The following is a 70479-nucleotide window of genomic DNA, read 5'->3' on the forward strand; positions in this document are numbered from 1 at the left end:
AGGGCTATAGATCAAGCTCCTGTGTCTGGAGGAAGCTTAGTAGGTCCTCCTCTCTCCTGGGCGTTGCCACAGATGACAATGAGAATTACACGGAATAAGGAACCAGGGAGGTGGGTGGAGTGGGAGTGGGTGCTTGTCTTGGGGCATTTCATTTTTCATTAGGTAAGCACTTCTAACCTCTCTGAGTTTCTCCAAATGGAGGCTGGAATCGTCAAATAGATGTCTTGCTATGGGGAGGCCTAAAGTCAGCAGACATGTTTCTTAATGCAGTCCTCCAGCTTAAAGAGAGAGAAGTCCTTAGGTATCCAGAGTGTTCAGTATGAATCAGGCGGTCTGGGGTTCTAGAACAGGAGACTTCCCTTGGGGAGAAGAGAATGCAAAACCCTCAGGTGTTCTTAGGAGAGGCAAGGAGTTCTAGTCAATGGGACGGTCCCAAGAGCAAGAGTTCATTCGGTGGAAAATGTCACGCATTTCAAGTCGGTAGGAAGAGAATGGATTATTTAACAAATGGTTTGTGGACATCTGATTATTTGGGGAAAAAAGTTAGCACCTCAATGCCATCTGCCAATGTAAATTCCATAGTTAAATCATAGTAGCCTGATGAGTCAGGTTCTTGGTTGCAAACCACAGAATCTAATTCAAACTAACTGAAGCAGGAAAGGAGTTTGTTGGGAGGCTATTGGGGGTCTCACTGTGACTGTGACTATGTTTAAGAACCAGCCTCAGGAAAAGGGTAGGAAGCAGGGGAGGCGGGCACAGTCAGGATCATGCCACAGGAGGGGCTTGCTCAGGATGCTGTGACTGCACGGTCCCCTCCAGAGACTCAACTGCTGCTCTTCTGGGTGTCTGGCTGCTGAGATCTCCAGGAATAATTGCTTTTCTCTCCTGCAGTGCTGTACCACTCAAGTTCCAAAGTCCAGAGGGAGAGAGGGCATCTGACTGGCAGACCCTGGGCCACATCCCTGCTACCAAGCTGCTGGTGGATAGAGAAAGGGAATATCTGCCTTTGTGTGTCTTGGGATTTGCTTCAAATCATCAGAGTGCTTGAATACTGAGCAACTCAAAATAAAAAAATGTCCAAATACGGTTGCTGATGTTTCATGAGCACTATCAATTTGCTATACATATTCCCCTTGCCATCTTCGTCTCTCCCCCCTCCCTACCCTGCCCCCTAAGCCTGGGATGGGGGTTCCTTGAGGACTCTCTGGATGCCAGTCCCGTTTCCACCCTTCCAGCCAGAGATGGCACCCTCATTGCTCTACAACTTCTTTACATGTATTGTTTCATTTAATCCTAAAAACCACCCTGTAAGTTGGAAACTATTATTATCCCCACTTTATAGTGGAGGAAGATGAATATGCCCTTGGTTACAGGGCTAGTAAGTAAGGGGTGGAGCTGATTTTGGTCCCAGCTCCATCTGACTCCAGAGCTAATGCTTGCACTTATACACTCTGCTCCAGAGTGGAAAAGAACAGTGAGCAATAAGACCATAAGCAACCTAGAAGAAAACAGGGGAATATTCCTCTGGTCCTGAGAATAGGGAAAGTCTTTCTAGACATAAAGGTGAACGAAGAAACAATAAAGGACGTGAAAATATAGATTTGGCTATGTAAAACTTCTGTATTTAAAAAATAATAACACCACAAGCAAAATTAGACGGCAAGGAGTATTTACAATATATGACAAAGTTGAAGTATCTTTGATATATAAAGAAGTCTTACAAATCCACATGAAAAAGACAAACATCTCATTAGAAAACTAGGCAAAGGACATGAATTGGCAGTTTGCAAAACAAGAAATACTAATGGCCAATAAAATAGGAAAAATATTCAATATTGCTAAAGAAGTGCGAAGTCAAATACTGAAGATACTGACATAGAATTTTTTTACCCATCAAGTGCACAAACATATATGCATACATTTTAATTTATTTGAATAATAGTTATTTAAACAATACTCTGTTGTTAAGAGTTTAGGGAAGCATGTTTAAAAAATCAGCTTGATTGAGGGATACTTTAGCTACAATTAATGTCCATTTAAATTGTGCAATTTAATGAGTTTTGGTATATATGTCTACCCATAAAACCACGGCCACAATCAAGATACAGAACATATCCATCATCCCCAAAACTTTGCTTTTAATAGTCCATATCTTCCCCCACGTCTCTCCCCAAGGTAACCATGGACCTGCTTTCTGTCACTATAGTTTTGTTTGTATTTTCTAGAATTTCATATAATGAGATTATACAGTATATAGTATTTTGGTCTAGTTTCTCTCACTCAGCATAAATGTTGTTGAGGTTCATCCACATTGTTACCTGTATCGGAGTTTATTCCTTTGCATTTCTGAGTGGTATTTCATTGTAATAAATATACCATTAAAAAATTATTTATCTGGTGATAGTTATTCGGGTTGTTTCCAGGTTGCACTGACTGGGTTATTGTGAATAAAGCTGGTATGAACATTCTGGTAGGAGTGTAAACTAGTAAAATATTTTAATAGGTTAATTTGGTTCTGTGTGTCAAAATATTAAAAATACACCTATCAAAATTACATGATATACACCTATCAAAATTACATGATGTACAAGGTTTGCTTCAAAATAATCCATTGGCAGGAAGAAATAGGTGAAGGTGTAGGTGAAAAAAGATCGGCCATCAGTTGATAATTATTGAAACTAGGAGATGGGTACATGGGGGTCTGTTAAACTATTTTACCTTTGCATATGTTCCAATCATAACATTTTAATACTCATACCTCTTGATCCAGTTTTTCGTAAAATCACATATGCACAAAAGATGTTCATAAGAAATTATATTTATAATAATGGGAAAAGCTAAACAATCTAAATACCCAACAAAAGAGTGGATAAATAAATTATGGCACATTCATTGAACGGAATACTATGAAGTCTTTAAAAATCATGTTTTCAAAAAATAATGACATTGAAAATTATAATATACATTTTATATAAAAAATGTAGGTTACAGACCAATTATATACAGCATGATTCCACTTTATTTAAAATATATAGCAAAATACAAAGACTGGAATATAATTGATGGTAAGCTATGTGGTAGGATTACAAATGTTTTTTATGATCTTCACAGTTTCCTGTGTTTTTAAAATGTCTACAACGGGCATGTGATACTTTTATAATGTTTTTAATGAAAGAAAATAGTATTTCATTTTCCTCTGGTCTTTTGCATTCTTTTGAACTCTTTTCCCTTACACTGTCTTATTTTTAACTCTACAAGATCAGTAGAACAGCTTTTTTTTACATTCCCACAGACCCAAAGTAATACATTCTCAGAACTAGATGGAACCTTAGAGACTAAGACTGATCCCATCTTTCACATGAAGAAACTGAAGATCAAAGAAGGGAAGTGACTTGTTTAAGGCCAGCCACACAGAAAATGGGTGTCAGAGTCAAGACTAGAAGTCAAGCCCCCTGAGGCCAACTCTAGGGACTTTTCCTTGCCTTCTGGAAGGGATTCCAGTTAAACCCAGCTCCTGGCAGGGAGCATGACGAGACATTCTTGAATAGGAGGCCCCAAAGATAAGACACCTGCCCTGACTTCTGATCCTGGCCCTAACCCTAGCTGCAGACCGAACCCAACCCCATTAATCCAGGCCTCAATGGACCCCTCAACTCCACACACAGACCAATCTCCCCAGCCCTGGCCAGAGGCTGAATTCAGATCTGTGTTGCACAGGGAGCCTTTTCTGCACCCTCACCCTCCATCATACAAATCCGTATGATGGAAAGGCTGACAGGGGCAGAATATGGGTGAATCGATACAACCTCCTCCCTTCAAGGGTCAAGGGCAGCACTTTCCTATAGGCAGGCAGTCAGGCAGGCAGGCACCTTTTAACTAGAAAGACAAAGGCAAGTCCAGGGCTCCAGCGGAAGATATTCAGAGCCAGCGTTCTAACTTGGGGAGAGTCTGGCTCCTCTTGAGAACATCTCTCCTATCCGTCCATGTGGCTCTTTGGGGCCCTCAGCCTGCTGGATCAGGAGGGTCAGGCCCGGAGGCCTTTCCCAGGGTCCCCGAGTTAGCTGAGGGAAGGGAGCAGCCCAGGGTAGGGCGGTTCTTGAAAGGCCTTTGGGAAACAGGGGCGGGGCGCAGGGGCGGGGAGTGTTGAGAGCTGCTGGAGGGGTGCCAGAAAAGATCGAGGGAAAAGATGCGACCCGTGACGCCTGGTTAAAGGAATTGGAGCTACAGGAAGGAATGGACCATCCTCTCTTCACCTTCATTCCCGGAAGCTCTGTCAGAACTCCGTTGTGCTGGGAACCCCAGCGGAGGGAACTGAGACTCGCTTAGGGATAAGGAGTTCGCCAAAGTTGAAAAGGAATTTCTCTTCCTGCGAGATAATTGGACCAGTGCCTCAGTTCCCCCTATCTGTACAATGGGGCAGCAATAGCCTTCCTGGCCCCGCCTCCTTGGGGAGATAAGTGAAAATGCATAAGAATCAGGTACAACTTTGTTGAAGCATCTCTGGTTTTAGGCTCAGCTGGGAGGGAGGTACACGTCACACTAAGAGAGTTATAATCCATTTTGGTGGCTTTACTGACAGGCACCTCTCCATCCTCCCTGGCCCAGCAGGGGAAACCTATTCCAACAGCACTGCTCAAAGATTAAGGCGACTCCTCAATGTTCAGCATCTTGCCAAGTGTTAAGAATTCCTTTGGTGGCATAAGGTGGCCCCATCTCTGAGAGTCTGTGGAACACTTGTCGTCCAAAACTTCGCTCTTTGGAGTTCCTGAAATCTGGAAAATGAGCTGTCTCTTTCTAGCTGTAATTGTGTGTGTGTGTGTGTGTGTGTGTGTGTGTGTGTGTGTGTGTGTATGTGTGTGTTGGGGCGGTTTGTGGGGGAGAGGGGGGAGAGGGAGGTGAAGTAGGCAAAGGGGAGGGAAATGGGAGGTAGTATTGCAGGTATTAACCTGCCCAATAGATTTTGTTTCTCCTCCCACAAATGCTTAGGGAAAAAAAAAAAAAAAAAAAAAGACCCGCAAAGCCAGAGAGTAGCTTCAGGGTGAATCTTCTGTGGTTTAAGGCTTTTCAGACCCCTGTTAGCCCTCTGCCCACCTGAGCAAATGAAAGACAAGAATGAAAAAGTAAAAAGAAGAGATCAAGGTAAACATGTGAATCTCCTTTTTACCTACCTCATGATCTTCATAGAAAAGATGCCAGTGGCAGCAAAGCTACAAACCCAGGTGACAACATGGAGGAAGCAAGGACCAGGGGAAGAAAAAGGAAGCTGACCACGTGTCTTTCTTGAAAAACTTTCCTTTCTTTCTCTATAGCCAAAACTGTGAGCTCAAGGGGCTTACAGTGTGGGCAAGGAAACAGATTATAAGAAACTAGAGAACAAGGCAAGAGAGCAGAGCATCAAGACTCAGGTTAAAAAAAATCAGACAGGATGAAGAAGTTGAGAGGTGGTCAGAATCAGGGAAGGCTTCTGGGAGGAGGTGAGTCTTGAACCTTGACTTGGAAAATTCAGGTATGGAAAGAGGTAGGGAGGGTATCAGACTAGAGGGACACCACGAATCTGAATCCACGTGCGGTGGGGGGTGGTGCAAAAGAACAAAGGCTGCAAAGAGCAAGGCTTGTTCAGGGAGGCAGCATAGCTGAAGAGGAGGGCGCCTGTTGCAAGGTCATTGTGCAGATCTGCAGAGAATGTACTGTATGGGGGGATCAAGGAAAGAGACTTGTTTCCCTTTTGAGAACACTGAGATCAGGGAAAGAGACTTTGTTTCCCTTTTGAGAACACTGGCCCCAGGCGATGTGGGAGAGGCTTCTACAATTTCCTCAACCCGTGGGGCGCACACACACACACACACACACACACACACACACACACACACACTGCTCAGCCCTCTGAACCCTTGTACCCCCTCTTCCTTCCATGCTTACAGGGCTAAGGGGTGATTTATAAGATAATACTGACCCCACAGACAAAGATCAGTGTAATTATTTTACAATCCTACTGTGAACATGCAGGCTGCTGCGTGGGTGTGTATGCATGTGTGCGTGCACGTGTGTATGCACGCAACAGTGCAAGGACACACACAAAGCGTCTCTTGCATTTTGTCACACTGAAGCAGAGCAGGTGGCAGCCTGCTTGGCACTCTTTGAGGCAGGCTGCGCAGCATAGCAGAAGGGCACAGGACTTGGATTTGAATCTCAGCTCTGCCAGTGTCCATCTGGGGGACCTAGGTAAGTCCCTTCACCTCTCTGAGTCTCGTTTTCTCATCTACAAAATCAGGATAACAGTACCTACCCCCGATAAGGTGAAGGTGAAATGAGGTCAGCTGGAAAGCACCTGGCTCATAATAGATACTCAAGCATGGACAACTTTTTATGTCAATTACCCACTCCCCCAGGCCCACATCACCCCCAGGAACCTGCTCTGCAAGCCTGAATTCCCACCAGTTTCCCACCAAGCCTCAGCTCCTTTGTTGAAAGAGCTGTTCAAGGCAGTGCTAGGCACTGTTTGTGTGGGATGCCAGAAACAAACATGAAGCAGAAACAAATGTGGCAAAATGTTGATAATTGTGGAATCCAGGTGACAGGGGGTGCATTGTACTATCTAGGCCTTTGTGTGGGTTTGAAACCCAAAGTATAAAGTGAAGCGGAAGCCCTCCTCAGCTACAGAAAGGTTACATCTTTCCCATAGGAGAGCAGCAAGCCAGCAACTAATTTTTATGCCAGGCAGAATGTGCAAGGAGGCCCTCAAAGAGGGACTACTGAGTGCTGTAAACCCAGGCGGGTGGGCGGGAAGATGACTTCACCTGGGGCACTGTGGGCAGCTTCCCAGAGGCAGGGGCAGTTCAGCTGGTCCTTTGAACAAGAGACTTTGATTTGCAGAGAACAGGGTTGGGGGCCTGGTTACGGTGGTCCAGGCTCAGAGAACAGTTGCCAACTGCATAGACTCTGGCACAGACCTGACTGGTGTGCTTTGAGAACTGCAGTCCAGTTGGGTGTGGCGGGAGGGAGAACACATTAACCCCTGAGTGCTCAATACACGGTTGTGGAGAAGGCTGAATAGATCAGGTTCATCTGTTCTTTGCTAGCGAAGGGCAGAGCCAGGACGGGGCCTATTTCAGGGCTCAGCTGGGAGATGTGGATGAAGGAGCATGGAGCTTGAGGACTGAACTGGTTCCTGGGGTGTGGGGTTACTCCTGGTGTAGAACTGGAGGGGAGAGGGTGAGTGCCTGGGCGGGGGGTGCTGGCTGGGTCTGCTCAGGGCCCAGAGTACAAGGCAGAATTTTCAAGGAGGCAAAACAGAGCAGCGTCACGGACAACGAAGGGTAAAAGTTCTCTCCTGCCCATGCCACCTCAGCCTGTTGAAGGCCCAGAAATCCCCTGCCATCTGTTTGCATTCTTTTCTAGGCACCTTGAGGATTTTTCTCCCAAGTTAAAGAGGCTCCTATGCAACCACAAGACTTGGGGAGGGGGTGGCATGTTAAGCCGGTACTAGCTTAACTCCTTACCTGTGCAGAGAGAATTTTCTAAACCAGTACTTACCAACCTTCCAGACTGAGAGCAAGACTCTCTTGAAACAGGAAGGGACAAAGGGAGAGGGGGTATCAGTGGAGCTGGCAAGTGAAGAGGGACACTCCATTTGGCTGAGGACAGACCTCCTTGGCAGGTGACAGGGAAGAGAGAGCAGGCTTCAAAAGGAGAGGATGGGTCAAGAAGCAAAGGCCAACAACTTTGTCTAGGTCACAGTTATTTCTCCTGAGCGTCCTGTGGGCCCCTCCCTGCCCCTTTCCTCCTCACTTTGGCCCCTCTCAATACTGTGGTCCCCACCTGTCTTCACACACAACAGGAAGAAGGCAACTGAGAACAGCCCAGAATACTCTCTATAGGATGGGTCTGGTTAGCTGGCGAAGGATGCCCAGGCCACTACCAGGCTGGTCTCCACCTGGGAGAGCCAGCTTGACTCAAGCTTCTTAGGCAGGTGCCGGGACAGAAGGCCCTAGAATCCAGCAACCCTGGAACAGGACAGTGACCCTTATGGGCTAGAGCTAATGCCGGGTTAGAGGGATGGCCTTCAGAAGCTGGAATTAACCAACCAACAGCATCCCTTTGCTAGCTATATTTGGGAGGTTCTGGGGACACCAGGGGTCCATGTTCACCTTTTATGGCTAATATCTAGCAACCAAAAAGTCATTTATTTTTCATCTTCATTGCTGCCATTTTTGGAGTGTATACCATGCGCTTGGTACTTTATCATTATCAGTAATAGCTAAAAGGCGTCGAACACTTACAGCATGGCAGGCTCAGAACTTGACTCGTATTATCTCAGTTCATCCCCACAACAGCCCCGAGGTGCTCCCCATTTTACAGAATGGAAAACAGAAGTTCAGAGAGATGAAACAACTTGACTCATTGAAGGCCACATAGCGAACAGCTAGTAGAGGTAAGGATTCAAACTCAGGTCTCATCGTCTCCAAAACCCACATACTGTGTGCTTCAGCAGCCCGCTCCACAATCTCCAGCATGCTTAGCTGCCTTGCTCGTAACTAGCGATGCCTTCTCCCAATTAGTAGATTAGTCATGTGTTGACACTTCTAGTCTCAGTCTAATGGCTTGTTTATTTAACTGATGGATGCTGCTCCCCATTTGAGGCCATTAGCATTTAAACAAAACAAAACAAAACTGTTGAGCCTGGCATAGTGACACTGTTTACTGTTTTTCTCCCCGTGTTAATTGTATTTTCCAAATATGTATTTTGATGTGCTAACGGTCCCTAAAGAGAACATCGGAGCAGTTTAGTAATCTCCTCATGTAGCTCCAGCCCCACTCCCCTTAATCTCCTTAGTGAGGGGGACAAATGGCTCGGGGGACCAGCCTTGGCTAGGATGGGAAAGAGGGATGGTGACTGTCCCATTCTGAATAATTAGGGGGCAGAGAGACTGGGGCTGGGCTAGCAACTCTGTCCTTGGAGGCTAAGCCCTGGAGCATCCCCCCTCCACACTTGGGGAGGGAATTTCGTATTTCTTTCCAGGACAATAAGAACATCTGTGCCAAGGCAGAGGAGGAGGCCGGGCGCTCCGAGGCATCTCTGCCCGAGTCTCTTGACACTGTCCGATTGTTACTGCTTCAGTTTCTGCTTGGATCACTGACCGTGTCCATTTAGAGCAGACTGGCTTGGGTAAAGACAGTGGAGGGCTGAGGAAGGACAGAGAGGACCTGTCTGACTGGGGGTGGGGGTGTGAGTTGGGCAGGGAGCTGGACTGACTCAAAAGTGACCAGGTTACAAATAAACCGCTGCAAAGTACAGGATCAATCTTGCATCCATAAATGGGAGGAAGGAGCACTTCCACTGTCCCTCTTTCCCTGGGGTTGATTGCTGTTGATCGTGTCCAGTTTGTTTGTAGCCTCCTTACTCTGACACAGTGGGGTTCAGCTTGACCTTGGGGTAAATGGATGAGGAGCTTCAGGTTTGATCCTTATATGGGACAGTTTGCTTTACAGGGAGAAAAAAAAAACTGGCTACTTCCTTCCTCCCAGCTCCAGTTGCAAACTGATGGGAGTTAAAAGTGGGGAGTTTATGGCTCCCTGCAAATCCATTCCCAGTACTGGAAAGTCACATCACCCAGTGTGTTCTGATGAGTGCAGCCAGATCTGGCCCTATGAAGTCGGCCTGGGACTGGGAATGAACTAAGGCAGCTCCTTATTTTCTTCCTTACTCAGGACATCCAGCTCTGGAACTGGGAGTTCTGAGGACCAGGAGGAGGTAGGCATCTGCCTCCTGCATAATTAGCTACATCAGACTCAAAAAACATTGACGGCCCATCCCTTTGGGCATCATGCTGTGCCTGGCACGAGCTAGTAATCCCGACCGGGTCCTGGCCCTCCCGAGTTTACAACCTTAAGTCACAGGATAATGACACAGATCCCAAAGGCGGGCAGTTAACAAATAAATCCACTTGTCCGCCAATCACAAGGGATCCACTGAGGGAGCCACAGAGACAAACAGGGCCCCCTTCAAAGAGCTTCCAGTCTGGTGGGTAAATAGGTAAGACTGAGTGAGGGCTTGGGGGAAGAGGTTCAGGCGAGGAAACGCGGTCAATTTGGGCATCACCGAACAGACTTTGTTTTTTTAAAAAGTGCCCATTGACCTGTGGCTGGGTTTTCTGTTCACTTGAGCCGCGCCTGCCACCCCAGATTGAGGTTTAATTCCAGTCCTCCACGAGCGTGGGGTGGATACAAAGGGCTAGAGGCAACGTAGCTCTGCGCCCGGGAGGTGGGCAGCCCGGGACTGGGAGGCGGGGGCCGAGGCGATCCGCGTGGGATTGCCCTTTCTCCTTGGGTGGCCGGGGCGTGTCACTGGCCCTCACCTCTCTGGGCCTCACGGTCCGCAGCTAAGGTCCCTCAGGGTATTTTCGGGACAGACCCCCTCCCACCCCATCCCGCTAGCCGCTAGTCCCTGCTGTGCACTGCGCGCTGGTGGCACAGGTTTGGGGCGGGAGCCGGGAGGAAGCTCTGGGTACAGTCATTCCATGCGGTAGGGTCGCAGAGTGTCCCTAAGGCGCGCCGGCCAGGCCCGGGTTTCGGGAGGCGCCGTGGCCTGCCCGTCCCCCAAACACTTCCGACGGGAGCCTGCGTCCCGGGCGGCTGCCGAGGGCCAGGCTGGGGGAGGGGGCGACCCGGCCCGGGTTCGCGCTCCCGGGCCGTGCGCCCGCCCACGAGGTGCCGGTGGCCGGGGAACGCCGAGGCTCCCCCGAGGGCAGGCTGCGCGCCTCGCGGGGCCGGGCCGCCGCAGGGCCTGAGCGGGCGAGCGGGCGAGGCGGGTGGGAGTGCGTGTGTGTCTGTGCGGGGGGACTGCGCGGGAGAGCGAGCCGCCGACCTGGGAAGGGTGGGTCGGGGAGCGGCGGCAGCGGCGGCGGGAGGAGCGAGCCGGGAACCAGGGAGGTCGGCCGGGCTGGCGGGCCCGGAGCCGCGGGGGGGGGGGGGGGAGGGCGGAGCGCCGAGGGCGGAGATGGGGCCGCGGGAGGGAGGGGGCCGGCGGGGCGCGGCCAGGGGGCGGGGCGCCGGGACCTGGGGAAGATAAGAGCGTGCTCGCGGGGAGCGAGGGCGGGAGTGAGGGAGGGGCGGGGGACTTAGAGACCAAAGAGGAGACAAAAGGACGGGGTGGGTGGGAGGGGCGTAGACAAGCGGGGGTAGGGGAGGGGCGCCGGGGGACGCCTCGGAGGGAGGGGTATGTGTGTACGGTGTGGGGGGGCTGGTGTGGGAGGGACTTAGAGAGGGACGTGAAGGGACAACATAAGAAGGGAGCGCGGGGGTACGGAGAAAGGGGGGTGGGCCGGGAGTGCTCCACCACGCTGGCCACGGAGGGGAGGGGAAGCCGTGAAGGGGAGGCCGCTGGGAGGAAGGGCCACACACAGGGAGGGGGATCCTGGGGATGGACAGTCCGCGAGGAAGGCGGGCCGGGGCTTCGGCGGGCTCGGGAGGGGAAGGGTGAGCAGACGCGGGGAGAGGGAGTGCTGCAAGAACCCGAGGGTGGAGGCGGATGGGCGTGTGTGGAGCGCTGAGGGCAGGGATTTAACGCTGCCGATCGGGACGACCGAAAGACCACGGAGGGGGCCGCACAGACGGGACGGGGCTACCAAGGCAGGACGAAAACTGCCCAGGGGAAAGTGGGACCTACAAGGGCTGCAGAAGGGTGGCGGGGGCGGCCTCGGGCTCGGCAGGAAGGCGCCACCACCGCCCTCTGCCCGTCCCCAGCGTGCCCCGCCCCGTCCGGGGGCCCTAAGGGCAGGGGCCTGGGCCGAGGGGGAGCCGAGCCAGGGCGGTACCATTCGGAACAGAGAGGGGGGCTGGGGGGGAAGGGAGGAGCCAGGGGTCAGAACCCTGTTGGGGGCGGGGGGGCCACACCCTGGGAAAAAGGCTTGGGCACATCCAGAATGGACCAATCAGCGAGCAAGGCCAGGGTGGCGTCAAGGGGCAGCTCCGGCCAATGGGAAGGGAGAACACTTCGGAGGTTCGGAGGAAGAAAAGAAAAAAAAAAAAAGCCCCACGAAACAACAATCGAATCCATTTGGGGGCTTGGAAGGCTGGGAGTGGGCGTCGTTTATAGCACGTTCCAGCGCCTGGCTTGCCCTCCCCTTTGAAGGATGGGGTCGTTTGCATCACTTCTGGGCCGCGGGGAGCACACGGAGCTGAAGAGGGTCCCGAGAAAGTAGACGGGGATTGGCCGTTTACAGGGGGCACTTGATTGGGTGCTTCGATTTGGGGGGGGGGGCTGGGACGGAGGTGGCAGCTTTGTGCTCAAAAGAGTGAAAGAGAAGGTTATGGTCTCTTCAAGGGAGGCAGGAGTGGACAGAGGTCCACCATTCCCCCTCACTGGCTACTGACTTAAAGTGACAACCAGCAAGTGGATCACGGATAATCTCAAACCAATGGATAACTTAAAAATACCCCTTGAGCTCTGAACCCTCTCAACATATACAGTTCCCTTCCCAGCACAGGGCAGGTTCTTCAGAGGATGAGCAATGGTAGTCTGGACCCACAGCTGCCACTGGGAATTTTATAGACATTTATGGTGTGGCGTGGCTTTTGGCTTCGGAGTTCGTCTAGGGTCCCACCGCTTAGTCACTAACTGAAATCTTAAGCCTCTAAAATAAAGGCATTGGGAGTAGTTACCTTTGAGGTGGAAACACTTGGGAACGGATCTGGAGAGTGATGGGCTCAGAAAAGAGAGCCATATTGGTGGGGGGCATTGCAAAAGAGTATTCGTCGAGTGACAGAACTTCTGGCCCAGGGATTACAAATGTCTGCAAAGCTCCTGAAACTATGTAAAATGGTGTAGGTGTTTGTGCATTTTTCTGGGGAGGGCTCATAACTTCAAATTCTCAGAGGGTTCTGTGACACACAAAAATTAACCCCCATCTTGGTCTAAAAAGAGTGGGGGGACCCGTCTCCAAGGCAGGAGGTGAAGTGTAGTAGTGGCTATGTCCTTTCGGAATCAGTGGAGGGGTTTCTCCAATTCCTTGTGAGGAATCTTGGCTGCAGGGGCCCTTTCGATACATATTGTCATCCAGAGAAAGGCAGGTTCCTCAGAGCACAGAAGCGGATGTAAACTGCCATGTAGCAAAGTAATGCTTGAATAAACTATAAACAATGGTGAGGAGTTGGCCCTGCATTAGGAAGTAAAGAGAATAGAGCTTTACTTCTGAAAGCTCATCTACCTCATCTGTAAAGTAAGGGTAAAAGTGCTGACTACTCTAGACAGCAACCTGTGTAAGCCAGGAGGCTCCCATGAAAAGAAAACCATAGTGGTTAGACTTAAAGGTGAACCCAGCCTCAGCACCATCCTAGGACCAGCCCCGAGCAGAATCCAATCGAATGATTTGTGCATACTGCTGCTAGGTTCAGAGGTTAAGAATATACAGTGTTTCATTACTATCCCTGACTCTTTGAACTGGTTGTTTACCGTTATATCCAATATGATGGATTTAAGGTTGTAGGCTAGGGTAACTTCCCTCCAGTCCAATTTAGGACAGCATGGTCCTTGGTAAGAAAATGAGGCCCCCTGACAAGTGCGACTGGAGAAATGCAATGGGGAGCATGCAAAGCTGTCTTGTCGAACTTGAAGGAAACAGGAAACGACACAGAACACACTCGAGTTAAATAGATTTTTAAAACGCCTTTATTTCTAAAATGTGGCTTAACTACACCCGCAGTGTGCTAAGCCAGTTTTGGAACTGATCCTGCAGCTCGGAGTAAAACCGAGCCAATACGGAGGAGCAGTCAGGGCTCCCAGTTCCGGGCACCAAGGTGTCACTACTCCAGCAACTCAATGTACAGAGTTTTTCTTCAGCTGTTTTTTGTGACGTACGGAGAGTCGTTTTGGATTTCTCTGTACGACAGAGAGGTCTGACCTTGAGGAAGACCGGTAGCCCACATCCTCTGCTTTTATAGGCTTAATGACATGGCCTGGCTTGGTGACAATCTTGGGCATAGTCAGCGTTTGGAAGGCCCTCTGGGTGTTCCATGTAGATCCTATAGGGGTCTGAATGGTCCTTTCAAATTGCTGATGGTGTGTGAATGGATATGGAAGCATCCGCACCTAGAGAGGAAGGCAGGGTGACGTGGGTATTGTCACGTGGGTATTGTTACAGGCCTGGCATGAGCCAGGCCTGTAAACTCTAATGGCACCTGGTCAGGTAGTTTTAGCACATAGGCCACAGTTCTACACAATGGCTGCAGTGAGTGAAGCTTTTGAGAGGCTAAGGTACCCCCATGCCCCCATCCAACCTTAGGAGTGCCAATCTGCTTGATGGCATATGGGAGTAGAGGGGCCTAATTTGGATTAGAACCTCCCTTCCCCCAGGCTTACGCAACAATCTAGGGATTGAAAAACCATCCCAACAAGGCCCCTGCAGCTATAGGAACACTACAGGAGCTGCGGGTTACTGGCCCCCAGTGGGTCTCCCTATACAACATTGTGACTTCAAGACACATCTGAGTATTGGTGTATCTCTGTGACTCTCCTACCCTCTTCATGCTCTGAATCCCTTCCTTTCCTCCCCTTCATTCACAGGATTGATGTTTTACGGAACCCAAAAATTTACTCCTGAATCCTGAACTCTACCAGGCTATTATTACACTTAGCTTCATGCTCTTCCCAAGTCTCATTTCCTTGTCCAGGATTCTTCTCCACTCCACCAAAGCGCTACCTTCAGACATATAAATAATCTTTAAACACCTCCCCAATGGCCAAAGAGTAGCAAAAAGATGTAAGCAGAAAAACGGTAAGTTACAATCAGTAGTCTCCAGAGATACTCAATGGAACACTCAAGAGAAGCTGAGTACTGCCGGGCAATCCTGGTGGTGGTAGAGGACACAGATTCTTTAGGTTAAGGGTGGGTCTTAGTGGGGTTGATAGCTAGATCTGTGCATGTCACCCAGAGCAAAAGAAAAGAAAAAAACACCTGCACAAAATATCCAGTCTTGGGGGGTTTCCCCCCTTTGGCTCAAAGTGCTTTATTCTATTGCATGCTGGGACCTGAAGTGTATATAGCTTATTAAAAAGATGAGGAAAATCAAGGGAAATTCTTGGAAAGTTATTTGTCAATTTACTGTGACTGTATTAAAAAACAAATAGTTAAGATTCCTGGAAGGGAAGGGTGATCTTGATTGAGGTCTGTACTCTGCCCTTCACCTAGAATCCGGGCCCGGTGAAGCACCCCTTTTCTCTCCGTCTTATCCCATAACTGCTTGTTCATTGCCTATTTTCTGCTTATGTATCCTCAACTGGGATTACAATTCAATTTATGCAGCAAAATAAGATCAAAAGAGTATTACTGAAATGATATTTTCTCCTCTCTTCTGTACCTATTAAATAGCCCTCCCCCACTTCAGAAGGAAAAATACAACTCATTTCAATATTAAACTGGCTGGGGACAGATCACAGGGCCACAGACCTTCAGAACTGAAGGGAACATAAAGGTCACCAAGTCCAATCTCATTCCCAAATCCCTGTAACACATGCTCACAACCCCAGAGCAACCCCTTCTCTCTTCTGACCGGCAGAAAGTTTTTCCTTGAACTCTGCCTTTCCTCTAACTTCTACTTTATGTGGCTTCCACACGACAGCCTTCAATATACTTGAAGACCACGATCATGCTCCAATCTGCTCCTCTCTTGGGTAAACATCCCTAACACATTATCACATGACACAATTTAAAATCTTTTCATTGTCCTGAACAAGTACCAGTTGGTCTTCATTTTTCTTAAGATGCAGCTTAAACCTATAGCCTCTGAACATTACTTGGACTATAAACACAAGCCTGCAGAATAGCAATTCTTAGTTTGGTGAGACCCATTTGCATCAGCATTATCTGGGGGTACTAGCTGAAAATGCAGATTTGGGGGCCTCACCATTGCTGCAAAGATTATCCTTTAAGTTTTAACTTTCCCAGCCAGTAATTGAAACAGCAGAGTCAATTTGGAATTATTCATCTCAGAGCCAGTGAAAACAAAAATAGATCCAACTCTGTGGCCAAGATCACACATCCCTCTTGACCACAGAGCACCAGAACGCTCCTCCCAAGCAGGAGAGCCAGGCAGCAAAGGGGAGGCTGCTAAAGAGCTCTCTATCCCTCACCTGATGAGCCACTGCATGGATGTTCCGCTTCTCATTGAGAATCACATTTGGCAAATTCTTGTCTTTCCTTGGAGGACCCTCAGGGGCTTTAATGAGAAACCTGGAAAGCAGAACAGCAGGACGTCTGACTAAGAGCATTAAGGACTTAGTCAAAAGGGCAGAGAGGATGCACGAGGGTGAAGTGGGAGAACTTGGTGCCCTTCTGACAGGTTTTCTTCCCTGTTCTTACCGGCGTCTCTTCTTGGCACTGGGCTTCAGGCCCACACCACCCCACTCGCCCCAGCCAGGCAGAGTCAGGTCCACGTCCTTCGGCTTACTCGCCTCCACAGCTTCCCTCTTCTCTTTCAAGAAGTCTCTGATGACATCATCCCCAGCAAAAGCTTCCTTTATCATCTGCCTTTGATCTCTCTCTTCATCTTCCTGGGAAGAAATGAACAACAGCTACAGCTTGCCTCCTGAGCCGAGGTTCGTGGCAAGACCGCTCAAATGCTGGGTCGTGACATTTTAGCGCCCCCTAGGGGGAAGTGCGGAACAGTGATGGTCTTGCACTACAAGCCCATCGGCAGCCAATCAAGCTCCAATCTTCTCTCTAGGGTAAATATCCCTAGCTCATTATCATATGACACAATTTTAAACTTTCAATAAGGAAATTGCAGGGTAGAGGAAGGAACAGCCTGTGTTAGGAGGGGGAGCTCCAAGCGGGCCTGGCCAGAATGTGGAAGTCCTCCAGCTTATATCTCTGAAAAGACAGGCACCAGGGCTCCTCATTTGAGCAGTTTCAGTGCCTTAATCGGGGAGCCCCCCCAGATCATTCGAGATCCCACTGAGTAGAGCAAAATATTGTCAACAGCTCACTGACTCACCTTTGAGTTGTCCTGCCTGGCATCTGGTCAGAGCTTTGAGTGACTCCCTCTTTCCTCTGAGGGCTTTAGAGTCACCCCAGGGAGGATTCGGTGGCTCAGAATTTAAGGTGAGGGAGTCTCAGTGGCACTCACAAATTTGCATCTACTAAACTGTCACTGGGACCAGCCGGGGCCATACTATTCCAGACCTCTTAACTGCCACCACGTGCCCTCAGCACAAAACTTCACTGATTCTATTCCTCGCGCAGGAAGGACACCTTCCACACCAGGTCTGACACCCCCCAATGGCCATGACCCTGGCTCTGCTCACCAACTCCTCTACTGTCGTGGGAACTGCCAAGGACTTCATGGAAGGAGATTTTGTGGTCAGGAGGTTCTGGAGATCAATCATTTGCTCCTTCCTTTTCTTCTCCTTGGGGACACCAAGATGATTACTTGGGTTCCTCTCCAACTGCTGCCCTTCTACCGCAGCTCTGGGAAGCTCCTTGTTTTGAAAACATCCTTCTTTGCCCAGCTCCTCCAGTTCGTCCAGAGTCCGTGCCCTCTCCGGCCTCTGCAGCAACAGAGGCTCCTCTTCCTCCCCGGCAGGTTCCTCTCTCTGGACCGCCAGAACTGTCCTCGTTGAACTCAGTTCTTGCTTCCTGGACTGATGGTTCTCCCTGTTGAGTTTCTGAGACAGTGCCCTCAATTCAGACAGCACCTCCTGGCTGCTAAGATCTGGGGGAAGAAATGAAAGCTGTCGGAAAAGTAGGGTGGGAGCTGCCTTGTCAACAAGCGTCTACCGACCTCTCGCTGGGCGCTGGGCACCATGGGAGACATGCTAACGAGGACAAATGGGTAAGAGAAGATGCCATTCGCTGGATCTCCCGGCGAGTTCACTAATCATTACCTGTCAAGTCGCGGACAATGGAGTTTAGGAGTTAAAAGCAGCATGTTGGGAAGCAGATGTCCGGGTCCTATTCCCAGCTTTGCCAATGACTGACTCACTGTATAACTGGAGCTGTGGCTTAATTTCCCCGTAGAGTAAACTCTGCTTGGAAAGATCACCCCAAATTCCAAATTTGTATTAAAAGAGCTGTTTCAGCCAGTGGCCTCTAAATTCAACTTCATTGTCATTTATTATTTGTAATTGCTAAAAAATTGTGATTTCCAATTTGTAATTTACACTGTAATTTCCTACTTGTAAAAACTGTATCCAGCATTGTTTTATCTTAAAGCAGCATTTCACAATCTGCTGTGGCAGAGTGAAGTAGCTCGCATTTTCCAGCCATGAGCATCATCTGAGCAAATACTGCTAGTCTCTGAGAGCCCTGAGGGAAACACAGCCATGACATGCTTCTAAACTGTCCTTTGCATTGACTCAAGTTGCCTCCATTCCCAAGTTCATCCTGCTCTCTAGCTCTGGCTTGAAGCCATTGGAAGAAGCTACTGAGATCTGGCCTGAGGACATGCATGTTTATTTTCAAGGACCAACTTTCCTTGCTCATTTTGTTTGGAGTCCATGCCTCCCCACCGTTTTAGGATACTATTTTCCCAAAGGTTTGGGATCATTCTATTTATCATCCAAGGAAATCCAAATCCACCTTTCACGCCACAACCAACTGTTCTACACATTTCACTAGACGGGCAGCTTTTGAAGGGACTTGGGAGGAACCATCTCGGCCTGCGGTGCTGCTTTCTACAATCCTCTTGGAAGCGACTGCTTGCAATTATTATTATTATTATTATTATTATTATTATTATTATTATTATTATTTTTGCGGTACGCGGCCCTCTCACTGTTGTGGCCTCTCCCATTGCGGAGCACAGGCTCCGGACGCGCAGGCTCAGTGGCCGTGGCTCACGGGCCCAACCGCTCCATGGCATGCGGGATCTTCCGATCGGGGCACAAACTTGTATCCACTGCATCGGCAGGTGGACTCTCAACCACTGCACTACCAGGGAAGTACTGCTTGCAATTATTAATCCCAGAAGTCTTTAGCTGAAAACCCTAAGTAAAGGTCCTCCAATACATTCTAAATGACAGCTCTAAAACCCCCCCCCCTTTTTTTTTTGCCACTGAAAAAGATTCTTGCTGTCGTGTAAATGCATTCATTATTCCTCTAGGAAATATAATCGGACCCAAGAATCTGTCCAGATCCAGGTGATTTCTGAAGGCAGTTAGTTTCCTAAGCAGGCTTTATAACGCCCTGCTTTGTCCCCAGAATGGGAACTCTGACCTGCCTTAAGGGTGCTAAGGCTGCTAATTAATATATAACATGCAAATCGAGTCTGAGCATGGCATAACAATTCTGATTTACCCTGTAACTTGTGGAGTCATTCATTCCTATCAAGAAAATCACACCCCATATCAACATATCAACCAGCATTACGGACAGAAAACTGCAGCAATGATTTGAAGACATTTCATAATGCCTCAAAATACGCCTCTGTGTCTGTGGGTGTGAACGACTTTCAGATTTGCCAGTCCACCACATGCACTTCTCGCTGGCTTGTGGGTACCAGTGATGTTAACTCCTGCCCTTCCTTCAAGGATGGTGTACTTCTGTCTTTCTGAAGACTGAACACACACTCTAGAGCCATGCAGATGCCTTTGAAGGAAAATGGTCATTACAAATCTGTTTTCTCTTCAGGGACCCAGGGCACTCTCTTGAAAGTGCCTAGAGCCTAGTCACTGTGACACAGGTGGGCGGACCCAGCTTTGCTCTCAGTCTGCCAAGAGCACCAGCACTGGGCACTGACCCCCTCTGGCCCACCACTGCTCACCTTTTGTTTCTTGGCTGCCCACCAAATTGGCGATCTGGTTGAACCCAGACTTTTGTCTAAGTGATCGCCTTTCCTCAAATTCTTTCAGCAGAATTTCTTCCGCCACCACCGGTCCTTCTTCCTCACTTTCAGGAGCCTCCTGGGCTGCAGGCTCTGCAAGTTCTTCAGGGTCCCCCTGGACCTCAGCCTCTTTTGTGTCACTGGAGTGATTCCTGAACATCCAGGGGTTCGGTCCATCTGCCTTCACCTGTACCTCATTCACCACGTCAGGGACAAAGGGTTCACCCTCTTCCTCTGCACCTCCCTCCTCTTCCGCACTCTCAGAGGCCACCTGGATCTTCTGCATCAGCTCTTTGTTCCTGGCCAATTGTTCCTGCATAGCCTGGCGAGCCTGGAGGAAAGGGTCACAACACAAGCACCTTGTCATTAGTGACCACAGTAACACCTTCCCCGGTCCATTTCTTAGAGCTGCCTCCTCTCAATTTGACTTAAGTATTTCTTACTGGTACCTACTGTTCAAACTACACATACACCACTGTGTTAACAGCTATGGAATAAAACGGAAGACAAATTTTTTGTCCTCAAGGAATCAACATGTGAAACAAGGTTTTAAAAAAAAACCCACACAACTCCTCTCCCCTTTAACTGGACTTGCCTTCAATGCTGTTTCCCTTTCATCTCTCCCTTTCCATCTTGTTCCTTGGTCATTTTCCTCTCTGCCTTAGAGATTTTCTGATGCCTTTTTAGAGTCCTGGTTTTCTAAGCATCCTCATGGCTCTTTCCCAAATCTGCTTCTGCTAGCATCCTTATGGATTTTCCTTTCTTTCCTCCAATTCCATCTTTGATTCTTAAGAGAATGGTATTGTTTTACATATATTGGTAATCTGAACACACAGTGATCCCCCCGGTAATACTAGAGAGTAGCCTCGGAGTCCCCTTGCTGAAGTTGTCTTAAACCAGAATAAAACTTAAGGCTTTATCTACACAGCTGAACAGCGAGCCTGGATGGTCTCTCACCCTAATGGTCTCTTACCTCCAGGTCATACTTGGCCATAATTGCCTTTGACTTTGCCCATTTCCCACTGTTCTGGTGCTTAAGGCTCATTCGCTCCTGGAAAGAAAGGGCAGAGTGAGATCCTTATTGCTTTCCGGGGAAAGCTGGTTCAAGGGTTGGGGGCCAGAGGCAGCCTCACCATCATTCTGGCCTTTTCGAGTTTTTCCAGTTCTTCCAATGCTGCAGCAGGACTGACCTTCCGCAGCTTCTCGAACTCTTTTAGGGCTTGCTTGGCCTTTCCTTTCTTCAGAAGTTTGTGATACCTATAGGATGAGAGAGGTACGGGGGAAGAGATTTAGCTGAACCACTGGCGCCACACACGAGTGCCCTGCCACATAAGGCGTTCCCCTATGTGGGCGAATGGAACAGACATCACAGAGCTAGCTGACTGTACGGAGCTGGCTCGAGACCTGTGAGGCCCTGCGGGACTCTCAGTCCCTGCAGGCCCCAGGGCAGACCTCTGCAGAGTAAAGAGTCCCCTCTGCTTCTAAAACGCAAGGGAAGAGCAGAATAGGATCCAAAGAGGCAAAAAGGCAGGAAGGAAGCCCTACTGGCGTCCACAGCTGTAGAACTCAAGAGCTCATTCGGCAGACCCACTCTGTGATGCCCTGGAAGGGAGAGAAAGTAATTGAACAGTCCTCTTTTTAGCAAAACCAAGACAGAAAGCCAAAGCCACAGGAGCAGGTACTACCGAAGGAGGCAAAACTCTCTGAGGTTGGTTTGAAAAAGAAAGAGGCTAGACACTACTCTTTGGGACCTCTCCTACATGACCCCAGCCGCCACGGGCAAGGTTCTCTCCTAAGGACTTGAGATTCTTCCTCGTCACTTTCTTCCATGGAACCCAAGGCCGGTGGTACACAGGGGCCTCCTTACTTTTTTTTTTTTTTTTTTTTGTGGTACGCGGGCCTCTCACTGTTGTGGCCTCTCCCGTTGCGGAGCACACGCTCCGGACGCGCAGGCTCAGCGGCCATGGCTCACGGGCCCAGCCGCTCCGCGGCATGTGGGATCTTCCCGGACCGGGGCACGAACCCGTGTCCCCTGCATCGGCAGGCGGATTCTCAACCACTGTGCCACCAGGGAAGCCCCCTCCTTACTTTTTGCTTTTGATTTTCTTCTCTCTTCGAGCCCTGGCCTCATAGTAGGACTGCAGGGCCCGGGCCCTCTGAAGCTCTGCTCGGCGCATCTTCACCTATAACGAATGACATTTACAGTGACCCCTGGGCTTAATGGCAAACGCTGGGAGAAAGAGAGCATGCCTGGGTGGATCAAAGGGCCTAGCACACTTACCTCTTCCAGGCTCATGGCTTTGAGAGAGGCCTTTTCCATGGGAGTCAGTAAAGGGTCTGTCACCGGCTGCTTGTTCTTATGGAGGAGATTAAAAATCTCCTGCTCCAGGGGAGTTCTTGCCTTAAGGAGGTAACAGAACACTCTAAGTCTTAAATCATGCTCCTAGAGTCTCCCTCTTTACAATTCTATGGCCATCTACTCTATGACATTATAATTGGAATCACGAACTGGATAGGATTGACTGTTACAGCAAGAGAAGGGGGTTCCAGGCTCGCTGTTCGGCTGTGTAGATAAAGCCTTAACTTTTATTCTGATTTAAGACAGCTTCAGCAAGGGGACTCCGAGGCTACTCTCTAATATTACGGGGGGGTGGGTGGGTGGGGTGGGGATCACTCTGTGTTCAGATTACCAATATATGTAAAACAATACCATTCTCTTAAGAATCAAAGCAGGATGCCCTTAAGGCTAATGCTGGCAGGAGAGAGGAACAGCAGTACCAAATTGTCAGTCTTCAGAGTTGCAAAACAGAACGGTCCCTGTATTGTTATGTATATTTGAAGCACAACACTCTTAACATAAAGTTAGAGACCTCAGATCCATATCAGCCTCCTTTCAAGAATATTTCTAGAGAAAAGGGGAGGTTAGGTCTTAAGATGAGCACAAAAAGACACTGCCTTTAACAATAAGACCTTCAGGTAATTAGCCTGCTTCCTGACAGTTCAAATTTAACTCTCATCAGTTTCTAACTTTGGCTCCAACTCCTCAGTTGCCAGTTAACTTCGCATACTAGGTGGTGTCTATACGGATGAAATGAATGGACTGTGAACCAGTGACTTTACATGTCAACAAAAGACCCCATTTGCTGCTTGACTGATATTGTCAGGATGGCTAAAATAATCAGGCTGATCGTGTCATGGTCTACTTTGGCAAGGCACAAAGACAGCCTGGGGCAAGAGCCAGTTTCAAATCTCATGCACGTATTTTATGTGGTTTTCTTCAACGGCCATATACATCATGGTCAGTGTTAAAACTTACAAGTATGTGGACAAATGCATAAACACACATCATCACACGTTACACGGCACTATTTATCTAACCATAAACCTATTCTACTGAATAGTAAAGGTGCATGTTCTTCCATTTTTAGTATTTGAAGTGTAATCAATCACAGGCTACAAAGTGATTTATATTACAATGTTGTAATCTCCCTCCAACTCAATTCAATTTACAAACACTTATTGATTGCAGCTACAAGTACCTACGTTCCAGGTACTTGTGCAGGGTGCTAGGAATACACAATTAAGATAGTTCCTGTCCTCATAGAGCTCATAACCTTTCAGAGGAAAGAGACATATGCACCATTAACAACATAATGGGTTAAATATTAGTCCACAGGAGTAATCACAGAGGAAGGAACAATTAATTCTGATTAGGAGGTGGGGCAGGCTCGGGGAAGGAAGACTTTTTGAATTAGGCTTTGAGGTATAAGCACAATTCTACAAGGAGGGGGAAAAAGCCAAATGGAGAGATGAGTATAAGCAAAAACAGACCTAGAGAAAGCAAAGGTATGTCAGGGAACAATGAACTGTCCAGTGTAGCTAAGATGCCAGGCACTTCTGGCTTATTCTGTAAGTGGAGAGCCTTTTGAAGGATTTTAAGCAGGAAAGAGATCATCGGTTTTGTGTTTTGGAGAGAAAATCCTGGTGATTGTGTAAGGGGTTCTATGAAAGGTGTCAAATGAAAATGAGGAGAGGAACCAGGGATGTGAGAGTTATTACAGAGACAGAATTACAGGACTAGACCCCCTGCATGAGCTGGGGATGCTGGTAGTTGAGGGGAAAAGGAGTTATGCCATTGACTGAGTTATAGCATGAAGGTCGTGGTACAGAGTTTCAGGGTCTGGGGAAGGAAAATTCCAGGCTTTCTTTGTTGTTGAGAAGTTTAGGTGCACAGGGGAGAGCCAGGTGAGGCCTGCTAGTCATATGGAACATGGGCCTGGAACTCAGAAGGAGTTGAGAGTGATCTGTACCATGTTTACAGAGCAAGAATAAAAAGGACTAAGAAGAGTCAGATAAAAAGCAAAACAAACAGACAAGAAAACAACAGCAGGACTACATCACAGAAGCCAAGGGAAAAGTTTTAACCACATGATGTGTTAATAGTGTCAAATAGGCTGAAGATGCAGAGGACTTGGGATCTGCCTATTGGGAGGCCCCTTGCTAACACCTTCTGAGAAGTTTCAGGAAGGCACTAGGGGAAGAAGGCGAGAGAATGGAGACCAGCTCTTCCCAAAGCATGTTCCTCAGCAGCTGACAAGATTTACTTCATTTTTTAAAAGTTTAAAATTCAATGCGTTCGATTTTTTTTTTTTTTTGTAGTACGTGAGCCTCTCACTGCTGTGGCCTCTCCCGCTGCGGAGCACAGGCTCCGGACGCACAGGCTCAGCGGCCATGGCTCACGGGCCCAGCCGCTCCGCAGCATGTGGGATCCTCCCGGATCGGGGCATGAACCCGTGTTTCCTGCATAGAAAGGCAGACTCTCAACCACTGCACCACCAGGGAAGCCCTCCACTGCGTTCGATTTTTAATAAAATCAGTCTGTCCTACCTGGGTTAGAGTTAGTCATAGGGGTTTCTTTACTATCTTTTCATAGCCTTTAAAAGGCTAGCGTAGGGGCTTCCCTGGTGGCGCAGTGGTTATGAATCTGCCTGCCAGTGCAGGGGACATGGGTTCGAGCCCTGGCCCGGGAAGATCCCACATGCCACGGAGCAACTAAGCCCATGTGCCACAACTACTGAGCATGTGCTCTAGAGTCCACGAGCCACAACTAGTGAGCCCGCGTGCCACAACTAGTGAAGCCTGCGCGCCTAGAGCCGGTGCTCCACAATGAGAAGCCACCACAATGAGAAGCCCAAGCACTGCAACGAAGAGTAGCCCCCGCTTGCCACAACTAGAGAAAGCTCGTGCGCATCTTGCAAAGACACACAACAGCCAAAAATATAATAAATAAATAAATAATTTTTTTAAAAAAAGTCTAGCATGCACTGTGGACCGCCAATCTCCAGTAGGGGCACGTGGCACTTTCTAGCAACGGAACCCTACCAAACCCCCCACCCAGTCCCACTCCCAGGGCATACTGAGAAAGCAAGGTTTTGAGGAGAACACTTTGGGAAATGCTAGTGTCGGCTGCCAGTGGAGGGAAGAAGGGAGTGGTGGGAAGTTACCTTACATCATTTCTAGCACTTTACAGTTTACAAATGCTTTCTCACACATTATCCCCTTTAATTCTTCTCAGCTAGAGTCAAACGGAATTTTAGGAAGCTGGACCAAAGCTACAAGTGCAGACATTTTGGATTCTTAATCTCCAGAAATACTAGTATATTGCTAGTCCTTGGGCTTTGCCCTCTAAGGCACTGCCAGCCACAAAGGACCCCCTGACTTCTCTGTGCCATGTTGGTATAATTTCTCAAAGATGAACCTTAGAATGAATGGTACAGCAGGTTTGTGTACAGCATTTGGGCCCCACTCTGTCTCACACAGGGAGTTCCTGGAGATCAGAGGCTGTGCCTTTCTCAGTGCACCCCCCCCATCTCATCTTTAATGACCAACTCGGCATTGACCTGCCATCTCTAAGATCATACCAGCATTTGGAAAAAGCAAGGTGCAGAACAGTGTGTAGTAGTACTACTACTTTTTTGATTAAAAAAATGAGGTAAGCATAAATATATCCATAAAACTCTTAAGTTAACAAAAAACGTATACAAAAAGTGGTGACCTCTGGGTGAGTATGGAGGTAAAAATGAGCAGATGGGGGACAAGGGTGGGGTCAGACTTTTCTCTATGTATTTTCTATACTTATTTTTGAATCCTGCAAATTGTATTAGCTCTTAAGTCTTTTCCCCTAAAGTCTCCCTTCCATCCTGCAGCCACACTTTAAACCTGATCTCTTTTTCATGTGGAAAAGGAAGCATCCTAGAAAGAGAATGGTGGTGATTTCAACAACAGTATCCGAAACAGAGCTTATCCCCGTAATAAGCAATGACTTGCTCACTTTCTAGCTATGGCGGCAAGCCATGTTTACTTTGATGATCTTTAATTATCTCAACTTCCTGACACTTAGGACACCATTTTTGGATTTATAGAAAGCAGAGAAGCCATCTATCCATGGTTTGGGCGCTGATGTTTTGAACTATTTTTCTACTAAAGACAGAACACGTTATAGACTGCATAACCAATGGTGTATCAGAAAAGAAAGGCTAGCTGTTCTGAAGTTGTTCAGACTAAAAATGAAACTTTAGGGACCGACACAGGATTACTAACTTTTAATTTTACTAATGGCATAACTACCGTTCCACCTCCAACCCCATCACTTACTACCACCATCATTTTATAAAGGAAAAGCTATTTCAACACCATTGAAGTGGAAAGAATAACCTCATAATAAAAAAGAGCTAGCAACCTTACACCACCATACTCACAATTGTCCTTTTACTTCAGACAGATGAAACACCTGCCAGAGATCATTGTTTGGGAAACCCAGCTCTAAAAAATATATATATATTTTTTCAGTACGTGGGCCTCTCACTGTTGTGGTCTCTCCCGTTGCGGAGCACAGGCTCCGGGCACGCAGGCTCAGCGGCCATGGCTCACGGGCCCAGCCGCTCCGCGGCATGTGGGATCTTCCCGGACCGGGGCACGAACCCATGTCCCCTGCATTGGCAGGCAGACTCGCAACCACCGTGCCACCAGGGAAGCCCTAAAATATCTTTTTTTATTTTCTGCAGCTCAGCTATAATGAGCTACTTGCTAAACATCTCATCATTACCAGCAATCTGCTATGTTTTAATGTGGCATCCTTTTCAAGCAAACTTCGGTTCTGCTGCTCGTATATCCCTCCTAAGGCATCATTATTGCTGCCAGGTTCCTGATCGTCCCAAGGTCAGAATGTTGGCTTTAAAAGCTTTTAAAAAAAATCCAGTGTGTGAAAAAGAAAACATCATTATGTTCCTGCTCTATTGGCAATCAGATGTGGTCACACAAAAACATGCAAATAACCGTGCAGTGGACAATCCAACCTGAGGAAGGGTGACGACAGAGCTACGGCAGCTGGCTACAAATCTTGCTCCCCTGCCCCCTCGCTTTCTGACCACTCAACTAAACTGACTGCGGCTGCCGTTTCGGCTTAACGTGTCCAACAAGACCAACTGCAGGCTCTGCAACGTCCACATGGAGCAACCTCACCTCCCAAGGTGTGCTATCCTCGCGTTGCACTTACCTTCCAGCCACTGACCACATGTTCGATGGGAGCAAAGACGGACTGCTGCTTGCTCAGGGGAAAAACCAGCTGCTCTGCGTGCCGGTTCTTCTGAACAACGGGGTCCCATTTGGAGAGGACTTGTGAGGTTTTGTTGAATGCCACTTCTCTGTGGATCTGAAACAGGCAAAGCACACAGAAAGAGCGAGCCACGAAATTAAGCACCAAACTCAAAGGACCAACAGGAAACTAAGAGGCCATGTTTCTTAGCTTAAGAAAGAATCAGGATGCTAGAGATGAGCTCTTGCTTACTTCTCAGGACTACGCTTCCCCTGAGATTAGTTTGAATCTTTTCCAGGGTGAGGCAACCACAACTTTCCTTCCTCCCATTTTTCAGGCCATCCCCCCTTCCCTTCTAACGCTATTTTTCCCTGTCAGTTCAATTTCTCCCCCTTAATGGACCACCTTTTCTTTGACTCACCCGCTCAATCTCTTCTCTGTGAAGGGGTAACTCCACAGTCTTCTTCGATTTGACTCTATTCAACTGCTTTTTCACGGCAGCCAATGAGGATGAAGTTTTAACAGGCTCAAGCAGATCCGAAAGGAACAGCTTTTCTCCTGATCCTGTAGAAAGGACAAACTTTCTGGTCAGACGGAGAAGTGAGGCAAAACCTCAACATCACATAGGGAGAGAGCTCAGTAGAAAATGCTGGCAGACAGGCAGGTGTGCAGGGAAGCAGGAATAGTCCTCTTACTTCAGTCACTAGCCAGAGGACGCCACTGCCTTCCTACATTCCCAAACGTGTTGGAAGGTGGAAGACAGAAAACTATTTAAAACAGTCATTTGCTTTTCTCCTGGTCTTTCTGCTTCCAGTCTTGCCCCACTTCAATTCATTCTTCACACAGCGGCCAGAGTGTTTTGAAAATGTAAATCATAGCATGCCACGATCCTGCTGAAAATCCTCCAATGGCTCTCCATTATACTTTGGTCCCTGTCTGTCTCTCCAACCTCATGTCATCCACAGATGGAGGCTGCTCCAGCCGCACTGGCCTTCTTCCTCTTCTTCAAACATGCTGAACATGTTTCTTCCTTGGCGCCTTTGCACTAGCTGCCCCCTCGCCTGGAATACTGCTCCCTGTCTTTGCATGGGTGACTTTTCTTGTTATTCAGATCTCAGCTTAAATTTTGCCTCTTCAGAGGCTTTTCATGCCCAGCCAACCGAAAACAGCCACTTAAAGTCACTTGACTGCATCTTCCTGTTGTAATTCGCTTATTGTCTCCCTGCACTAGAATGTAAGCTCCATGAAGTTGTGACCTACTCCTAATCGTAGTCCCAGAAACTGATATATGGTAGAGGCACAGTAAGTATTTGCTGAATGGATAAGCTTGGAAGAATCTATTGTTACCAGTTCTGGGAGGTTATGTTAATGGTTACTAGAAGCACATTAACTCATTCAAGCTGCGTAAGTTGTGAATATGGTGGAAAAGATTTGGCATCTAGACTTGTTATCAAGTTAAAATCAAGTTAAAACACTGCCATTTACTAGATCATATATTCTCAATCGGGGTGATATCATTCCCCCACCCAGGGGTAAAATCTGGTTCTTTGGTGGGCAGAGGTAAAAAGAAAAAAACAAAAAAAAACCCCACTTAGATACAGCCATCCCTTGGCATCCATGTGCAGGGGACTGGTTCCAGGACCCACCCAGAATACAGAAATCCAAGGATGCTCAAGTCCTTTGTATAAAATGGCACAGCATTGATATTTGCACAGAACCCATACACATCTTCCCATATATTTTAAATCATCTCTAGATTACTTGTAATACCTAATACAAAGTAAGTTCGATATAAATAGTAGCTGGTATGTGGGATAAACTCAAGTTTTGCGTTTTGGAATATTTTGAAATTTAAAATTTCAATCCACATTGGTTGAACCCACAGATGTAGAACCCACAGTTACAGAGGGCTGACTGTACTAGTTTTGTGTCCCTCCAAAGTACAGCCTTATCTAAGAAATCTTATTCCTGGTGGCAGAGTAGGCGAGGAGGGAGGAAGTGAGGAAAAGAAATGTCGAAAAAGGCTCCTCAGGGGAGCAATAAAGAAAAAAGTTTGAGAAACACTGTACTAGGTGAAGGTCCTTGAGAGGTAACTTGACTTCTCTGAGCTGCAGAAGTAGAGGAGAGATTATCTGCCTGTCCGAACTCAATGCACTGTGAGAACTGAAATAAAAATAAAATCAGGGACATGACTAAGCTCGTGAGAGGCAGCTGTCTTCATTCACATCCCTCTATCCTAGAAGTAGCTCATCAAGCTCAGTGGGAGACCTTGACTGTGGCCTTTTTGCCTTCTCCTAGAAATGGAAGAAATTCAAGAGCATCTGACTACCTTTCTTCACCCCCTCACACGGTAGTATTTATGGTATGATTCATTAACCACATCAAAAACAGCTGGAAAGTGACCATTATGCTTTTGGATCTCCACAAGTTCCATGCAGATAGTTTCCTTTGGTTAACTTACCTTCAGAACTGACATTGAACTCTGACACCTTCAGACTAGCCTCAGATCTCTCAGCCAATTTCCACCTGAAGTTAAGCAAAACAGAATACAGAAAGAATGGATACGTTTTGCTGGGGAACAAACACTTCTCTCTTCAAACAATGCTTTGGTTTCATTTCTATTCTAGAATCAGGTTTTGTCACAAAGCAACCAGGAAATCTGTTCCTAACCTGGACATGGTAGTCTAACCATCTCTTAATGTAGGCTCAGCCCCTCAAAAACAAAAGGCAATGCAAGGTAGGCATAGTGAAAGAGGTATTGGACTTGAATTCAAACATAGCTGGATTTGAATACTAGATCTGTCACTTATGAGCTGAGTGACTTTGGGACATGTCAATCTTATTTTCTAGTTGAAGAAACTGACATGCAGAGAGGATAAAAAACTTGCCTACAGTCTCCAAAGTACATGCTCAGTCTCCAAAGTACATGCTCTGACAACTGTATCTTCATTGTCTTAGGCACTCAATAAATGTTACCTGCAGATAAGTCTCATGGAATCAGCTAGTTATAACCTGTCCAAATTGAAGGGAATGTTACCTATTCTTTCCATCAAGTGAACTGATTGCTTCCAGAAGCTTTTGATGCTTTCTTTCTCCATCACTGTCCCCCTGGAAACAGAAAAGGAAATACCATCAGAATGATGAGGGGAGAGAAAAGACAGTATGGCAATTAAGGCCCATGTAAAATCTCTCATTCTTTTGGTCAGTGGAGAACTGGTGAATCAGATGAGGTCTGGCATGCAGGCATTCCAGCACAAATGGAAAGAAATGCTTCAATAAGCCAAACTTCCTCATGGTAAGGAACATAGAGCCTTAGTAACCAGAAGCTAATGCCATGCCTCTGTCTTAACTTGTTTTGAGAAGAAAAGTGCCATGAGAATGTTTCTGTATAGAATATATAGTGTGATCTGACACAGAAACTGACATAAAAAAAACCAATTTAAGTAGTTTTGTCAAGAGAATAAAGAGCTGGAATTCCTACAGCAGCTGTTGGAGACCCAGCTTAATTATGCATATGTATATTTCAGTCGGATAATCAAATAACCCTCTATGGAAATCCAAACTTGGGAAATCATATAATACCACGTGTTTTGGTCTTATATATTCAACTTAAGCAACCTGAGGACAGTGTATCTTATATACGATCTTGGAATTCCCATAGCACTTAATACAATATCATATACATGAAACACTAAATACAGGTATCCTCTGCTTTTTGAAAGTATGCTTTGCTTTACGCCACTTCGCTTTCACAAAAGACCTACATTAGTATCTGTTTTTGCTAACTGAACAAAATCCGAAGTGAAAATAGCGTCTAGCATTTGTTTTGCAGTGAGTTGCTATAGAGGCAGCACATACTCAGAGTGGCACCACCAAGCCCCTTCCCTGGAAACTACACTTAGCATCTCAGCATCAAGCTGCCATAGCTTTGAACTGTCTATGAGCATCTATGCTTTATCTTGATTTATTTTGTGTTTCCATTAGCAAGACGTGTCCTAAGGTAATAGCTTCTTTGCTTTATGCCATTTTAGCTTATGAAAGGTTTCGTAGGAACACTCTAATTTGGGTAGTGGTGGAAACCTGTAACTAATTTATTTGTGAGACCTGAGCAAGTATAAACAATGTTGTCACCCCTTTTCTTTCCAGGAAATGTGGCATCTACCCTAATTTTGAGGCAGAAGGGAAAATGGAGAAGGTGGCTTAGTGGGTGTCACCCACCTCATCTTCACTGGTGCTCAAGGGGTACTCTCTTGGCAAATCCTCTAGTTCTTCCTGTTGGTTTAAAGCCAGAAGGCTGCTAAAGAAGATAAAAGAGAAGTATTATCACTTGAAACAATTTTTCTTATATTGAAATGATCTCTAAAACATAACCTCAGTTCTTAGTACAGAATAGTCCTATCCCCTGGAAGAGGTGCAAACCAAGCAGTGTGAGCATCTTTGGAAATTTGTCAAGACATAAAATTTAGACTGCATAAGGCAGGCATCACCTGCAAGAGGTGAGCACTGGTTAGTAATACCCATACAGAACTGCATGAAAATGAAAAAGATCTAACACTCTTCAGTGACTGATTGGCACTCCATTTCCCACTGACCTCTGGTAGGCTGTAAAAATGTCAGACCCTAGGTAAGGTAGCAGAAGACGCTGTTGCTAGCCCTTGAGGCAAGGCAATATCACAATCAACATTTCTAAATCCTCCACATGGAAGATACCTGTAAAGTTGCAAGCTTACTTAAAAGTGACATTTTGATCATTTGTTCTCAGGAATAGGGAAACGGGGAATTGGAAGAAAGCAGCTGCAGCTTGCTCGGCAAAGTAGGTGCTTAACTTAGGAGACTGGTACCCAGAAACAAATTATAGAGTCTACCATTATCTAACGGTATATGTCAAACTCTACTAGGTACCCATTACTAAACAGATTATATTTAGTTCCCCCGGTGGGAGGCATGAAACGTCACAGAAAATGTCGTGGATGACTCCAACGAGCAAAGGTTTCCAAGATAAGAGGAGTTTATAACGCAGTCACTGTCTGCACGGAGGGTTGAAATGCTCCCCAGCAGCGGCAGAAAAAGGAGTCACGTGATGAGGAAAGTGCAACACGTTAACTTAGCTGGAGAGGGACAGGCCGCATCAGGACCAACAGGGATGAGACTAAAAAGCCAGGGAGTGGAGGGAGCGAATTAAATTAAATTAAAAGGGCTTTAAAGGACGGATCATGGAAATAGTAACTAATGGCGAAGTCTTGGGAGGGGAACAAGCGACGCCAGCTAAAAGGCGGCCTCCATTTTTCAAAAGCCCGGGAACCCGACCCGCAACGAAACCCAGACCCCTCTTCCCGTCCGCTACCCCTCACCTCTCCGCAGTCCGACTCGAGCTCATCTCACCAGCATGTATCTCACATGGGCCAGGAGCGGAAGCCGAAAGGAAAGCAATTTCCGTGCCGGCCGCAAAGCAATTTCTGCTTCCGCCAATCACGCGCGACAAGGTGCGTCACTTCCGGCCCGCCCCGAGGCGTGAGAGAAACTGGAGCCACTGCGGGAGGGTTCCGCTGGGAACCGGGAGACTGGAGATAGGAGCTTGTTAGCGGACGGCGCTTTGCTTACCCCACCCACCCCTCAGCTCTCTGGCGCGCCAGCGTATGTCCTCCTGGCCCCCCGGGTTCCCTCGCGGCCCAGGTGGGTGAGCTTAGCGGGAGGGTGCTGCGCTGTTGGGAACCAGGCAGAGCTTCCTGCGTCTGTCCGTGATCAACAGCGTCCTGCGAGCCTGCTGCCAGCCAGCTCGAGGCTTTATTGACCTCCCGGGAAGTGGCCAGCATCGTGCTAGGCCCTTGCGATCCGCCCATGGACAAAATCCCCTTTCACCCCGCGCCCCTTTGTAATTGCAGCTCTGGGTTCCTACTTCCCTACGTAACAAAGTTTCATCCAAGAATGGGCTGTGTCGGTGGCTGCAACTTCCTCATCTCCCATCAACATTTAAGAATTTTTTTACACAAATGCCCTTTAACTGTTGAGCTAAGAAAATGATTTGCCAGCCTCCATTTAAACATTTGGTAGTAATAGCAAAGCTATTTTATAGCTATATTTGAAAAATTACTAGTTGCAAAGGAAATTACTGGACAATCTAAAAGTCATAGCATTGATTTTTCAAATTCTGCAACAATAAACCATGTTTTATTTTCCTGCTTAAAAATTTTTTTTTCCTTTAATTAAAAAAAAATGTAGAAAAGTAATACACAAAAACATTCTTGGCATTTATTCTTCGAAGCCACTCCCATTTTGCTTTCGCCCCACCATTCCACTGAAACTACTCTGGACAAGATCATCAGTGACACCCAAGGTTGCTAAATAAAACGGACACTTCTCAGTCTTTGTCTTCTCAGAACTCTGTGGTATTCGATATTGTTGGTTTGTCTTCTTAGTCATTTTCAGGGAATGTCTTTGACCATCTATTATGTGCCAGGCCTCTCGGCAGTGGGGATACATTGGGGAATGAAACAGACATGTTCCATGGCTTTATAGAGTCTACTTTCTAGTGCGATAAAAGACAATTTTGTCGTGGTTGAAACTCCATCCTGGGCTTCCATGACACCACTCTCCTGGTATCTTAGCTTTATGACCATCTTCCAACGTCTTCACTGCTGGAGACTTCTGTGCTTACTCCCTAAATGATGATGTTCTCTAGGTTCTGTACTCAGTGCTCTTTGTTTATCCCATGTGCTCTTCCTAAGCCTTTAACACTTGTATCAGGATTTCAAAAATCTATATCTCTAGCCCAGATCTCTTTCTTGAACTCCAGACTAGTATCTCGGATTGCCTTCCGGTGTTCCTTTTTATCCCACTGGCACGTCAACTGTGAAGTGGTCAGTGATTTCTATCTTTTCTATCAGAATTCTGTATTTCCCATTTCTGTGACTGGCACCATCAACTATCCAGTTAGTCAAGTCAGAAGTCTGAGTCATCTTAGATTCCTCTCTCCTTTATGCTCTACAGTGATTCCCTCACATTGTCGGTTCTACTTCCTAAATCTCTCTCACGTATCTCCCTACCTTTCTGTCATTATTGCTGTGGTATCAGACCCTTACAATTTCAAGCCCGTGGCACTGCCGTAATCTATTATAGAAAAGAGGAGCATTAAAGTATATTGATGGGGCTTCCCTGGTGGCATGGTGGTTAAGAATCTGCCTGCCAATGCAGGGGACATGGGTTCGAGCCCTGGTCCAGAAAGATCCCACATGCCACAGAGCAACAAAGCCCATGTGCCACAACTACTGAGCCTGCATACCATAACTACTGAAGCCCATGCACTGCAACGAAGAGTAGCAACTAGAGAAAGCCCACGTGCAGCAATGAAGACCCAATGCAGCCATAAATAAAACAAATAATTTTTTTTAAAAAAAGCATATTGACGAAGAGCATGGGTTTTGAACTGGACTCTCTGGGTTTGAATCTTATCTCTGCTGCTTACTAGCTTTGTAATTCTTTTTTTAAAAATTTATTTATTTTTATTTTTGGTTGCCTTGGGTTTTATTGCTGCCCGGGGGCTTTTCTCTAGTTGTGGTGAGCGGGGGCTACTCTTCGTTGCGATTCCCGAGCCTCTCATCAGGTGGCTTCTCTTGCTGCAGAGCACGGGCTCTAGGCGCGCAGACTTCAGTAGTTGTGGCACTCAGGCTCAGCAGTTGTGGTTCACGGGCTCTAGAGCGTAGGCTCAGTAGTTGTGGTGCATACGCTTAGTTCCTCCGCGGCATGTGGGATCTGCCTGGACCAGGGCTCGAACCCGTGTCCCCTGCACTAGCAGGCGGATTCTTAACCACTGCGCCACCATGGAAGTCCCTAGCTTTGTAATTCTTTACTTAACCTCTCTATGCCTTTGTTTCCTCATCTTTAAAATGGGAATTATAATAATACATTGGATAGTTGTGAGGGCTAAATGAATTACTATACATAAAGCACTAGAATAAAGGGCAAGCCCTTAGTATAATACCTGTCACATTAAAATGCTCAATAGATATTAGCTCTACTAATTATTTTTTAGGACTTTTCAGTCTTTAGTCTCTCTTCACCCAATCACATAAGTTGGACCATGTCATTCCCCTACTTAAATGAAGCAAATAGACCCTAATCACTTTCAAGAAAAAAATAAAAGACTCTTTTGTCCTGTCTACTTCTTCAACCTGTTGGAATTGCTTGCCCCTTCCCCCATGGCAATTCTAATTTTTATGGGCAGATGATGCTCTCTTAATCTTATATAAAGTATGAATAAAAGCATTTTAAGAGAACATTGACATGTTTTATTGACTTATACTTAATCTAAGTAAAGACAGTGTGTGTGCTATGCAAATGCTGCTTTAAGACAAGTCCCCTAGGTACTCCCCCTTCCTAGCTCTAACCAGATTGCTGCCCCATTTCCCTCTTATGCAGAATTATGGAACAGCTGATACCTAAAGGAGGAGAAGGAGCCAGCACTGGGGGGAACTGGGGATGAGCGTTCTGGGCAAAGGACCACCATGCAGCTTGCGGGATCTCAGTTCCCCAACCAGGGATTGAACCCAGGACATGGCAGTGAAAACGCTGAACCCCAACCACTAGAGCACCAGGGAACTCCCATAAGAACCCTTGATCTTGATTAGAGCTATTAGTGATTATCAGTAAAATAAAAATATATCCCCCCCCACACAAGTATGTTTATATTTCAACTGGCTTACATTTCACAAAAAGGACCTGGGCTCAGCCAAAACTTGCAACATGGCAACAATTGTGATTTTATGATAAATTCATGATGTATGTCCTGCAGCATCTAACCTACTCCTTGAATATAGTAGGGGCTCAGTAAGTGTTTTTTGAATTAGTGAATGAAGTCATGATAGTCCATGTTATTCATTCTCATAAAACTGCATAATTATAATTATTTTACATAACTTTAGAATTTACAGAGTGCCTGCTATGGTCTGAATGCTTGTGTCCCCCCAAATTCATATGTTGAAATCCTGATCCCTGATATGATGGTATTTGGAGATGGGACCTTTGGGAGGTGATTAGGTCATGAGGGTGGAGCCCTCATGAGTGGGATTAGTGCCCTTATAAAAGACACCCCAGAGAGCTCCCTTGCCCCATTCCACAATGTGAAGACATAGCAATAAGGTGCTGGCAATGAACCAGGAAGAGGGCTCTCACCTAACCATGATGGTACCTTGATCTTGGACTACCAGCTTCCAGAACCACCAGAAATAGATTTCAGTTGTTAATAAGCCACCTAGTCTGTGATCTTTTGTTATAGCAGCCTGAACAAACTAAGACAGTGCTTTTATATCCATTATGCCATTTTGTTATTTTTTTAAATTAAACTTTTAATTTTGAGATAACTATAGATTCACATACAATTGTAAGAAATAATACAGAGATCCTGTGTATCCTTTACCCAGTTTACCCTAATGGTAACATCTTGCAAAACTCTAATACAATATTACAGCCAGGATATTGATATTGATATAGTCAAGGTACAGAAAAATTTCATCACCACAAGGATCAGTCATGTTGCCCTTTTTACAGCATACCCACCTTCCTCCCACCCCTGCCTCCTCTGTAACTCCTGTCAATCACTAATCTGCTCCCCATTGGTATAATTTTGTCATTTCAAGGATGTTATATAAATAGAATCATACAGGATGCAACTTCTTGGGATTATATTGTTTCACTGCAGATTCACTCAGGTTATTCTGTATATCAGTAATTCATTTCTTCTTTTTGTTGTAGTTGTTTTTTAAGTGTATAATTCAATGGTTTTTAGTATATTTACACAATTGTGCAGCCACCACAACAATACATTTTAGAACATGTTCATCACTCCCAGAACAAACCTTGTACCCTTTAGCCATCACCCCATGGTTGTATAATAGGAACTATATTTGATCTTTGTCCCTGGATCCTGCCACAAAGCTCCCAAAGTCCGTGGAATTTTCTGAGTGATAGGAGTGCCTTTTGCCAATGATTTAATCAATTATACCTATGTAATGAAGTCTCCATAAACCCCCAAAAGGTCAGGTTTCAGAGAGCTTCTGGGTTGGTGAACACATGGAGATGTGGGTAGAGGGGCATACCCAGAGAGCATGGAAGCTCTGTGCATCTTCTCACATACCTGGCCCTTTGCATCTCTTCCAATCTGGCTATTCCTGAGTTACATCCTTTTATAATAAACCAGTAATCTAGTAAGTAAGCCAGTTTTCTTAGATCTGTGAGTCACTCTAGCAAATGAATCGAACCTGAGGAGGGGGTTGTGGGAACCTTCGCTTTATAGTCAGTGGTCAGAAGCACAGGTAACAACCTGGACTTGGGATTGGCATCTGAAGTGGGGTGGGAACAGTCCTGTGGGACTGAGCCCTTAACCTGTGGGATCTGATGCTCTCTCCATGTAGATAGTGTCAGAATTGAGTTAAATTTGTGGGACACCCTGTCAGTATCCACTGAGAAGTGGAAAGTTGCTTGGTGGTGTGGAAAAGAACACACATTTTGGAGCCCCATCCCAATCCCTCCCAGCTGTAGGCATCCACTTAATCTATTTTCTGTCTCTATAGATTTGTCTATTTTGGACATTTCATATGAATGGAACCATACAACATGTGGTATTTTGGGACTGGTTTCTTAGAATAATTTTTCAATGCTCATCCCTGTTAACGGCATGTCTCAGTACCTCTTTCCTTTTTAATTTTAGAATAATGTTCCATTGTATAGATATACCACATTTTACTTATCTATTATTGTTTTCTCTTTCTTTTTTTGTTTCTTTTTATTTGTTTTTTACTTATAGTTGATGGATATTTTTATTTTTTCCACTTTTGACTATTATGATGTATCATGATGGTATTATTTTTTATATTATATACATGGTGAACATTTGTGTACAGGTTTTTGTGTGGTATTTTCATTTCTCTTGGGTATATACCTAGGAGTAAGATTCCTAGGTCATACAGTAATGAACTGCCAACTTGTTTTACAATGTGACTGCACAATTCTACATTCCCACCAGCAATGTATGAGGCTTCCAGATTTTCCACATCCTTGTCAAAACTTTGTTGTTGTTTGTCTTTTTTTTTTTTTTTTTTTTTGCGGTACGCGGGCCTCTCACTGTTGTGGCCTCTCCCGTTGCGGAGCACAGGCTCCGGACGCGCAGGCTCAGCGGCCATGGCTCACTGGCCCAGCCGCTCCACGGCATGTAGAATCCTCCTGGACCAGGGTACAAACCCGTGTCCCTTGCATTGGCAGGCGGACTCTCAACCACTGTGCCACCAGGGAAGCCCATAAATTTTAATGTAATCTAATTTATCCTTTTTTTTGTCACTTGTGTTTTTGGTGTTGTATTTAAGAAACTTTGGGGCTTCCCTGGTGGCGCAGTGGTTGAGAATCCGCCTGCTGATGCAGGGGACACGGGTTCGTGCCCCGGTCCGGGAAGATCCCACATGCCGCAGAGCGGCTGGGCCCGTGAGCCATGGCCGCTGAGCCTGTGCGTCCGGAGTCTGTGCTCCGCAACGGGAGAGGCCACAACAGTGAGAGGCCCACGTGCCGCAAAAAAAAAAAAAAAAAAGAAAAAGAAACTTTGCTTAACCAAGGCTACAAATTACCCCTCTGTTTTATTCTAGGAGTTCTACAGTGCTTGCGTTTAGTTTTATGATCCATTCTGAGTTAAATTTGCATAGGGAGTGAGAAGGGGTCCAAATACATTCTGCATGTGAATATCCAATTGTCTCAGCACCATTTGTCGAATGTTTATCTTTTTGCATCTAATCATGAGGGATATTGGTCTGTGGTTTTCTTATCTTGTAATTTCTTTGTATGGTTTTGATATCAGGATAATGCCTCATAGAATGAGTTGGGAAGTATTCCTTCCTCTTCAGTTTTTCTGGAAGAGATTGTGCAGAATTGGAATTCGTTCTTCATTAAATATTTAGTAGAATTTATCAGTGAAGCCATCTGAGTTTTCTTTGTGGGATGATTTTTAACTACAAATTCAATTTTCTTTAATAGATACAGGGCTATTCAGGCTATTTTTTTTCTTGAGTGAGCTTTGGTAGTTTGTGTCTTTTAAGGGATTTGTCCATTTAATATAAAATTTCATTTTTATTGGCATGATGTTATTCATAAAAGTTACTTATTATTCTTTTAATATCTGTAAAATCTGAAATGATGTAAACTATCTCATTGGTAATATTGTTATTTGTGTCTTCTCTCCTTTTTTTTCCTAATAAGACTGGCAAGAGTTTTATCCATTTTGTTGATTTCTGATTTATTTCATTTCTTGTGCTTATTTTGGGTTTAATTTTCTCTTACTTTTCTAGTTTCTTTAAGTTGAAGCTAAGGTCATTGATTGAAAATTTTTCTTCTTTTCTAATATAGGCATTTAGTACTATATATTCCCCTTCAAGTATTGCTTTCTCAACCTTTCACAAATTTTCATATACTGCTTTAAATTTTTTCAGTTCAAAATTCTTTGTAGGGCTTCCCTGGTGGCGCAGTGGTTGAGAATCCGCCTGCCGATGCAGGGGACGCGGGTTCGTGCCCCGGTCCGGGAAGATCCCACATGCCGCGGAGCGGCTGGGCCCGTGAGCCATGGCTGCTGAGCCTGTGCGTCCGGAGCCTGTGCTCCACAACGGGAGAGGCCACAACAGTGAGAGTACCGCAAAAAAAAAAAAAAAAAAAAAAAAAAATTCTTTGTAATTTTCCATTTGACTTCTCTTTTGATTTCATGGATTATTTAGCAATGTGTCATTTGGTTTCCAAATATTTTGGGATTTTCTAGAAATATTTCTTTTATTGACTTCTAATTTAATTCAATTGTAATTAGAGAACATACTTTTTACGACTTGAATCCTTTAAAATACGTTGAGACTTGTTTTATGGCCCCAAATATGGTATCTGTTAGTAAATGTTCTATGTGCATTTTAAATATATGTGTATTCTGCTGTGTTGGTTGGAGTGTTCTGCAATATAAATGTCAGTTTGGTTAAGTTGGTCAATAGGTCAAATTGGTATGGCCCTCAGTCATACAGGCACATTTCCCCATCTTGGGAAATAAATCCCAAGATCATAAAGACTTTTTTCTGTTTACTTCTAAAAGTTTTATAGTTTTACAGCTCATAGAACTCAACAGCAAAAAACCAAACAACCTGACAAAAATGGGCAGAAGACCTGAATAGATATTTTTCCAAAGGAAACATACAGATGACCAACAGGCACATGAAAATATGTTCAATATTGTTAATCATCAGAGAAATGCAAATTAAAACCACAATGAGATATCATCTCATACCTGTCAGAATGGCTATCATCAGAAAGACCACAAATAACAAATGTTGGCTAGGATGCAGAGAAAAGGGAACCCTAGTTCCCTGTTGGCATGAATGTAAATTGGTGTGGCCACCGTGGAAGCAGTATGGAGGTTTCTCAAAAAACTAAAAATAGGGGCTTCCCTGGTGGCACAGTGGTTTAGAATCCGCCTGCCGGTGCAGGGGACACGGGTTCGTGCCCCGGTCCGGGAAGATCCCACATGCCGCGGAGCGGCTGAGCCCGTGAGCCGTGGCCGCTGCGCTTGCGCGTCCGGAGCCTGTGCTCCGCAACGGGAGAGGCCACAACAGTGAGAGGCCCGTGTACCACACACACACACACAAAACAACTAAAAATAGAACTACCATATGACCCAGCAATTCCATTCCTGGGTATTTATCTGAAAAAAAATGAAAACACTAATTCAAAAAGATATATGCACCCCAATGTTCATAGCAGCATTATTTACAATTGCAAAGATATGGAAGCAACCTAAGTGTCCATCAGAAGAAGGATTGATAAAGAAGATGTGGTATATATAGACAATGGAATACTACTCAGCCATTAAAAAGAATGAAATTTTGCCATTTACAACAACATGGATGGACTTGGAGGGCATTATGCTAAGCGAAATAATTCAGAAAGACAAATACTGTATGATATCACTTATATGTGGAATCTAAAAAATAAAAGAAATGAGTGAATATAACAAAAAAGAAATAAGCTCACAGATATAGAAATCAAACTAGTGGTTACCAGTTGGGAGAGGGCAGGGGGGAGGGGCAAGTTAGATGTAGGGGATTAAGCGGTACAAACTACTATGTATAAAATAAATAAGCTACAAGGATATATTGTACAACACAGGGAATATAGTCAATATTTTATAATAACTATAGTTGAAATATAACATAAAAATTGTGAAACAGTATGTTGTACACCTGAAACATATCATCTTGCACATCAATTATACCTCAATAAAAAAATAAGAGTTTTATAGTTTTAGCTTTTACTTTAACTCTGATCCATTTTGACTTCATTTTTTTTAATGTATCGTGTGAGATAAGGGTCTGTATTTATCTTTTTGCTTTTGGATATCTAATAGTCCTAGCACCATTTGTTGAAAAGACTTTTATTTCCGCTTTGAATTGCCTTGGCACCTTTCTCAGAAATAAATTGACCATTATATAAGGGGTTGTTTATGGACTCTTCCTTCTATTCCATTGATCTATAGTTCTATCTTTGTAGTATTATCACACTTTTTAAAAATTAATTAATTATTTAATTAATTTCTGGCTGCATTGGGTCTTCGTTGCTGCATGTGGGCTTTCTCTAGTTGTGGTGAGTGGGGGTTACTCTTCCCTGTGGTGTGTGGGATTCTCATTGTGGTAGCTTCTGTTGTTGAGGAGCACAGGCTCTAGGCGCACAGGCTTCAGCAGTTGTGGCACGTGAGCTCAGTAGTTGTGGCGCACGGGCTTAGTTGCTACACAGCATGTGGGATCTTCCCGGACCAGGGCTCTAACCCGTGTCCCCTGCATTTTAAGGCGGATTCTGAACCACTGCGCCACCAGGGAAGTCCCCTATCACACTGTCTTGATAACCGTGACTTTATAGTAAGTTTTGAAATACAGAAGTGAAAACTCTCCCATTGACTCTTTTTCAAAGTTGTTTTGACTATTCTAGATCCTTTGCATTTCCATATACATTTCAGGATTAGCTTGTTAATTTATGCAAAAAAAATACTTCTGGAAATTTTACAGGGATTTTCTTTCATTTATAGATCAACTTGGTAAGAATTGCCATCTTAACAATATCGAATCTTTCAATTCATGATATGTACATCTTCATTTATGTACATCTTTAATTTCCCTCAGCAATATTTTTATAGTTTTTTATGTATGTCTTATACTTTCTGGCTGAATTTATTTGTAAGTATTTTATTCTTTTTGATGCTGTTGTGAATAGAATTGTCTTTCTAATTTTATTTTCACATTTTTCATTGCTCGTATATAGAAATAAAATTTATTTTTATATTCATCTTTTATCTCACATTCTTACTAAACTCACTTATTAGTCTAGTAGGTTTTTTGTGGGTTTCGTTTGACTTTTAATATTAATGATTGTCATCTGCCAAAAAAGCCACTTTTACTTCCTCCTTCCCAATCTAAATGCTTTTTATTTATTTTTCCTTTATTGATTGTACTGCCTTAGAATCTCTAGTACAGTGTTTAATACAAGTGACAAGAGTGGATTCCTTGACTTGTTTCTAATCTTAGGGGGAGAGCATTCACTCTTTCACCATTGATGCTGTGATGATGTCATGATGTGAGCTATAGACTTTTCTTATGCCTTTTATCAGTTTGAGAAATTTACCTTCTATTCTGACTTTTTGAGAATTTTAAAGAATTGTGGTAAAATATACATAAGATAGAATTTACCATTTTAACCATTTTTAAGTGTATAGTTCACTGGCATTAGGTACCTTCACATTGTTGTACAATCATCACCACCACCTATCTCTAGGACTTTTTCCTCTCCCCAAACTGAAACTCTGTACCCCTTAAACAATAACTCCCCACTTCCCCTCCCCCAGCCCCCGACAACCACTATTCTAGTTTCTGCCTCTATGACTTTGACTACTCTAGGTCCCTCATATAAGTGGAATCATATATTTGTCCTTTTGTGACTGGCTTATTTCACTTAGCATAATGTCTTCAAGGTTACTCCGTATTGTAGCGTGTGTCAGGATTTCCTTCCTTTGTAAGATTGAATCATATTCCATTGTGTGTATATACCACATTTTGTTTATCCATTCATCTGTTGATGTACACTTGGTTTGCTTGCCCCTGCTAGTCCATTCAGGCTGCTATAAGAAAATACCACAGAATAGGTAGCTTATAAATGACAGAAATTTATTTCTCCTAAATTGTCTAAAATTATGTATGGCCTCTTGGAGGCTAGAGGGCCAAGATCAAGGGGCCAGTATGTTCAGGTGAAGGCCCTCTTCCTGGTTGATAGCCTACACCTCTTCTCTGGGTCCTCACATGGTGGAAGGGGCTAAGGAGCACTGTTGGATCTCTTTTATAAAAGCATTGATGCCATTCATGAGGGCTCCACCCTCATCAACTAATCATCTCCCAAAGACCCACCTACTAATAAATTGGTGGGACCCATCACCTTTGGGAATTAGGATTTCAACATATGAATGTGATTGGTGGGGGCTGGGGGGAAACAACACAGACATTCAGACCATAGCACCACCTTTTGGCTATTGTGAATAACGCTGCTATGAACATGGGTGTACAAATGTCTGCTGGAGTCCCTGCTTTCAGTTCATTTGGGTATATACACAGAGGTGGAATTGCTGGATTTTATGGTAATTCTATGTCTAATTTTTTGAGGAACTGCCATCATTTTCCACAGCAGCTGCACCAGTTTACATTCCCAGCAGCAATGCACACAGGTTCCAATTTCTCCACATCCTTGCCAACACTATTTTCTTTTCCTCCCTCCCTCCCTCCCTCCCTTCCTTCCCTTCTTCTCCCTCCCCTTCTTCTTCCTCTTCTTCTTCTTCTTCTTCTTCTTCTCCTCCTCCTCCTCCCTCTCGTCCTCCTCCTCCTCTCTCTCCACATCCTCCTCCTCCTCCTCCTCCTCCTCCTCCTTCTTCTTCTTCTTCTTCTTCCTCCCCTTCTTTCCCTCTTCCTCCTCCTCCTCCTCTCCTTCCTTCCTCCTTTCTTTCTCTTCCTTCCTTCCTTTCTTTCTTTCTTTCTTTCTTTCTTTCTTTCTTTCTTTCTTTCTTTCTTTCTTTCTTTCTTTCTTTCTTTCTTTCTTTCTTTCTTTCTTTCTTTTTTTCTTTATTTCTTGTGCCATCCCAATCAATATCACATTGTTCTGTGCCTGGGTCTTAATTTATAAAGGTGACTGACTGGCAACACGGAAACAACAATGCCATTGAAGGAAAAGTTTAATATTACTTACAGTTCCCCTAGAAACAAGAGGCAATATTCCTCTGCCTTAATCATGCCAGGGCCAGGTACCAGGCAACTAGAGACCACCCCTATAGTTTAGAACCTGCCAAAATTATTCAAACTAGCCAATCCGAAACTGTTTACCCTGCCCTGTCTTGCCTTTCCATTGGAAATCCCACTAAAGTCTCTGGCCTGAGTCTATCCTTCACTCATCACTCAGTCACCTTTATAAATTAAGACCTGGGCATAGAACAATAGGCGCAGTGTGCAAGGTGACTCAGCTTTTGATGGAGGGAGCTTGCCTCTAGACTGCTCTTGGCCTACTAACTGGACTTACCAAACAGCGAGTACTGCCCAGGAAGACATGACTGACTGTTGGCACACTGGCACTCTGGCTGCACTGCTTCATGCTGTATCTGCTATACACTGCCATGGTCCTCCAGTTAAATCTAAGAGGACCTCAAAGGCACTTGCGTCTATGGTACTCCTCATTTAGTTTCAGGTGCTAAAGTCTCCATTCGTGGTTGCCATAATTCCATAGTTGGCATCTTACTTTGGACAGCTGGGTCAACTGGGCCAAACCTGATTTTCCTGGTTTGATGCACCTAGGTTCCGGGCAGTGACCTCTAGATCCTGGGCAGTAACACTGGGGGTGATTAGGATCACTGGCTAATTTACAAGATCAAGCTCCCTGCCCAAGGGAGTGAAGAGAGGCTTCCTCTGATGAGACCATGTTGGGTGTGAGTCTGATCCATTGACCCAACAGGGCTGAAGTTAGCAGTGGACACTCGGGCTCCTGCTGGAGTCTCCCCTCCCAATAAGCAATTAAGACATGGCCTGCTCTTCTAGAGGGAGTCCCTGGGGAAGAGTCTTGGCGTTGGTCCCTGGTGAGCTCTACAGATCTGCTGGTGATGCAGCTCAGGGTGCCTTTTCACAGCAAACCGTGGCACCCAAACACTAAAGTTTGTTTCAAAGGCAAATCCTTTTGTTGCTTGCTTTACTGCTGTCACATTTGTCCTTTGACCAAGTGGGATGTAAGGGATCCATCCTTGGAGACCTGTGGCTCAATGTTTAAATAAAAAAGAGGATGTGGAAAGGAAGGGGGAACTTTAATCCCACTCCCCCTAAAACACCTGAGTAGGTCTCTCAGCTCACATGAGATTATAAATCTCCAGGTCCTTGTGCTTGGGCACTCTCAAATGCTGCTGCCTATGCATATGCTAAAGTCTCATGTTTAAAACAAAATGATCACAAAACAAAAAATGTAAAAGATAAAGCTGAGGCCACCATTGCTCTCCTAGATGTCACCCCTCTGAGGTTGATTGGGGTACCCTAGAAATCGAGGCCACTGCTCAGAGCAGAGGCTACTGGGGGTCACCAGGAGCTTATCAGGTAAACACCCAAAAGAAAAAAAAATGAGGGGGAGAAGTTTAGCCGCCTATAAATATTACAGACATTCTAGAAACATGTTTAATAGGGACAATATTGGTCCCAGGGAGAGGTTGCTTAGAGGCAAGAAGAGGTCCCTTTTTTCTCCCTTCTTTCCCTCTTCTCAGCTGGAGACAAAAACTAGACTGTGGCTTTGGTTAGGTAGCTACAAGCCAAAAACAGGAGAAAAAGGGGAAAAAAGATAAAGATAAAAGACTGCCACTTTTGGTGGCTACAAGCCCAAGGGAAAATAAAGAGGAACTTTAAACCATATGTACTGAGCAAATGCCAGTTCTAACAAGCATAATGCTAGCCCTAGATTACTTATTGATTTTGAAACAAACCTCTAGCTAGATACAGGAAGAGAAAATAGAAGGTAATTAAATTATGTAAACATGTATATTATTTTCATATAAATATATAATAGGTGAATTGTGAGTATATATAAAATATATAGCTAAATTAAAACAAAATCCCCAAATGTGATCCAATTGGAAATTTGGAATTTCTATGTTAAAGAACTTATATAACAAAATGATTTTAAAAATGCTGATTGGCTTTTGTGCCTCTACATGCTTGGTTCTAAATTAACTTTAATACTTGCTAAAATACATCAATTGACAAGAACTTTATGGACTTAATCAAGATGGGGCTTAAACTTTACTTGTGCCTGGGGATCCCAGTAAATTTAAACATCGTGTCCCCTAAAATCCAAAGAAGGTAACTAAATATAAAATGAAGAAAAAATGGATATGCCTCACTCTAATTGTAGCCTTGCCTAAATATCCAAAGGCACAATACCTATTGCCCTAAAATATTCTATATTGGGCATAGGTGCTCTGACACAATATAATAAATTAAGACTAAAGTAAGTCTTTGAGTCTTACAAATTGGCTTAATAAAATGGGACCCCATGGACCTGCAGTTAAAATAACTTGGTTCAGTAGAAGTTAAAACATGGAGCTCAAGGATTAAAACTTATTACAGAGAACCTAATTAATAAAGAAGAGATTATCTGCATTTCTTCTCCATTTGGTAGCCCAATTTTGCCTGTTCTTAAATATAAAAAAAAGAATGAAAAGAAAAATGGTGTGTGTGACGGTACTCCTCATGATGGATTATTACTACCTTTATGCTGTGGTCCCATCCACCAAGGCCCCCATACCAGATATCCAATATTATCAAAATCAGTTATTCTATTCAGTCAACACCTGGGAAATATTTTTCTTTATACATCTGGCTACCATTTTCTGTCCAGTGCCCATTTCAACAGCCTCTCAGCTGCAATTTGCCTTTACCCCTGAAGGGACACAATACATCTTCTCCAGCCTACCCATGGGGCACCTCAGCAGCTTTGCCATTGCACTCAGTCCTTACAGACAAGATCTTAACTACATCCACCTTCCTCCAGGAGCACAGGTATGACATTCCATTGATAACATCCTCCTCCAAGGAAATTCATTAGACACACTCATTAAGGACATACAAATCCAAACACAAATTTAGCTCTTCTTGGGTTCTAATGACAACATATTTCTCATTTACCAATTTTACTCCCAAATGAAAATCAACAGGCACTCTTGTTAATACCCGCTCCAAACTCCTTCACTAAAGAGACTTTGGCAACCTCTTCTCGTACCTCCCAGAGTCTCTGGACCACTCCTGATGGCTGTAGGTTGCCCGAGGGTTTCTGGTGCAATAAACTGCCCCTACAAAAAATGCCTGGCTACCTACTTGACCTTCCTAAAGATAGAGGTTCTCACAGATCTTGAGCCTGTGACCCTTCATAGCCAGCTGCCCATTATGCTTTGAGTCATGGAAACAGCACCCCACCAACTTGGCACAGCTACTGAGTCCTTCTTAATCAGCACGCAACCAAACCTGGGCCCTCTGACATGTTTTACTTGCAGGAGGGGATGGCTTCCCTTGTCATTAGTCCCTTGCCAGATTCCAGGGTGCTGGAGGAAGTTACCGCTCCCCCAGACCCTTGGCTACCTGGGAACCCCCCTGGGATTAACTGTGCTAACAGCAATAGATTATGCAAATGGACCTGCTAAACATAATACATGATGGAGCTCAGTGGAATGTTGCTGTTTTGCATCGCTTAGCTAGGATGTTCCTAATAAACAACAGGACACCAAAAACCAGGCACTGGGCCAAACTTCAGGCAGTTATCTTAACACTGGGTGCCCTGGCGAACAAATGGTCACATCTTCACGTTTATTATAAACTGGTGGACATTGCCTAAAAATCATCTCTGCCAGGTTAAAGAATTCTGGAAACTCTTGCCTCACAGATACCCAAAATATAAAATTACATGTCTTTCCATACATTAAGGTCATAAGATAAGGCCTTGCCAAGAGCTCATTACTCATTATAAACATTATTAATAGTAACCAAGACACACATTTCATTACTCAAAATACACAATGCTGGGCTCTTGGAAAAAACACTCAATAGAACTTTCATGTCGCTAATAGGTCTCAAATAGCCCTTTTAACTAAGAGACACAATGGTCTCCTTAAACAATTCCTTTTCAAGTTCCAGTCTAAACAAATCCCTAAATGACTCTCTATCTTGCCCCAGGTCTTAACCTATCTTTATACATTTTCGATCTTGTCCCATTCCATAAGGGCTGGAGGCCAGATCGATGGTGCATATTCTCCAGGGACCTCTTAACGGTAGATTGTCCCATAGGCCAGGCAGCTGCTCCTCTGATACAGGACCCATTTAAAACTAAACTTCCACCAAAAGCCTGTCAAGTGCAACTGCACACTATTCTGGTGACCATGGTCTTACTACCACTGGTCTGGATGCTTTCATTGTTTACAATCTGGAGGCCCAACCCTTCAAGTAAGCCACTGTTTCAGCCAAACATGGCAAATGCTAAGATCCGCATCAACTCGAGTGGGTATCCCCTTAGAAATGATACTCCTAGTCCCACATCCTAGATTACATCATCTTGACTCAGAAGCTTACTGCTGGAGATGGCATCACCTCAGATGACATCACCCCAGCCTAAGACCTCACTATTGGAGATAACTTCATTCTCCGTGCTGGAGACAACTTTCTCCCAGACGCTAAGACCTTTCATATTCTCATAATAAAAGGTTTCTATGCTGTTTGGATTAACTTAAGCCCTACTACTGAAGGTCTTTATTATCACCACCCCAAAGTTTCCTAATATGATGTCAAAAAATCAAAGGACTAATTGTATTAATCATGTTTTCAATTTTTTTTGTATATTATGATGCTTCGACATTCGAAAAAAATCTTCCTGGCTGGGGAGAGACTACCCCTCCCACAGCTAACCAATTCTTAGAGTAGCAAAGGACTCAGCCTTTGATATGCAAACTAACCAATCCAGAGCCATACCTCCTCCATCTGGCCAGTGTACCCCCAGAGGCAATATTCCTCTGCCTTAGTCATCCCTGGGCCACATACCAGGCAACTAAAGACCACCCTTAAGATATTTGAATGTTAAACCAACTGGGTATTCCTGGGAAAAATCCCATTTAGTCATGCTGTAAAATAGTCCTTATATGTTGCTAGATTTGGTTTGATTAATGTATTTTTTTTGCGGTACGCGGGCCTCTGACTGTTGTGGCCTCTCCCGTGGCGGAGCACAGGCTCCGGACGCGCAGGCTCAGCTGCCATGGCTCACGGGCCCAGCCGCTCCGCAGCATGTGGGATCTTCCCGGACCGGGGCACGAACCCGCGTCCCCTGCATCGGCAGGCGGACTCTCAACCACTGTGCCACCAGGGAAGCCCTGGTTTGATTAATTTTAAAAGGAGTTTTCATCTCTATTCATGAGAGATATTGATGTGTAGTTTTCTTTTCTGATGATGTCTTTGGCTTGGGTGTCACATAATATTGGCTTTGTAGAGAGAGTTGGGAAGTGTTCTTTCCTTCTTTACTTTCTGGAACATTGTTATCATTTATTTTTTAAATGTTTGATAGAATTCACTAGTGAACTCATCTGGGTCTGGGTTTTTTTGTGTGTGGAAAGAATTTAAATTATAAATTGAATTCCTTTACCTGTTATAATCTTTCAGATTTTCTATTTCTTCTTGAGTCAGTTTTGGTCAATTATGTCTTTCCAGAAATTTGTCCATTTCATCTAAGTTATCTAATTTGCTGGTATAAAGTAGTTAATAACATTCTCTTATAAACAGTTTAATTACTGTAGAGTTAGTTGTGTTGTCCCCTTTTTCATTCTTTTTTTTGTAAATTTATTTATTTATTTATTTATTTATTTATGGCTGTGTTGGGTCTTCATTGCTGCACATGGGCTTTCTTGCAGCAAGTGGGGGCTACTCTTCATTGCGGTGTGTGGGCTTTCTCATTGCGGTGGCTTCTCTTATTGCAGAGCACGGGTTCTAGGCATGCGGGCTCAGTAGTTGTGGCCCAGGGGCTCTAGAGTGCAGACTCAGTAGCTGTGGCGCATGGGCTTAGTTGCTCCATGGCATGTGGGAATCTTCCTGTGCCAGGGATGGAACCCGTGTCCCCTGCATTGGCAGGCGGATTCTTAACCACTGTGCCACCAGGGAAGCCCCCCTTTTCCACTCTTGATTTTAGTAATTTAAATCTTTTTTAATTTCATTGTCAGTCTAGCCAAAGGTTTGTCAATTTTGTTGATCTTTTCAAAGAACTAACTTTTGTTTTCATTAATTTTTCTCTATTGTTTTTCTGTTTTCTATTTTATTAATTTCTGCTGTAATTTTATTATTTCTATCTTATGCTTGCCTTGTGTGTAGTTTGTTCTACTTTCTCTAGATTCTTAAGGTGAAAAATTAGATTATTTATTTGTGATCTTTCTTCTCTTCTCACATAGTCATTTCAAGCTATAATTTTTTCCTTTAAGCACTGCTTTAGCTGAATCCTATAGATTTTAACATGTTGTGTTTTAGTTTTCATCCAGTGCAAATTTCTTTCCAACTCCCCTTGTGATTTCTTTTACCTATAGGTTATTAGAAATAGATTGTTTAATTTGCAAATATTTCTGGGTTTTCTAAATTTCTTCCTGTTGCTGATTTCTAATTCAATACCATTGTGGTCAGATATACATTGTATAATTTCTATCCTTTTAAATTTATTGTGGCTTGTTTTATGGCCTAGCATAAACCATAACCATGAACAATATAAAATGTTCCATGTGCACTTGAAAAGACTGTGTATTCTGCTGTTGTTGGATGGAATGTCCTATAGAAATAATTTAGGTCAAATTGTATGATAGTGTTGTCCAGGTCTTCTTTATCCTTGCTGATTTTCTTCTCTAGTTGTTTTATTAATTGTTGAGAGTAAGATATTGGAGACTATTTTCCCTTCACTTCTGTCAGTTTTTGTATCACTTTTTGGGGGCCCCTTTGTTAGGTGTGTGTTTACACTTGTTATGTCTTCCTGATGAATTGAACATTTATCACTATAAAATGTCTTTTTTCCCTCTAATAACACTTTTTTTGTGTTAAAGTGTGTTTTATCTGATATTAGTTGTGGTAGGCAGAATTCTAAAGATGGCTCCACAAGATTCCTGTTTCCTTCGTATTCAATCAAATACTATGTGATTAACACAAAGTGATTAATTTTCCAGATATAAAGTCCCAAGACAGTTAACCTTACTACACAAAGGTTATCTGGTGGACCTGACCCAATCAGGTGAGCCCTTTAAATACAGAGAGTTTTCATCAGCTGGTGCTAGACGAGGTGATCAGAAATTCAAAGCACAAGAAGGATTTGATGCTCTATTGTTTGCTTGAAGGTAGTTGGGACCATGTATCAAGGAAATGGGGACCTCAGTTTCACAGCTACAAGGAATAGCTGTTGAATTAATGCCAACAGCCCAAACTTGGAAGCAGATTCTTTGAATGTGGAAGCAGATGCTTTTTTTGTTGGAAGCAGACTTTTTCCTAGAGCTTCCATATAAGAGGCCAGCCTGTCCACACCTTGATTTTGGCTTCTTGAGACAAAGCAGAGAACGTGCCTTGTCTTACGACCTACTGAACTGTGGGCTAATAAATTGGTATTGTTTTTTTTCTGTTTTTTTTTTTGTTAAAGAAAAATAACAAAGAATCTACATTTTTATTAGATAGTATAAATTTCCTTAATAACAAGTAGATAAAATAATCCACAACAGGTTACATATTCCCAGATGTTAACATCTCTCTGTATACTTCATGTGTTTAATGAAAGGTTGTAAAGTTTGAGGAAGACAAAAATAAAAGTTTTTAAAACTCAAGATACATAATAAATAAATTGGAACAACTAAAGATGACTAAAAACAAAATGTATTATATTGATCCACCCACAACATAACCTGATCTCAGGGACTTTAAGATATTTATACAGTAAACTTCAGAAGTATTTGCATTTAATTTTTAATGTAATTTTCCGTATTTATTTTTTCCTTTTTTAAACATCTTTATTGGAGTATAATTGCTTTACAATGGTGTGTTAGTTTCTGCTTTATAACAGAGTGAATCAGCTATACATATACATATATCCCCATATCTCTTCTGCGTGGTATTGTTTTAAGGTGCTAAATTTGTGGTCATTTGTTACAAAGCAGTAGAAAACTAATGCATTGGTACAGCCACTCCAGCTCTCTTATGGTTGCTGATTGCATAGTATATCATTTTTTATCCTTTCAACTTATTTGTGTTATGAATCTAAAGTGTGTCTCTTCTAGACAGCATGCAGTTGGATCCTGTTCTTTAATCTAGTCTGATAATGTATTTTTTATTGTAGTGCTTATTTCATTTACATTTAATATAATTATTGATTATGATATAAATATAATTATTTATAACTGCCATTTTCCTATTTTCTATATGTCTCATGTATTTTTTCCCTCTATTTCTCCTCTACTGTCTTATTTTTCATTAGACATTTTCTAGTGTGCCAGTTTAGTTCCCATTATTTACTCTATTTGTTGAATTATTCTTTTAGTCGTTGCTCTGAGGATTAAAATATATACCTTAACTTAAAACAATATACTTCACATTAATGCTAATTTATTTATGGTAGTGTATTGAAACTTTGCTCTAATATTGCTCCCTTTCCTCCTCCCTCCTTTGTGCTATTATTATCATATACAGTTCATCTTATATATTCTAAACTTAACGATATGTTAATAATATTGTTTTATGCAGATGTCTTTAAAATCAGTTGTGAGAAGGAAAGAAAAATATATTTATATTGTATTTTATGTTTTCCTATGTAATTAACATTACTGGTGCTCCCTTCCTTCCTCCCTCCCTCCCTCCCTCCATACCTACCTACTTCTTTCTTTCTTTCTTTCTCTCTCTCTCCCTTCCTTCCTTCCTTCCTTTCTTTTCACCAGATCTTAGTTGTGGCTCGCAGCTTCCTTAGTTGAGGCTTGCCAGCTCCTTAGTTGTGGCTCATGTGTTCCTTAGCTGTGGCTCACCAGCTCCTTAGTTGCAGCACACAGGCTCCTTAGCTGTGGCATGTGAACTCTTAGTTGTGGCATGTATGTGGGATCTAGTTCCCTGACCAGGGTTCAAACCCAGGCCCCCTGCATTGGGAGCACGGAGTCTTATCCACTGCACCACCAGGGAAGTCCCACTGGTGCTCTATTTCTTTGTGTGGATTCGAGTTACAATTTCTCTTCAGCCTGATGAACTTCCTTTTTAAAATTTCATATAAAGCAAGTCTGATAGCAATTTGTTTTCTTAGGCTATTTTTTCTGAGACTGTCTTTGTTTGTGGGGCTTTCATTTTTTAAGGGTTATTTTTCTATATATAGAATTATTATTTATTTTTTAGAACTAGTTTTTTAATAACAGAATTAGAGATATAAATCATATAACATGATTAACCCATTTAAAGTATATAGTGCAATGGTTTTTAGTAGTATATACACAGAGTTGTTCAATCATCACCACAATTTTAGAAATTTTCATCATCCAAAACAAAACCCTGTACCCTTTGCAGTCACCCCCCATCCTCTCCCTTTTCCCATCATCCCTAGGCCTCTACTAATCTCCTTTGTGTCTTTATAGATTTGCCTCTTCTGGACATTTTATATAAATGGAATTATGCAATGTGTGGTATTTTGTGACTGGCTTCTTTCACTTGGGGTATTACTCTCAAGGTTTGTCCATGTCATAGCATATACCAGTGCTTCATTTCCTTTTGTTGCTGAATAATATTCCATTTGGCTATACTACATTTTGTTTATCCAGTCACTAGTTGGTAGACATTTGGTTGTTTCCACTTTTTGGCTATTATGCTGCTATAAACATTTGTGGACAAGTTTTTATGTGGTCATAGGTTTTTCTCTTGGCTACATATATAGTAGTGGAATTTCTGGGTCATATGATGTTTCTCTGTCAGTTCTGAGGAACTGACAGACTGTTTTCCAAAAAGGCTATACCAGTTTCCATCTCCACCAGCAATGTAGGAGGGCTCCCATTTCTCCACATCCTCACCAACACTTGCTATTATCTGTCTTTTTGATTATAGCAGCATTTGTTTTATAAGTCGTATTTCTTGATATTTTGTAATACATTTAGACATTTTAAAATTTGAAATATGTTAAATATTGTTTACTGCTGTTTTGCTTTATGAATTCTCAACTTAAATACTAATGTTAATACATATTTCAGTATTAAAGAAAAAAAGGACCCCAAATCTTCATTTTCTTCCTCTGATTATTTATTTATTTATTTATTTATTTATATTTTTGGCTGTGCTGGGTCTTCATTGCTGTGCGCGGGCTTTTCTCTGGTTGTGGTGGGCCGGGGTTACTTTTTGTTGTGGTGTGTGGGCTTCTCATTGCACTGGCTTCTCTTGTTGCAGAGCACAGGTTCTAGGTGTGCAGGCTTCAGTAGTTGTGGCTTGTGGGCTCTAGAGCACAAGCTCAGCAGTTGTGGTGCACGGGCTTAGTTGCTCTGTGGCATGTGGGATCTTCCTGGACCAGGGACTGAACCAGTGTCCCCTGCACTGGCAGGCAGATTCTTAACCATTGTGCCACCAGGGAAGTCCCTCACTGCATTACATTTTAAAGTCATATAAAAGAATTATTTGGCTATATGAAATTTATGCATTCTTCCTTAAAGAAAGGAATGTCTATAGAGATACAGAAGTGCATTTGGTATTCATTACTGGTGATTCTGAATAAAAAGAATTTAGGTTTTAGGATATAAGGTGAGAACAACATTAGCTAGAAACTATACTAACCAATGGATGATTTCTGGAAATGTAAAGGCTAACAGTTTCACTTATTAAGTTGGGAAAATAAATTATATGTATATTGTAGACCAATGTGACAGTTGCAAAAACAGTCTAAATATGAATTAAGAGAATTTGATACATTTTCTAAATGCCTTAAAAGAACCTTTCTCCTGCCCTTATTCAATGTCCACTTCTAGACTTGACTTGAGTATTGTGAACACTCACAAAGTTTGCTCCAAAAAACTAGGCCATCACTGTGAATTAATAAACATCACAAAATGACTTAAATCACCATGTACTAAGTGGCAGGTTCTTGTAGTAGCAGTTGAATGAGTATTGGTTTACTAGAATGGTAAGAAGCCTGAGAAGTTGCATAGTTTGCTTCATTTATCTTACAGGTGTGGAAGATAAAGATGAGGTGAAGAGACTTTCCCAAGTTCTCATAAATTTACAGCAGAGAGGGACTATAACCAAGCTGATTCCTGATTGGAGGCTATTTCTATTTTTTTTTAGATTCCATATGTATGTGTTAGCATACGGTATTTATTTTTCTCCTTCTGACTTATTCACTCTGTAGGACAGACTCTAGGTCCATCCACCTCACTACAAATAACTCAGTTTTGTTTCTTTTTATGGCTGAGTAATATTCCATTGTATATATGTGCCACATCTTCTTTATCCATTCATCTGTCGATGGACACTTAGGTTGCTTCCATGTCATGGCTATCGTAAACAGAGCTGCAGTGAACATTGGGGTGCATGTATCTTTTTGAATTATGGTTTTCTCTGGGTATATGCCCAGGAGTGGGATTGCGGGGTCATATGGTAGTTCTATTTTTAGTTTTTTAAGGAACCTCCATGCTGTTCTCCACAGTGTCAGCCACTCTATGTCTTTTGTTTGGAGCATTAGTCCATTTATATTTATGGTGATTATTCATAGGTATGTACTTATTGCCATTTTGATAATTGTTTTGGGATTGTTTTGTGGCTCTTTTTTTGTTCCTTTCTTCTTCTTTTGCTCTCTTACCTTGTGATTTGATGACTATCTTTAGTGTTATCTTTGGATTCCTCTCTCTTTGCTGTGATTGTATCTATTACAGATTTTTGGTCTGTGGTTATTATGAGGTTTATATATAGCAGTATGTGTGTGTGTGTGTGTGAAAAATTTAAATTACTGATTTCTTAAGTTCAAATGCATTTTAACAATCCTACATTTTTACTTCCTCCCACTGCACTGTTTAACATTTTTTACGTCATATTTTACATATTCTTTGTTTTGTGTACACCTTAACTACTTTTTGTGGATATAGATGGTTTTACTAACTTCGCCTACTACCTTCCCACTACCTTTATACATGGTAGATTTACTACCTTCAACTGTATATTTGCCTTTACCAACGAAATTTTTCCTTTCATAATTTTCATATTTCTAGTTGTGGCCTTTTATTTTTCATGTAGAGAAGTCCCTTTAACATTTCTTGTAAAGCTGGTTTGATGATGAACTCTTTTAGCTTTTGCTTGTCTGTCAAATTTTTGATCTCTTCACCAGGTCTGAATGAAAGCCTTGCCAGGTAGAGTATTCTTGGTTGTTTTTCCCCTCCATCACTTTAAATATGTCATGGCCACTCCCTCTGGCCTGCAGAGGTTCTACTGAAAAGTCAACTGATAGCCTTATGAGAGTTCCCTTGTATGTAACTTGTTGCTTTTTCCTTGCTGCTTTTAATATCCTCTCTTATCTTTAATTTTTTGCCATTTTAGTTATAGTGTGTCTTGATGTGTTCCTCTTTGGTTTGACCCTGTTTGGGACTCTCTATGCTTCCTGTATTGGGATGTCTATTTCCTTTCCCAGGTTAAGGAAGTTTTCAGTTATTGTGCCTTCAAATATGTTCTCTGCCCCTTTCTCTTTTCTCCTTCTGGGACCCTTATAATGCGAATGTTAGTATGCTTGATGTTGTTCCAGAGGTCTCTTAAACTGTCCTCATTTTAAAAAATCTTACTTATTTTATTTATTTGTTTGTTTATTCATTTATTTATTATTTATTATTTTTGGCTGTGTTGGGTCTTCATTGCGGTGCATGGGCTTGTCTCTAGTTGCAGTGCGTGGGCTTCTCTCTAGTTGTAGTGTGCAGATTTTGCTTTTGTTTTTTTCTCTCTCTAGTTGTGGTGCATGGGCTTAGTTGTCTCATGGCATATGGGATCTTAATTCCCCAACCAGGGATCGAACTCACATCCCCTGCATGGGAAGGTGGATTCTTTACCACTGGACCACCAGGGAAGTCTCTGTCTTCATTTCTTTGTATTCTTTATTCTTTTTTCTGTTCAGCTTCAGTGATTTCCACTACTCTGTCTTCCAGATCACTGATCTGTACTTCTGTATCATCTAATCTACCATGGATTCCTTCTAGTGTATTTTTTATTTCAGTTATTGTATTCTTCATCTCTGTTTGGTTCTTCTTTATATTTTCTAACACTTTGTCAAAAATTCTAACTTCTCACTCTGTTCATCCAATCTTTTCCTGAGTTTTTAAATATCTTTACAATAATTATCTTGAACTCTTTATTGGGTAGATTGCTTATTCCACTTCACTTAGTTCTTCTGGGGTTTGATTTTGTTCCTTCATCTGGATCATATTCCCCTGTTACCTCATTTTGCTTAAGTTGCTGTTTTTATTTCTATGTATTTGGTAGGTTGGTTATGGTTCCAGACCTAGGATAAGTGGCCTTTTGTAGAAGACATCCTATGAGTTCCAACAGCACACTCCTCTTTGTTTACCAGAGCTATATGCTCTAGGAGTGCCTCCTATATGGGCTGCATGGGTCCTTCTGTTGTGGTGAGCTAACTACTGTGCATGGACTGGTAGATGTGGCTGTCCCCCAGTCTGGTTGGTTGCTGCCATGTCTGATGCAAAGGCTTGCTGTCCTCTGGTGGGTGGGGTCAGGTCATTAGATGGCTTCCTGCAGGGCCCCAAGTGTCCTGGATCTAGTTACCCCACTTGTGGGTGTGGCCAGATTCCAGAGCAGCTGTCTGAGGGGCACAAGTTGTCCCAGAGCTGGCATTGGCCTTCTGGCGGTTGCACTAGTTCCTGACATGGCATGCTGCATGGCCGTGGTGGTCCTGAGGCTGATGCCTGCCCACTGGTGGGTAAGGTCAGGTCTTGGGACTAGTGCTGGCTTACTGGCGGGTGGAGCTGAGTCCTAGGGTCTCTGGCTGCAAGGCCCATGTGCCTTGGAGCTGGCATCGGTGCACTGGTGGGGGTGACTGAGGCCCAGGGTGTCCTAGGGCTAGTGCTAGCTCACTGGAGGGTGGAGCCGGCTCCCAGGGTCTCTAACTGCAGGGCCCTGGCAGTCCCAGAGGTAGTTGACCTGCTGGTGTCTGGGGCTGGGGCCTAGGAGGTCCTGGAGCTGGTGCCTGCCTACTGGTGGGTGAGGCTGGTCCCAGGGCTAGTGCTGGCCCGCTGATAGGCTGAGCTAGGTTCTGGGTTCTCTGGCTGCAGGGCCCTGGGGGTCTCTGGGCTCAGGCTGATGCACTGGTGTGCAGGGCTGGGTCCTGGGCCCTCTCGTGGATGGGGCTGAGTTTCTGCTCAGCTAGTTGCTTGGCCTGAGTTGTCCTAGTACTGGTGCTGATAGGCTGGTAGGTGGGCCCAGTTTCTAGTGCTAATAAGCTAGAGGAAGGATTCTAAAATGGGTCTTGTCTGCACCAGTGTCCTTATGGTAGAATGAACTCTCCAAAATGGCTGCCACCAGTGTCCGTGTCCCCTGGGTGAGCTGCAGTTGCCCACTGCCTCTCCAGAAAGCTCTCCAAGATCAGCAGCTAGGTCTGACCCAGACTTCTTTCAAACTACTTCTTCTGCCCTGGGTTCTGGAGAATGTGAAATTTTGTCTGTACCCTTTATGAATGGAGTCTCTATTTCCCACAGCCCTCTGGCTCTCCTGAAATTAACCTCTGCTTGTCAAACGTTGTGGGGGTTGTCTTCCCAGTGCAGGACCCCTGGGCTGGGGAGCCCGATGTGGGGCTCAGACCCCTCAATCCTTTAGGAGAACTCTGCAATTCTTATTATCCTCCTGTTTGTGGGTTGCCCACCCAGGGGCATAGATCTTGACCATACTGCATCTCTGCCCCTTCTACCCATCTCGTTGTGGTTCCTTCTTTATACCTTTAATTTTAGAAGATCTTTTCTGCTAATCTTCAGGTCTTTCTCATCAGTAGTTGCTCTGTGAATAGTTGTTATTTTCCTGTCGGGGGAGGCAAACTCAGGGTTTTCCTACTCTGCCATCTTGGCCACTCTCCTAGCAACACATTCTTTTATTACTCTTTTAGTTGTTAACCTAAAAAATTACAACATGCATTCTTGACTAAAACGTACCTGCAATTAGTACTTTCATTACTGCTTAATGTAAGGACCTTTCAACACTTTAACTCACTTTATTCCCTTTTAAGTTGAGTTGTTGTCATGTGCTGTTAACATCATGAATTTTAATTCATTGTGGGTTTTTAACCCACAAGACATTTTTTTAAACTTTGAAACAATCTCAAACTTACAGAAAATTTTAAGTGCACTACCAAAGTTTTTTCCCCGAACCTTTTATGTGTAAGTCACTGACATGATGCTCTATCACTTCAAAATATTTCCATGTGTATTTCCTAGAAAGCAAAGACCATTCTCTTACAAAACTAAATATAACCATCAAATAAGAAAATTAACACTGATACATCACTATTATCCAGTACTCAAATCCCATTCAAGTTTTGCCAATTTTGCCAATAATATCCTTTATAGCCAAAGAATCCAATTCAGAACCAAGCATTGCATTTGGTTGGCATGTCTATTTAGTGTTCTTCAATCTTTAACAGTTCCTCTCTCTTTCCTTGACTTCCATGACCTTGACACTGGAGGATTATTATTTAGTAAATGTCCCAGTTATTTCATAAAATGTCCCACAACTTGGGTTTATCTCATGTTTCCTCATGATCATATTCAGTTTATAATTTTTTGGCAGGAATATCACTGAAGTGATGCTTTGATCTTTTATTACATTAAGGTGGTATCTTCCAGGCTATATACATATATATCTCCCCAGTTCCTAATCAAACTACTTATTCATTCATTCATTCATATCAGTGTGGACTCATGACTTCCTACTTTATTCAATGGGTTTTAATCTAATGCTATCATTATTTACTGTGATTTTCAAATTTAGCCAGTGGGAGCCCTTTTAGGCTGCCTTCTGTGTCCTTTTGACATTTCCCCATCATTCTCTGAGCACTTCTTTACTTTTAGGGACAAAAATAAGTTTCAAGCTGCTCATTCTTTCTGTGCCCCAGTTATAGAATTAGCTTTCTCTCCAAGGAGCCTGGTTCCCTTTTAACGGAGAATGGTATTTAGAAACCAAGATCTAGGAGCTAGGCCTTTTCATTCTTATTAGGGTTGTTATGGATTGAATGTGTCCCTACAAAATTCATATGTTAAAGCCCTAATCTCCAATGTGATAGTATTTGGAGATGAGGCCTTTGAGAGATAATTAGGTTTAGATGAGGTCATGAGGATGGGGCCCCCCTGGTGAGAGTGGTGCCCTTACAAGAAGAGGAAGATACCAGAGCTCTCTCCACCATGTGGGGATACAGTGAGAAGGTGGGAACTTGGAAGAGGTCTGCAAACCAGGAAGAGGCCTATCACTAGAACCCAACCCTGCTGGCCCCCTGATCTCAGATTCACAGCCTTCAGACCTATAAGAAATAAATTTCTGTTGCTTAAGCCACTCAGTCTATGGCATTTTGTTATAGCAACCTGACTAAGATAAGGGTGTTGCTGCTCCCAGACCCTCTCAGTGGATTAATAGTGAGAAATATGTTACCTATTTTCTTATTATAATCCTCCTATATGTAATCAATCTTCTGCAGCTATAATTCTCCATATGTCATTTAATTTCATGAGTATATTAATTACAATTATTTTCAAGCCTGTGTCTGAGAACTCTAATATCTGGATCTTCTGTGGGTCTGTATCTATTGCCTATTTTCTCTTGATTTTTCAGTCCCTTGGTTTTTTAACATGCTTCATTATTAGTGATTAAATGTTGGACACAACATAAAAAGTTGAAGAGATAATTTGAGGTGATGGATGGCTGATGCTATCTTCCTCCAGAAGGGATTTATTTAGTTTTATTAAAAAAATTTTGTTGTTGGTAAGACTTTATTTTTTAAGGGGACTTTTAGGTTCATAGCGATATTGAGGGGAACATATAGAGATTTCCCATATACTCCTGCTCCCACACATGCACTGCCTCCTGCATTATTAACCTCTCACACCAGAGTGGTCCATTTGTCACAGTTGATGAACCTACATTGACACATCATAATCACCATTAGTCCATAGTTTACCCTGGGCTTCACTCTTGATGTTGTACACAGGGGATTTATTTTTTCACTCTGGCAAGCACTCAAGGTAGGGATAGATCATCTTAATCTGATCAGAGATTAAGACTGGGCTTCAGTCTTTATGAGTGCGGATCTGTTTCCCATTCCCTTTTACCCTAGGTAATGGCTGTTTGGTGGATTCAGCTGAAATTCTGTGGTGTTTAGCAGGGCTCCTCCTCCGTCACGAGCACTCAACTCCATTTTACCACTTTCAGCTCCATGAGACTTCTGAAATCTCTGCTCAGCTTCTCAGACTCCCAGCCACTATTTTCTGCACTGTTTTCTCCTCGGGTTCTTAGCTTCTCAATTCACAGCTTTCAGACTGGCAAATGCCTTAAAAGCAAGAATGCAGCCAGATGTCTGGCTCATTTCTCTCTCTCTCTTTCTAGATTCTCTCGAATCTTGGCCTCTGAAGTCCTTGCTGCCTTGAGGGCCCTTCAATGTGACCAAAATATGTCTTTTCATGTGTTGATCAGCTATTACAGTTGTTCTCAGTAGGATGGTTAGTCTGAAACAAGTTAGTCCACCACTGACAGAAGCAGAAATTGCTTTAGACTCATGAAAGATAACTCTGGCTATTGTGTGGAGAGTTAAGAGGGGGCAAGAATAGAAATAAGGATACCAGGTAGGAGGCTTGATAAGATGATGGCTTGGACAATTGTGAAAATAGAGGTGTATGGAAATGGATATAGGTTGAGAGATAGGGGCGAGAAGTAGAGGGAAATATAGGAGACTTATCTCTTCATCTTACAAAGAGGGGGGAAATACCTCTGGTTGGGTTGAACAGGAAACATAAGTTTAAGCATACTATTTAAAGTTAAAAAGATAACCATTAGAGGAAAAAATACTAATGTGAAAATTATATTGGAAGGGATGGATGGGAGGTGCAAGTGCTTGAAGTGAGCTTAATCCTCATCTCTCATCACATTATTTAATAGGTAATGTCAAAGAAGAAAGAGGAGGGGACAAATTTGAAGAATTTTTAGGAGGTAAAATTTTCAGAGCTTGGTGATTGATTTAATTTAGTTAGTAAGGGAGGGGGGAAGGCAAAGGTAATTTACAGATTTCTAGCTTGAGTGGTTGGATGCATGCGGCATTACAGCGGAGATAAAGACAATAGAGGAGTATCTAGTTCAAGAGAGAAAATGATAAACTCAGTTTTAGTCATATGTGGTGCATTGTGGTTGAGAATGTATAGTAGGTAAACATACACATGTGGGCAAAAGTTCTTACCACAATAAAATTAAAAAAGAGAAATTAACAATAAAACCATAGCAAAAAAATATCTGGCCACTTAGAAATTTTAAATGACTTTGTCTAAAAACTCTTGGGTTAAAGTGGAAAAGAAACAAATTACAAATTATTTATAAATACATGATAAAGCAAAAACAGAGAAGAACCCATGCTACTGTTGTTATAGATAAATATCTTTGCTTTGTAGACCTCTGCTGTAGACTGAATGTTCATGTCTGCCACAAATGCATATGTTGAAACCTAACCCCCAAGGTGATGATATTAGGAGATGGGACTTTAGGAGGTGCTTAGGTCATCAGGGTGGAGCCCTCATGAATAAGATTAGTGCCCTAGGGAATTCTCTGGCATTCCAGTGGTTAGAACTTGGTGCTTTTGCTGCCATGGCCTGGGTTCCATCCCTGTTTGACCACTGGTCAGGGAGCTAAGATCCCACAAACCACGTGGTGAGACCAAAAAAAAAAACCACAAAAGTATTAGTGCCCTTATGAAAGACACACCAGAGAGCTCCCTTGCCCCTTCCACCATGTGAGAACACAGTGAAAAGACGTCAGCTGTCTAGGAAGCAGTTTCTCACCAGACACTGGATATGCTGCTTCCCTATCTTGGACTTCCCAGCCTCCAGAACTGTGAGAAATAAGTGTTTGTTGTTTATAAGCCCCTCAGTTTATGGCATTTTGTAATAGCAATACCAATGGACCAACACGACCTCACTGTTAACTACAGTCAGAATTCTGTACGCAGAATGGGCAGATGAGATGAGCCTCATCCTTTCTGTGATGCTAAGTGAGGCCCATGTTTGCCTGGCAGTGCCATACATTTCATTTTGTCGTGCATTCATTTATAACCCTCAGCAGCAACTCCTCTCCTGATGATAACCTTGATATAAATTGGCTTCATACTCTAATAGAACTTGGGAATGTTGATATGCTCAAACTATGGTATCCCAATGTTTCCATAGTAACTAATGCACACCCAGGGGGAAAAGATGGAAAATAAATGAGAATAGCGTTTTAACAAAATAAGTGAGGGGCGAAGAGGCTTTAGACATGTGATTACTTCTTATTTAGGAATATGAAGATATCCATCTCCTTAATAATGGGGTTATAAAAGTTGTTACAATGAAACATGTCAGTAGCCATTTATATTCCTTTTTTCTCTATAATCATCACCATTGAAAGCATTTAAATGCTTTTTTTGCCCGATAATACTGTAGAAAGTGAGTTAAAAGGACATAGTTGCTGTTCTCCTGTGAGTCTGCAATCAGGATGGGACAGGTTAGGCCAATGTTCATAGTCCAGCCTGCCAGACAGAGCTTTGCCCTAGTGAATATTGAGAGGAGTGAGGATTCAAAGCAGCTTATTCAATCCTGTGGAATTTGTTTGCTTTGATGCAAGACTGCTGGCAACTCAACACTCTCCTGGTTAGACTGCCAGTATAGGTTGCTGCTGCTCCTCCTTTCTTATTCCACCAGCTGATTTTTCCCATTCCTCCCTAACATCCTTCTTCTTCCTTCCCCAAATGCATTCTATGCACCATCTCTACCAATTTCAAAACAATTTGTTCATTTTGCCTCTTGGCTGGTTCTAATGTTCTCTATGTCTGTATATATGTAGGTAGCTACATGCTCCCTATATATATCTCTGATAAACTGATAATTTACTAAAATATAAAATAATCTGTTTTAGTGTTAAACCAGTTGTTAAGGACTGAATCGTGTCCCTCCCCCTCAATTCACATATTGAAGCCTTAAGCCCCAACGTGACTGTATTTGGAGATAGAGCTTATAAGGAGGCAATAAAGGTTAAGTGAGGTCATAAGGGTGGGGCCCTAATCTAATAAGACTGGTGTCCTTATAAGAAGAGGAAGAAAGACCAGATCTCTCTCCCTCACCCGCACCTCCATTTCTTTCTCTTTCTGCATGCCAGAGAGGAAAAGGCCACGTAAGGACACAGCAAGAAGACAGCCATCTGCAAGTCAGGAAGAGAGCTCTCACCAGGAACCTGATCAAGCTGGTACCTTGATCTGGGACTTCTAGCCTCTAGAATTGTGAGAAAATAAATTCCTGGGTTTAAACGACCCAGTCTATGTATTTTGTTATGGCAGAGCGAGCAGACGAACATATCAGAGTTACATGCACAACCAATTAAGCTGTTATCAGATAGGAGCAGACTTTGTAAGAGCGAAGAGATACCTTTTTATTTTAGAATAACAGAGATCAAATTTCTACAGATAAATATAATAACTAATGGGATATTATTCAACCCGGAACAGAAACACAGAGAGTAGAAGGGCAAAGGTATACCAAATAGCTCCAGGTAGTAAGGTAGCCTGGTTTAGCCGATTCAGCTTAGCCAGCTTCCTTCTGCATTTAGAAGAGAAGTTAAGAAGCACATTCTTTTTTTTTTAACATATTCATATCACCTTTTGAAAATTAGTCTTCAGCTTACCTTCTATGTAAATGAATTCAGAGATTAGAAGCAAGATGTGATGGGAGGTGCCAGTAGGGGGAGGTTCCTTAATGGGAATTAAAGTCAGTTTCTTGGAGTTTCCAGGGAAAGATATATCAGACTAGTGACCATTTACCTTGGATGGCCAGAGATCTGGTAGACATTCTCAAGTTCAGATAAAAAAGGATTATATCTTCATCAGAGAGGCTCAGTTTGGGCAAGGGACATTTCTATTTTGTTTTGTTTGTTTTTAACTTGTGACATTCGGTTTTACAGTCACTGGGTAATGTGGAAATTTTCAGGAAATGAAGGTCTCAATAAAGCATTCTCTCATCCCAAGGGATTTGGTCTCTATCATCATTACATCCAAATTAAAACAAGGCAGAGACTAGTTATTCCTGGATAGAATGGTCTTCTCTTGTCATCTATAACACAGAGTGCAAAAAGCTCCTGGTCAATCGATTATAAATCATATTAAAATGTAATTAAAATTTTGTCACTGCGTTTTTTTCAGACCTCTAAATATCCTTAAAATTAGTGCTTTGGTGAGGTAGACGGACATTATAGTTTACTATAGACAATTTTCTTCTGCCTATTTCAGCACAATTCAAAGAAAATCACATCAACAAGGAACATATCTTCGCAAACATTAATTTCTTTTTAGTTTTTTCTCAGTGTGGGATTCAGATTGTCTGAATATATATTTAATACTTCAGTTCTGAATATAAGAAATGGGATAATTTTGTATCCATTTGTAGCTGGGTAGAGGTTCGGCTTGAGATCCAAATACTGTAGTTTTGTACAGTACATTGATATAGAACTTAATTAAAATTTCTGTATAGCTAATATATACACATGGAGCAAAATTCCAAAGCTATAAAAGAGTGTACACTGAAAATTAGCTTTCTCTCCCACCCTTATAACCAAGTTCTCCAGTTTCTACCTCTGAAGGCAAGCACTGTTACCAGTCTCTTGTGTTTCCTTCTACAGATCTTCCACAGTGTGTTGATGGTGGAACAAGATCTTTCCCTTCCCTTGCTGGCACTCAGTACCGGGCAGCATGAAAATGCTGCTCCTTGAGGTGAAAACTAATGCTATAAGCAGTAGCAAGGAACAGTGACTGCCCTTGCTCTTTCTCACATCCCTCCTTGGAAACCATATACCCAAAGCAGATCACAAGACATTTGTCTAAACCACTTCTAACTGGACGTAACACTAACACAGATTCATTTATCAGGAATACACAGCAACAGAAACACCTAACAGATCCATACATTAAATATTTACTTAGTTGTGTCTGTGAATAAGTAGATTCTTTTTCTAGTTGTTGAGCAGGAAGGGGTTCTGTTTTTACGCAGTATGGACTCAGTGAGCAATTGTTCACTCTTTCCCAAGGAGTTGGAGAAGTTTTCATCAGAAAGGTGTTGTGTAAATAACAGAAGGGAGAAACCTTGACCTCGAAGGTGCGGAAGAGGCATTCCAGTGTGCGTTGTGGTCTGGGGGAAATCTTCAGTTTGGAGTTTGGGATAAAAGAAAGAAGGGAGGGCTTCCCTGGTGGCGCAGTGGTTGAGAGTCCGCCTGCCGATGCAGGGGACGCGGGTTCGTGCCCCGGTCCGGGAGGATCCCACATGCCGCGGAGCGGCTGGGCCCGTGAGCCATGGCCGCTGAGCCTGCGCGTCCGGAGCCTGTGCTCCGCAACGGGGAGAGGCCACAACAGTGAGAGGCCCGCGTACTGAAAAAAAAAAAAAAAAAAAAAGAAAGAAGAGAGTGTTGAATGTTGATTTGTGAAGAGCCGAGGGGATGAATTGAAGAGGCAGTGCAGTGAAAGTGAGGTATATGGGATGAATGGCCATTTGCGTTTGTGTGTAGTGAAGTTTTGTATAAGGATCTATGGACAGAGGTCAGTCAGTCCCTCTATGCCTTCCATGTTCCTAGTACTTCCATCAGTCCAGAATTTTTCCTCTAACGGAGGCACCAAAGAATGGATTGTAGGATAGTATGGTACTTTTCCTCCATTATGTTCTTCTCAGAGGTTAATTCTATTTACTCAACAGCCATAACTTTCCTTAGTAACTTGTTATGGATCTATCATCCACACATTTATGTAAAACAGTTTCTCGGGCTTCCCTGGTGGCGCAGTGGTTGAGAATCCGCCTGCCGATGCAGGGGACACGGGTTCGTGCCCTGGTCCGGGAAGATCCCACATGCCGCATCCGGAGCCTGTGCTCTGCAACGGGAGAGGCCACAACAGTGAGAGGCCCGCATACCGCAAAAAAAAAAAAAAAAAAAAAAAAACAAAAAAAAAAAAACAGTTTCTCAGTCTGACCACTCTTGACATTCTGGGTCAAATAATTCTTTTGTGAGGCACTGTCTTGTGCATTGTAAGATATTTAGCAGCGTCCCAGGCCTCGGCCCACTTGATGTCAGTAGCACTCCACCCCCAGTTGTGACAACCAAGAAACGTCCAGACACTGCCAATGTCCTCTGGTGCAAAATCGTCCCCAGGTGAACTTACGTAGTTTTTTGTTGTTGTTCTGTAAACCCCCTTTTAAAAATGAACATTTATAAATGTTTATCAAAGTGATACATTCATGTGGTTAAAAATGAAATAGTGCCAAAGGGATTCCTTACAATAAAAAGCAACTATCTCCTGCCCCACTCCTCCCCACCTGTGGTCCCATTCCCTGAGGGTTACCACTTTTAACTATTTCTGGTTTGGGTTTTTCTAATGTTCCTGTAGTATCCATCAACCTGTTTATCCATTTACTCAAACCACATATTTATTGAGCACTGTGTTAGTTTGCTAGGGCTGGCATAACAAAATACCACAGGTTGGGAGGCTTAAACAGCAGAAATGTATTCTCTCACAGTTGTGGAGCCTGGAGGTCCAGGATCAAGGTTCCAGAAAGCTTGGTTTCCTCTGAGGGCCATTTGGGAAGGATCCATTCCAGGCCTCTCTCCTTGGCTTAAAAATGGCCACCCTCGGGCTTCCCTGGTGGCGCAGTGGTTGAGAATCCACCTGCTGATGCAGGGGTCACGGGTTCGTGCCCCGGTCTGGGAAGATCCCACATGCTGCGGAGCGGCTGGGCCCGTGAGCCATGGCCGCTGAGCCTGCGCGTCCGGAGCCTGTGCTCCGCAACGGGAGAGGCCACAGCAGTGAGAGGCCCGCATACCGCAAAAAAAAAAAAAAAAAAAAAAAAAAAAAAAAAATGGCCACCCTCTTGCTGCTTTTTCACGTGATTGTTCCTCTGTGCGTGTGCACCCCTGGTGTCTCTTCCTCTTCTTATAAGGATACCAGTCATCCTGGATTATGACCCCTTCCCAATGGCCTCATTTTAATTTAATCACGTCTTTAAAGACCTTATTTCCAAATACTGTTACATTCTGAAGTACTGGAGGTTGAGACTTCAACATATAAATTTTGGGAGCATGCAATTCAGCCCATAACAAACACCTACTGTGTGCTAGTCACTGTTCTCAGCACTGGGGATAGCGCAGTGAACAAAACACAAAAATCCCTGAGCTTATTGAGTTTACATTCCGGTGGGGGAGAGCAACAATAAGCAAGATAAATAATTTTTTTTTTTTTTTTTTTTTTGCGGTACGCGGGCCTCTCACTGCTGTGGCCTCTCCCGCTGTGGAGCACAGGCTCAGCGGCCATGGCTCACGGGCCCAGCCGCTCCACGGCATGTGGGATCTTCCCGGACCGGGGCACGAACCCGCGTCCCCTGCATCGGCAGGCGGACTCCCAACCACTGCACCACCAGGGAAGCCCCAGATAAATAATTAAAATATACAGTATGTTAAAAGACAGTAAGTGCTATGGAGAAAAAGCAGAAAAAGGAGATAGGGAATTCTTGGGGGCGAGGGCCTGCAATTTCAAATAGTGTAGCCAGGGAGAATCTCTCTGAGAAGGGGAGATTCTGAGTAAGGACCTGAAGGAGGTGATAGAGCAATCCATGCAAATATCTGGGGGAAAGAGCATTCTAGGCAGGCAGAACAGCTGGTGCAAAATGGTCCTGTGATAGAACATGTCCAGTTTGCTCCAGGAACAGCAAGGAGGCCACTGGGGCTGACGCAGAGTGCGCAAGGGGGAGTAGCAGGAGATGCAGGGCTTGGGAGATGCTGAGGCAGATGACTGGCTGAGGTCTAGTAAGCCATTGTAATGACTTTGGCTTTTGTTCTGAACGAGATGTTGAATTAGAAACACCTTGTTTTTCCTTCCTGTGTTTCTCCTTTACTCTCACACAACTGCCATAGTCACAGCACTTCTGACACCAGTCATGTATGAGGGTTTCCCTAAAACAGGCAATACTCGGTACCACCAGCTGGGAGTCCTACACTTCAACTCAATCCTGACACTTTCTACCTGGAGAGAGCGTCAGATTGCACAGGCTAAGGGCTCAGTCCCACAAGACTACTGCCTCCCCCCCCAACTTCAGATGCCAATGGTGAGTTCAGGTCGTCACCTCTGCTTCCGACTGATGGGCTGTGAATCTGAGGTTCCTATGACACCCTTCTCGGGTTCAATTAATTTGCTGGAGCAGCTCACAGAACTCAGGGAAACACTTATTTATGTTTACCAGTTTATTATAAAAGGATATGATAAAGGATACAGATGAACAGCCAGATGAAGAGATACATAGGACGAGGTCTGGGAGTGTCCTGAGCGCAGGAGCTTCTGCCTCCTTGGAGTTGGGGTGCATCACCCTCCCAGTATATGGATGTATTCACCAACCTGGAAGCTCTCTGAACCCAGACTTTTGGGAGCTTTATGGAGGCTTCATCACGTAGGCATGATTGATTATTAACTCCATTTCCAGCCCTTCTCCTTTCTCAAGAGAATGGGGGGTGGGACCAAAAACTCCAAGCTACTAATCATGACTTGGTCTTTCTGGTGACCAGCCTTCATCCAGGAGCCAGCCAGGAGCCCACCCAGCGCTGCCTCATTAGAACAAAAGATACTCCTATCACCCAGGAAATGACAAGGGTGTTAGGAGCTCTTTGCCAGGAACTGGGGGGGCAGAGACCAAAAAATTTTTTTTCTATTATTTCACAGAT

The 70479-nt window shown here is 43.8% G+C and overlaps 1 protein-coding gene across 2 annotated transcripts; it reads right to left on the minus strand.

Annotated features, from left to right (window-relative positions):
• Nucleotides 1-13648: 13648 nt before the first annotated feature.
• Nucleotides 13649-32896, minus strand: UTP14A (UTP14A small subunit processome component). Of its 2 annotated transcripts, none has more exons than XM_059050943.2 (15): nucleotides 32761-32896; nucleotides 31628-31706; nucleotides 30447-30517; nucleotides 29871-29935; nucleotides 27831-27973; nucleotides 27371-27526; nucleotides 22097-22216; nucleotides 21904-21998; nucleotides 20949-21072; nucleotides 20789-20866; nucleotides 19756-20146; nucleotides 17300-17706; nucleotides 16356-16546; nucleotides 16127-16226; nucleotides 13649-14086 (listed from the first exon to the last, which is right to left on the minus strand). In XM_059050943.2, the coding sequence occupies exons 1-15, from the start codon at nucleotides 32784-32786 to the stop codon at nucleotides 13814-13816; spliced, it is 2319 nt and encodes a 772-aa protein (XP_058906926.1). In that variant the 5' UTR covers nucleotides 32787-32896; the 3' UTR covers nucleotides 13649-13813. The 2 variants fall into 2 exon arrangements, with proteins under 2 accessions (XP_058906926.1, XP_058906927.1); XM_059050944.2 differs by having other exon boundaries at nucleotides 31628-31703; nucleotides 32761-32873.
• Nucleotides 32897-70479: the final 37583 nt, after the last annotated feature.

Source organism: Kogia breviceps, chromosome X, assembly GCF_026419965.1.
Source record: "Kogia breviceps isolate mKogBre1 chromosome X, mKogBre1 haplotype 1, whole genome shotgun sequence".
In the NCBI taxonomy this organism is placed as follows: domain Eukaryota; kingdom Metazoa; phylum Chordata; class Mammalia; order Artiodactyla; family Physeteridae; genus Kogia; species Kogia breviceps.

Excerpts from the sequence above, each read along its gene's own strand:
- UTP14A (XM_059050943.2), bottom strand. The coding sequence starts at position 32,786 with ATGAGCTCGAGTCGGACTGCGGAGAG. Across the intron at positions 31,707-32,760 it reads TCGAGTCGGACTGCGGAGAG|CAGCCTTCTGGCTTTAAACC; the intron begins GTGAGGGGTAGC and ends TATCTTCTTTAG. Across the intron at positions 29,936-30,446 it reads TCACTTGATGGAAAGAATAG|GTGGAAATTGGCTGAGAGAT; the intron begins GTAACATTCCCT and ends GCTTAACTTCAG.